The following is a 72,089-nucleotide window of genomic DNA, read 5'->3' on the forward strand; positions in this document are numbered from 1 at the left end:
TACCCATCTCCGAACTCGATATAAGTTTGACAATAATATTACGATGTACCAATTTTGGATCAAATTGGATATTCCCTTCGAGAGTTATCGTGCGCAGCAGCCAGGCAGACAGACGGACGTCGCTAGATCGCCTCCAAATGTCCTGAAATGGATTTTGTCCAAATAGACCTAGGGTATAAAACCGTTATTTCGACTAGGGACGTTTTGTTCGTATCAAATGATAGTAGCCATATGGCTGAGGGTATAAAAATTAGATATACAGGGTGAGATGAAAAAACTACAACAAACTTCGGACTGCTGTCATTTCTAAGCCACTCGTCCGACAGCTATTAAAATAACTCGTTAGAGAACTCCAGCATTTAAATGTGAATAAATTTTTTGTGTCTCGTACCATCGCTCGCTACCGTGATATAAGTAGCGTATGGTTCGTGAGCTGAACATATTCCATTCGGCAAATATTGAAAAATAAGCTCGGGGTAAAGCCATTGAAATTCCATAAGCTCAAGAACTTACATCGCCAGAAAGAGAAAATAAACTCAAAAGAGCTAAATAGTAGCTTCGCTTGGCCGAAGGTGGTGAACTGCCGAATTTGATTTTCTCCGATGAGAAAACATTCGTTGTCGAGCAGTTTGTAAATAAACAAAATGATCGTGTTTACTTGCCAAAGAGGTCAGCTGAAAATGTGCACCTCGGTTGGCCACCAGAACTCAAGCGCAGGCCATGGTGATGGTGTGAGCCGCCATAACAGCCGATCGTCTCTCTCCGCTCGTACTAATCGACAGTGGCATCAGAATAAATGCCGAATATTATCGCGAAAATATTCTGGAGGGTGTATTAAAGCCTGCGGCACTCAAACATTTTGGCCGCAGACCTTGGACATTCCAACAGAACTCAGCACCCTCGCACTCAGCACGCGTCACCCAAGTATGCTTACAAAATGTGGTTCCTCGTTTCATTTCCAGCAAACAATGGCCACCGAAATCTCCGGATACCAATCCGTTGGACTATTGCGTCTGGAGTATTTCGGAAAGCAAGGTTGGCACTAAAAAATATCAAAATGTCGATCACCTCAAGCAAGCGCTTCACCGGGAATGGGCCAAAATACCGCAGAGCGACATTCGGGCAGCGTGTGACGGTTTTATTGGCCCTTTGAAGTCCATAATTCGCGCCAAAGGTGACCAATTCGAACAAATCTAAGCTTATTCTAAAATTTGATGCTATTTCCTACATTTTTTGCTTTCATTCAATAAAATTAAAGAAAATGTAAAAATTATGGCGTTTGACTTTGTTGCAGTTTTTTATCGCACCCTGTACATCAGAGTTAGTTCAGAGTAAAAGTGGATAATATTAGTCCGCTCCTTGGGTATCTCCTCTATAAAGGGTCAACATTTTAAACATGATTGTCACAATATATTTAAATATACTGACATCGGCTGAGGGTATACAGCTGTCGACAAAACTGACTGATACTTTTTAACTTGTTTATCTAGTCCTTGCGTAAACCTTCAAAGCCTTGTCGATCTTTGAAAAGCCTAGCACAGTTAATATATATCTTCAAACACATATTCGGAATAATCTCAAAAGAGGCTGCCATTTTTGGCATTTCCGCTGGACCAACATGCATGCATACATTATAATCACTTAAAAAAATTAACAACAATTTCGGATTTCCACGTAATCACCTCGAAGGTAAATATATATGCGATTTATTAACCACTAATTGATATGGACACACGATAACATTTCGGCCATAACATCAACAAACGATAAAAATTTGCCATCAAAATATTTACCCAAACGATCAGTTTTTTGGGTGGAACTGATAAATGGCGGTAGATAAGAGACACCATGAAGAGCACATTGCCATCGCCATAATCATCATCGTCGATGACGATGCCAAAAACATTGCTATTACCAACACCGCCACCACCATCACCACCAACCACTGGCCACATCTAAGAAATGACGACTTCAAATGCCAAATAAACAAACCAGCCGCAGAGCCTTAAGCAAATTCTGAATTTTGTGTTTTTCTTTTCCTTCTGTCCGATAGGTAGCCAGACAGCAGTGGCACCGAACTTGCCAACCAAGCCACAACCACTGGCAGGCAACAAACATAAACTAACACTTGTTGCGTCTAACCAGTGCAACAAGTGGCAAACGGCGGCAACTAGTCGTTTGTCTGTCTGCTGGACTCTTTGACTTGTCGCAGTGGCAAGACTTACAGCTTGTACTAACTTTTATACATTTTATTTGTAATCGCTGGACAAGAACGGACGGACGGACAACACGCAGCTAACAGCATTTTAATAGTTGCAACCATAAAATGAAATAAATGTCTGCAAAAATTATTTAAATTTTCCAAAGTGGGGTGGCTGAGAGGGTGGGAGAGAGGGGGTCGACTAAGTCATGTAATGCAAAACGCAACGAAAACAGATCAAAAATTGAATTATTACCATTTAAAGGCATATGTCGCATTGGTATCCGGTTGTCGTTGGTTTGGAATGAAAATTCAAAGCAGCAACAACAACAACAAACACGAAAAAAGCAAAAACTCACAACTAGACTGTCACAGCGACAGAGCGCATAATTTAGCATTTAACTTCTGGCTGGATGACTGGCTGGCTGAATGGCTGGCTTTTGCTGCATGCCTCATAATGTCGCCGCATGCCCCATAGTTGAGATTGTAAAGTAAATGTTATGGCATGCAATATTTACAGCATAACCAAATAAGTGCAGCACACACACACACACACTCAAGGAAAATCAGCATGACACTACGCACTTTTTATGCCAGAGATCCAAAGTTTTTTTTTGCTTTATTTTCGCATTTTATTTGGAAGGGGACTTCATTCCAATATGGACATCACTCATTTAGATTTTGATATGCAGTTACAATTTTTTTATGGTATTTTTTCAACATTTTGCATATCAGCCAGAGAATGCACCGAAGATAAGGGGGCAAATGCTTATTTCCTATTTAGATGTAAGTGATGTTGGTATGTCATAACCCGGTAAATAATTTGGGAATAGTATCGAGTGTGGACAAAATGGGGGATAAAGGTCGAAGATCCGTCGATTTCGCCGACAGGTGTATACCCTCAGCCAATGTCTGTTTGGGGAAGCTTTTGGCCATATATGGGGGAGGTCCCGAAAGGGTTGGCCAATATTGTCCATTTCGTATCTAACCTAAGTCTGATAAATATTACAATGTGCCAGATTTGCCCTATATCGACTACTTCCTCTTATTTATATCAGATATGTGACAATTTTTGCAAAAGGTTCAAATGTGCGTGGTAAAGTGGGCCGAAGTATTCCACTTCATCTATCGCTGATAAAAATATTGGGATATGTCAAATTTACAGAAAATCGAAAATTTATATACAAATCTATGGCAATACAGGGTTAGATGAAAAAACTGCAACCAACTTCAGACTGCTGTCATTACTAAGCCACTCGTCAGACAGCGGTTAAAATTATTCCAGTGACAGCTCATTATATTGTTTACAAGCGAACAAAAGCAGTTTGGTGAGGATTTTCCAGAAAAAAAGTTATTCGTGATGGAAAGCAGGCGTGATAGTGTGATTTCTTTATGTTTGGCTGAAACCCCACTAGTGGCTATCGTTAGAGTACTCCAGCATTTAAATGTGAATATATCTTTTGCGTCTCGTATCATTGGTAGCGTAGCCCGACGTCTAGGAAGTGGACATCAGCAAAAATGGTTCGAAAAGTAAAGAAGCGACTTGGTCGAAACCCGCGTCGCAATGCCCTAAAAATGGCTAGTGAGCTGAACATATCGCAATATTCCATTCGGCAAATATTGAAAAATGAGTTCGTGTTAAAGCCAATGAAATTCCAAAAGTTACACCGCTTCAGAAAGAAAATAGACTCAAAAGAGCTAAAAACTTGCTTCGATTGGCCGAAAGTGGTGAACTGCCGAATTGGGTATTCTCCGATGAGAAAACATTCGTTGTACAGATGTTTGTAAAACAAATGACAAACAAAATGATCGGTTTACTTGCCAAAGAGGTCAGCTCCAAAGAGGTCAGCACCTTCGGTTGGCCACCAGAACTCAAGCGCCGGCCATGGTGATGATGGGGGCCGCCATAACAGCCGATGATCGCTCTCCGCTCGTATAAGCATCAAAATAAAAATATTCTGGAGGGTGTGTTAGAGCCTTGGACACGCAAACATTTTCGCCGCAGACCTTGGATATTCCAACAGGACTCAGCACCATCGCACTCAGCACGCGCCACCCAAGAACTTCACTTCATTTCCAGCGCACAATTGCCACCAAAATCTCCGGATACCAATCCGTTGGATTATTGTGTCTGGAGCATTTTGGAATCCAAGGTTGGCAATAAAAAATACCAAAGTTTCGATCTCCTCAAGCAAGCGCTTCACCGGAAATGGGCCAAAATAACGCAGAGCAACATTCGGGCAGCGTGTGACGGTTTCATTGGCCGTTTGAAGGCCATTATTCGAGTCAAAGGTGACCAATTCGAACAAATCTAAACGTATACTAATATTTGATGCTATTTCCAACATTTTTGCATTCATTCAACAAAATGTTAAATAACAAATTTAAAAATATATAAAAATTATGGCATTTGACTTTGTTGCAGTTTTTTTCATCTCGCCCTGTATGGAATAATCTGACCCTTTCTGGGAAGGTACAAAAAAAAGTGAACCAATATTTACCATCTTCACACCAGATCTTAAAAATATTGGAATGCGGCTAATTGGAAGACAATCTGACAATTACTTCGCATTTTAGTAGAGATATAATTATTCAAAATTCTGACCCTTTGTGGGGGAGGTACCAGAAGGTGTAGGCCGATATCTACTATCTTCACAAGAGATCTTGTGCTGATAGAAATATTGGAGTGTGACGATATTGAAAAAAATCAGACCCTTTTTTTTACATTTTATAAGATTTGCATTTATTTCAAATTTTGACCTCTTGTGGGGAGGTACTTGATGAATTTTGCCGATAGTGCCCATTTTCGTAAAAATGCCTAGCACTGATAAAAATATTTTAATTTACAAAGTTTGCAAGCAATTAGATGATCCTTTCTTGTTATACAAGCCAGAATACTTTCTTTATAAATTTTAATCTTTTTTGCGGAAGGTACCAGAAGGAGTGGACCGATGTTAACCATCTCCGAACTCGAACTAAGTTTGACAATTATATAACGATGTACCAAGTTTTGTCCAAATCGAATACTCACTTTAGCCGGCCGAACAGACGTGAACACAGACGGACAGGCACCCCTAGATCGACTCCAAATGTCCTGAAACGGCTTTGGTCCCAAGAGACCTAGAGTCTAAAACCGTTAGGCATATGGCTTAGGGTATAAAAATACATGGACCATCTATAGATAAAATAACTCTTTTTGGGCAAAATGCGTTTCAGAAAATTTGAAGTCGTCGTGTGCACGATAATTCCCTGAGGATCGATCTAGAATCGGAGCCAAGACAAAGCGGCTGAATCTAGAATTTTTGAAATTTTGTATGAGGGTCAGTCCTGGTGTGTAGGCGTGTAATTAAGCTGTTTTTTTTTTTGGAAATTCGTACTATAACGAACAAGAAAAGTAATAAAATGTACTAAAAATGTACTACTTTGTATTGGACAAACAGGAGGAGCTGTAGAAAAAGGTATTTGAAATTCGAACTATCCGGTTTCGTTCTAAAATGGTACTATACTTGTAAAATGGTACCATTTGGTACTATGTGAACAGATAAAGCTAAAATCATGATATTTGGTAGAGAAAGAATCAAGGTTGGAAAGTCAGTTTAATATATGCAGGTGTTTTTGGAAATATGTACTTAGTTAATGAGCTGCACTAAATGGTACTTAACTTGGAAAAGTTTGGTTTAGGGTGCACAGATGAAGCTGGAATTTTGAAATTTTGTATTGGGGTCACTATTGATGGTTTGTCTGTAATAAAGATATGGTTTTGAAAATCGGTGCTACAAATGCACGAAAAGTAGTAAATAGTACAATATTTGGTACAATTAGGTATTGGGTGAACAGAAAAAAATATAGTACTTGAAATGTGGAATAATGCATTAGGGTCGCTGTTCATGTGTAGCTCGGACATTTGAAATTTGAAATTTAGACTACTGATGGTATCTGTATTTGTACGAAAAGTACTGAATGGTACTAAATGTGGTATTAGGTGAGGAAATAGTGTTGGAATACTCAAATTGGATATAGAGGTCTCTTCTAGTATCTGCAATTTAAATATGGAGGTGGCTTTTGAAATGTGTACTGTGATTGTACCAAAAGTACTAAATAATTCTAAATTTGGTATTGGATGTAGGAATAGAGATACAATTCTGAAAATTGATGTATAGTTTACTGATGGTATCTGTTTTTGAAATTTGGCGATGGTTTCTTTCTATATTTGTGGTGGAGGTTTCTTCTTATATTTGTACGAAAAGTACTAAGTGGTACTAAATTTGGTTTTAGGTGAGGGGATAGTGTTGGTAGCCTGAAATTTCATGTTAAGGTCTATGTTGCTATCTGAAATTAAGACATAGTTATAGTTTTATAAATGTGTACTAAATTCGGTTTCGAAATTTGTAGTATAGTTGTACTAAATGGTACTAAATTTGGCAAGGAGCGATATTACACAGCAAAAGTCCTGAAAATTGATATTGAGGTCACTGTTGGTATCTAAGATATGTAGATTGTTTTGAGAATTTGTTCTTTAACTGTACAAAGAGTACTAAATGTTGTTAAATATGGTATTGGGGGAAAGGATAGAGCTGCAATATCGAAATTTGATATGGATGTCAGTGTTGGTGTCTATGGTTAAGAGAAGGAGCTGGTTTTGGAAATGTGTACTACAATTGGACTAAATTTGGCAAGGGGGAAATAACAGAGCTGGAATCCAGAAATATGATATTGATATGGTATATAGAGATTGTTTTGAAAATGCGTACTTTAACAGTACAACAAGTACTAAATGTTACTAAAATGGTAATGGGTGAAGGGATAGAGCTGAAATCCTGAAATTTGCTATGGATGTTACTTTTGGTGTCTATAGGTGAGAGAGGGAGGCGTTTTTGGAAAATGTAACAAAATGTGCTTTTTGGTATTGAGATGGAATTCTGAAATTTGATATCAAGGTCACTGTTGGTGTTTATGGTTGCGAGAAGGTGGTGTCCTTGGACATGCGTAGTATAACTGTAAGGAAAGTATGGCAATAAATTTGGGATTGGGTGAGCTGAATTCTGAATTTTGATATGGAGAACACTGCTGATATGGAGAGAAGAAGGTGGATTTGGAAATGTTTACTATGACTGTTCGAAAAGTACTAAATGATACTAAATTTGCCGTTGAGTGAGTGGATATAGATGGAATTTTGAAATTTTTTGTAGGTTTCTCGGACTTAAATAGGGTGGTGGTCAATTTTTATTGTGAAAAGACGTTGCAATAGTTTTGGCCAGAAATGTGTAAGGGTTAAGCTAATATGCTTTTCGGTTAACTTCAATACGAAATATTTTGGAAACTTTTTGGTGCAAAAAGTAACTCTTTTTCGATTATCCTTCACCTTCATCACTCACAATGTTTGCTGGTTTCCATATCTGCTGCGAAAATAAAATCAATTTTGCATGGCTTGTTTTTTTTTTCGAAATATTTGCCGTGTTAGTTGTGTGATTACTTTGTGTTCAATTTAAATTGAGTTAGTTCGTTCGTTATATATATGTTCGCATTCGAAAAGAGACGTACGTACTTTTGTACCCAACATAGTATTACCTACATGTCACTGCATCAAATGCAAATATGGTGAGACATGACATTTAAGTGACGTCTAAATTTAAGTTCATTCCGACGAGAGATGACGAGATGTTGTTGTTCGTTACCCGAAATGGAATATTTAACTCCAAACCATGCCATGCCGTCCATGGCAGGCAGGCAGGTTCATTGCACAGATATTATTAATATGTATTTCATACGCATATTTAGCCGTGCAACAGACAGATGTCAGATAACCAAACAATCCGAACAACATCAACTGATCAGTGTTTACGCCAGTTAAATTAAACATTTGTTTTTTTCTCTAAATACTCCAAAGATTGACAATCTGCTGACATTTGATTGATTACCAAGCCAAGCCATTCTTGTAACAAAACAGCGAACAGCATTTGAACCCGGCTAATCTAATTGACAAAAACAACATCACATTGGCTAATTGACAAGACTGGCAATTTGTTTTGGGGTGGCGCGGGGTCATGTTTGCCGTTATGCCCGAGACACCATTCGATTGATCGAGTTCTTCTGGAAGGTGAGTATTGTTGTCTGTCAACCAGATTTCAATATTTCCACAGACAATTCAATTAAATCCAAGTCTAAGGAACCAAATGAATCAAAAAATGGAAAAATCGAAGACAAGACATCGAAAATCCAGTTCAAGGCGTGCCGGTTTGGTGTTTCCCGTAAAGCGTATACGTAAACTTTTGTGTAGTGGTGATTTTGCAGAGCGGATTACAATGGGATCGGCAGCGTATTTGACAGCGGTAATGGAATATTTAACTGCCGAAATCCTGGTATTGGCTGGGAATTTCGCCATGGACCATCATAAAAAGCTGATTGTATTCAGACATTTACAGATGGCCATAATGACAGATCCGGAATTAAGAACCCTACTGATGGGGGTAACATTTGCCCAGGAAGGGCTCTAAATAAGATTTTAAAATAAAAAGAAGCAAAAATTTATTATTATATATTTATTTTTAAATTTTTAATTCCGCAGTCCGCAATTATTCACACTTTAGAGAAAACATGTTAAAAAGTATCATTCGGTTTTGCCAACAGATGTATACACTGAGCCAATGTTCGATTACTTAAAAAAATTTGGAATTCTGTTATCATTATTCAAATTGTTGACCCTCTAATATTGTCCATTTTGTGTCGGACCTAAATACATGCGACATAAATATTGTGACGTGCCAGGTTTGGACTATATTGGTTACCCTTTGGGGGTGAGTTACCAGAAGAGGGGTACGCAGATACCTTTCATCTTCACAACAGATCTTGTGTTATCGTACATGTTTGTATGTGTGAAATTTGGAAAGAGTTGGAGTTGGTTATTTCGCTTTCTTTTCAAAATCTTGAACCCTATGTGAGGTACCGGAAGAATTGGCCCGATCTCTACCGTTTTTACAACAGATTTTTTGTTAATGTGGATATTGAGAAGAACCAGGTCTTAATGGGTTCGGATGTTAATTTCGCATTTTATGAGCGCCATTGATATTTAAATTTTTGACCTTTGCGGGGGAGGTACCAGAAGGAGTGGAGTGATGGGATGTGTGAAATATGAAAGAACCCGATGCTTATTTCGGATTTTACAACCGCTTTAGTTATTCGAAACTTTGACCCTTTGGGGGAGAGGTACCAGAAAGAATTGTTCGATCTGTAGCATCTTTATAACAGATCTTGTTATGATGGAAATATTGGGTTGTGCCAAGTCTGAATGGAGTCGGATGTTAATTTCGCGTTTTATCAGCTTCATGGATATTCAAAATGTTGACCCTTTGTGGGGGATATGCCCAAAGGAGTGAACCGATATATTCCATCTTCACACCACTCCTTGGGTTAATAAAAATATTGTGATGTGTGTAATTTGAAGTTATTATTATTCAAAAGGTTGTCCGTTTGTGGGGGAGGTACTTGATGGAGTGGACAGATACTGTCCGTTTTCACACCTGACCTAGCACTTATGCAAATACTAGGATATGAAAAGTTAGACCAAAATTCTCATTCTGTAGAGTAATTTTTTTTTTTTTTTTTTTTTTTGAAAAAATTGAGCTTTTAGGAGGGGGGGGGGGGGTATGCAAGAGTTGTCCACCCATCTCCGAACTCGATCTAAGTTTGACAATAATATTATGATGTACGAAGTTTTGGTCAAATCGGATACTTCCTTCGAGAGTTATCGTGCACACCAGCCAGTCAGACAGACAAACGGACGGACAGACATCGCTAGATCGACTCCAAATGACCTGAAACGGATTTGGTCCAAAGAGACCTAGGCCGTTATTTCGATGAGGTACGTTTTGGCCGTATCAAATGATATATGCCCTCTGTAGCCATATGACTGAGGGTATAAAAATGTCGACCTTCGGTGGAGGATGTACCAGAAGAATTGGACCGATATATACCCTCTAGAGTCATATACTGAGGATAACTACAGTAGCTATTTGTCCATTTCTGACAAAATTTGCTTTGATACCTTGCATCGTGGTTGGTGGTATCAGGTCGACTTGATTTTCACTCTGATGAATAGTTCTAATGCTCTAGTAAAGTGAAAGAACTCCATCCGATTCGATTATGGAAAGGTCAATAGCTTTATGAACCGCCTCTTTATCCACATAGATAATAACCGATCCAGATATTTTCTACTTTAAAGTTTCAAACAATTCTAATGGCTTCATGATAGCAAATATATCTGCCTCAAACCCCTGCACTTTCTGTCCACATTGTAGTTGTAGATCATTCTTAGATGCTCACAGAAGTCTTCGGTTCTCGAGCCTTCTTTCATCGTTGATCCGTCTTACTATGTCGGCAGACCGTTTGACATGTGATTTCAACAAGACACGTTGCACGCGTAACAATGTGATTTTTGAAAGGCGAGTTCGGTGAGCATTTCATTTCACGTTCAGGACCGCACCTTTTGCCTATTTTTTTAGGCTACGTTAAAGCTCATGTTTGTACCAGGCCTCTGAAAAAACTCGCTCGAATTTTTTCAGAGAGCAAAACTCGAATTCGACAAATTTCGTTCCTGGGAGCAGAAAAAAACTCGAGCGAACTCATTTGTTCGATGTCTCTCGAATAGTAGCGAGCATGGTATACTCGTTTTTTGAGTAGGAGCAAAATTCTTTCAAAATCGAGCAGATTCTACTCTTGCCGAGCACTCTTTAATTTTGTGTTATACTGTTGTTGTATCACCTCCCCTCTCTTCCCACCTTCTTCAGTACACAGCCGTTCGATGTTTTACACATTTACAAGGAGTGACTCGGGAGTGCTCCCACACAAAACAAAAGAATGAACGAACAATTCTGCTCGCGAGCAAGTTTCGCTCCCTAATGAAAGTGACCAATCCTGTGCTGTGGTTTATACAGACGAGCCGCCTGCCTCAATTGGCGCATCGGAAGACAACATTGAAGCATTTATTTATTCGTGTCATACCGACTAAAACGTTGAAAAGAGCATGCCAAAATTGGTCTAAGCGGATGGACCATCGAGGTCAACACTAGCATGAAATAATCTTTAATTTAAATCAAAATTTTATGCATTGTTTATAACCTCCACCATAGTATGGAGGATATATTAAGTTTGTCATTCCGTTTGTAATACATCGATATATACATTTTAGACACCAAAAAGAATATATATTCTTGATCAGCATAAAATTCTATGTCGATTTAGCGATGTCCGTCCGTCTATCCGTCTGTGGAAATCACTCTAGCTTCCGAACGAAATGTAATACGTCGATAACATTTTTCTCAAATGTATATTATATATGCAGGACTTTTGGTAGAAAATGGGCCACGTAAGTCCAAATTTTGGTATTTAAATATTGTAATGGCTTGTGACAAAAGTTCCCTGTGCAGGTCCACGTCGCCGCATAGACCCTAATTTAAAGGCTACATTCGGTAGTTTTAAGATTAAAACATTACAATATCCAAATGCGAAACTTGAAAAAATAACTTCGGTGAATAATGTAGCTAAAATCATCAAAATACCGAATATAGGGAGGTGCCGTGGCTATACCAAAACGTGGACCTGCACAGACAAAAATCTTAAAGGAATTTTTAAGGTTTTTTTTTTTTTTGAAAATTGTCGCATTCATTCCAAACAGTAGAGGGTATTCAAAGTTCGGCCCGGCCAAACTTTCAGATTTTTTAATTATTATTTTTTTAAGTTTCCTATAGCTCTTTAAAAATTACCCTTTATGAGAAAATCGCATTGAAGCATAGATAGACAAAACTACAAAAAAATGCACATCACTGCACTGAAGCTATCCAATGCGATTTACACGACAGCACAATTGATTAAAGATCATAAGCAAGGAAGGCGAAATCAATTCGCCTTACTTTAAGGCAAAGGCAACTATGCTATACTCTCTCATCTCACTTAATTGCATAATATTCCACATTCCATAGAGAGGAGAGTAACGGTCTGAGGTATGATCTACCTCTTGCCGTCCGTCGTGCAGAAAATTCCAGAAATGTTGTTTCTCTGAGATGGCCTCTTTTGTTAATAGTTCCTATTGTTCGTATGGAGAGAATTTCATTTACTGAGAGCACGCTGTGCCATCGGGTAGGTAAGGAATAGAATCGGCAACTGAGGCTTGCATTAAGGATCGCCAAAGACAAAAATGCAACTCTCTCTCATCTCCCTCGTTGACAAAGCAATTCAAGAGAAAAGAGAATAAGTGTCAGAGCAATGATCTGCCCTTTGCTTATTGTGTTCTTACTCGGCTAGGTAGAGAACAAAACCATCATTTGAGCGACTTTAGTTGAGCGATAACTAGCAAGCGATATGGATGTGCGACGCTTAATCGACGAAGTACGTTCGAGACCGGTTTTGTGGGATAACAACCATCCGAAATACAAATGCTATTTTACAACTGCCAAGCAGTGGAACGAAATAGCGAGGATCCTGAATGTCAATAATTGTAAGAGAAAATATTTCCATGCATTTGTATCGCTTTAATTTATTTCGCCATGGGATAAAATCACACTATTTCAAAATTATATTTTCCTTTTTTATCCTCCTTCACAGCTGAAGAATGCAAGCGAAAATGGAAGAATATCAGAGACACATATCGCACTTGCCTAAACAACGAAGAACGCCAAAAGGAGAAATCTAAGGCTTTGGGGACGAACACCAATTATGCCAGTAACTGGACCTATATCAAGGAAATGGACTTTCTCAAGGATTTTGTTAGGTTACGAAAAAATGGTAACAAACGGGTTTCGAAGGGCTTCAAATCCAAAAACAATTCTCAAAATTTCAACATGGAGACGGACAACGGCATGACCGATGATGGAAATTATTCTCTGGAAGACGAGTATGATGGAATTATCGATTTGGACGATAGCGATAATCTACAAGAATTACTGGCAATAAAGAAAGAATTTGAGGATACAACAACCACCCTGACAGAGGTAAATACCTCAAAAGAAACAAACACAACGGCATATAGTGACATTGAGAATTATCTACCTAAATTTGAAGAAACGAGAACAACAACAACCACGACGTCAACTAACAACAATATTCAAAATTGCCTGACAACCTTGAATTTACCGGCCTCAATAAAAGTAAAAATCGTTCCCAAAAATTCCAAAGAGAGCCAAAAGCCACCACCACCGCTCACGGACAACAATAACAGAACTGAACAACCTCTCTCACGGCCACAAGAGCAGCGGCAGCAACAACAACCACAAATGCAGCAGCAACAGCGAATTCATTTTCTCAGAGATTTGGAGAGAGAGGAAGAAAAACTCATACAATCCACACAAGAGGATATTAAGTCCACCACCACTCATCTGGATGCGGAGGATCCTGATCGAAATTTTCTCTTGAGTTTTTTGCCGCACATGAAGAAAATGAATGATTTGCAAAATTTACAGTTTCGTTCGCAAATGTCACAAATGATTTTGAATGTTCTACTGCCACCACCAACATCAACAAATGTTGCGACCACAAGCCAAACAGCCCTGCCTCCACTTACACCCAACCCACACTTGGTACGTGGTACAAATAATGTTACTAGTTATAGGTAGGTTAACTTATGAAATAAACAAAGTGAATTAGAATAGGAAATTAGACATAAAAATATTTGTAAAACCTATTTAAAAATGTAAATATGAAATAAATGAATTATAAAAATAAACGAGTTCGCAACTAGAATGCTTTTTAAAATTAGAAGTTACGAGTATAGAACAAGAAAAAAATCAGTAAGTTTGGCGGGACCGAACATTGAATACCCTCCACCATTTGGAACAAATGTGGATATTAAAAAAACGAAATTAAAAGTAAAATCCGTTAAAATATTAAAAATGCCGAATACAGGGTGAGATGAAAAAACTGCAACCAACTTCAGACTGCTGCATTTATAGGTAAAGCAGCGACTTGATCGAAACCCGCGTCGCAGTGGCCGAAAGCTGAACATATCGCAATATTCCATTCGGCAAATATTGAAAAATGAGCTCGGGGTAAAACCATTGAAATTCCAAAAAGTGCAAGAACTTACACCGCAACCGAAAGAAAATAGACTCAAAAGAGCTAAAGAGTTGCTTCGCTTGGCCGGGTGTGGTGAACTGCTGTATTTTGTTTTCTCCGATGGGAAAACATTTGTTATCCAGCAGTTTGTAAACAAACAAAATGATCTGGTGTGCACATTCGGTTGGCCACCAGAACTCAAGCGCCGGCCATGGTGATGGTGTGCGCGCCACCCAAAAATGGTTACAAAAAGAGGTTCCTCGCTTCTTTCCAGCGCACAATGGCCACCAAAATTTCCGGATAACAAACCGTTGAACTATTGTGTGTGGAGTATTTTGGAAAGCAAGGTTTGGACTGCAAAAAAAAAAAAAAATACCACAGGGTCGATCACCTCAAGCAAGCGCTTCGCCGGGATTGGACCAAAATACCGCAGAGCAACATTCGGGCAGCGTATGACGGTTTCATTGGCCGTTTGAAGGCCATAATTAGTGCCAAAGGTGACCAATACGGACAATTTCAAACTAATTCTAAAATTTGATGCTATCTCCGACATGTTTTGCTTTCATTCAATAAAACAAGTAAAAAAGCTGTAAGTTCGACCGGGCCGAACTTTGAATACCCTCCACCATTTGGTACAAATTTAACAATTTTCAAAAAAATAAAAACCCTTAAAAATCTGTAAAAATCTTGAAAATACCTAATGTAGCCGTATATTAGAGTCTATACGACGATGTGGACCTGCATAGGCAACTTTTGTCACAAGCTACTACAATATTTAAATGCGAAACTTGAAAAAAAATCTGTTTATAATGCACAGGGAATTTTCTGTCATAGGCTGTAATATCGAACTTCACGAACTTCAAATGCGAAATTTGAAACAATTCCGGTAAATAATGTCGCTAAATACATGAAAATACCGAAGATCGGGGGTACAGTTTTATGGGGCTATACGAAGGCGTGGACCTGCACAGACAACTTTCTGTGATAAGCTGTAGCATCCATTATGAACTTCAAATGCAAAATGTGAAACAATTCCGGTAAATAATGTCGCTAAAATCATCAAAATACCGAATATCGGTAGGTACCGTTATATGGGGGCTATACGAAGACGTGGACCTACATGGTCCATTTTCTGTCTTAAGCCGTAGCATCTACTATGAACTTTAAATATTAATTTTGAAATAATTCCAGTAAAAAATGTCGCTAGAATCATCAAAATACCGAATATCGGTAGGTACCGTTATATAGGGGCTATACGAAGACGTGGACCTACATGGCCCATTTTCAATACCGAAAGTCCTGCAGACATAGTACACATTTGAGTAAAATTTTATCAATCTACTTCATTTTCGTTCGGAAGCTAGAGTGATTTCCACAGACGGACAGACGGACGGACATTGATAAATCGACATCGAATTTTATGCTGATCAAGAATATATATACATTGTGGGGTCTAAAATGTATATTTCGAGGTGTTACAAACGGAATGACAAACTTAATATACCCTCCATACTATGGTGGAGGGTATAAAAATGTAAAAGTTATGCCGTTTGACTTTGTTGCAGTTTTTTTTCATTCCACCCTGTATATGAAGTTTTCGTTATATGTTGGTCTATTCGAAGACGTGGGCCAGCATAAGTATTTTTTGTCGTAGGCCATTACAATTCCGGTAAAAAATGTCGCAAAAACATCAAAATATCGGATATAGGTAGGTGCCGATATTTAGGGGCTATATAAAGTTCTGGACATGCATTGACAATTTTTTACAAGATTTTTTATTTTTTATAAGAACTTCTAATAAAAAATTTAAAACAATTCTTGTGAAAACTGTTGCTGAAATTAGCCAAATACCGAATATAGGAAGGTACCCACATATGTGGGCTATTGGGAGACCTGGACCTACATAGACAATTTTCTGTCATAGACGGAAGAAACCATTACGAACTATTATTACGAAATTTGAAATAATTCCGGTTAATAATACCGTATATGGGAATGTCCCGTTATATGGGGACTATACGACGAAGACCGGGACCTTCATAGACAATTCTTTTTCATAGACTGTAGTACCCATTAGGAACTTCAAATACGAACTTTGAAACAATTCCGGTGAATAATGTCGCTAAAATCATCAAATTATCGAGTATAGGGAGGTACAGTTATATGAGGGCTATGTTTACTATATTTCGATGCGTTACAAACGGAATGACAAACACAATATACCCTCCATACTAAGGTGGAAGGTATAACAAATGCAGCGCTTTGCGAAAAAGCAACGGATTCTCATTGTATAATAATTTTACCAAAATGTTCAAAAAGTTCGCAAATTCCAAATAATTTCTGATCACAATAATGCTCCATAAGAGTCAACTGTAAAGAGATTTATGAATAATGATAGCCGAACCCGGTTCTGTTAGTGATGTAAAGACAACAACGAAGATGATATACAGGGTGAGATAAAAAAACTGCAACAAAGTACAACAACATAATTTGTTCATTTTTTTTTAATTTTTTTACGGCGAAGCGCTTGCTTGAGGTATTTTTTTTAGTGCCAACCTTGCTTTCGAAAATACACCAGACACAATAGTCCAACGGATTGGTATCCCGAGATATTGGTGGCCATTGTGCGCTGAAGCTAGGAACCTCATTATGTAACCGTTATTGGGTGGCGCATGTTGAGTCCTATTGGAATGTTCAAGGTCTGCGGCCAAAATGTTTGCGTGCCCAAGGCTTTAATACACCCTCCAAAATATTTTCGCGATAATATTCGGCATTTATTCTAATGCCACGGTCGATTAATACGAATGGAGAGCGATCATCGGACCATCGGCTGTTATGGCGGCCCATACCATGGCCGACGCTTGAGTTCTGGTGGCCAACCGAAGGTGCACATTTTCAGCTGACCTGTTTGGCAAGTAAACACGATCATTTTGTTCGTTTACAAACTGCTGGACAACGAATGTTTCCTCATCGGAGAAACCCAAATTCGGCAGTTCACCAATCGAAGCAACACTTTAGCTCTTTTGAGTCTATTTTCTTTCTGTTGCGGTGTAAGTTCTTGCACTTTTTCGAATTTCAATGGCTTTACCCCGAGCTCATTTCTTAATATTATTCCGAATGGAATATTGCGATATGTTCAGCTCATGAACCATTTTTCGGCCACTGCAAGGCGGGTTTCGATCAAGTCGCTTCTTAACTTTTCGAACCAATTCTGCTGATGTTGCTGTTTTCTTCCGTCCATTTCCTTGACGTCGGGTTACGCTACCAGTATCACGGTAACGAGCGATGGTACGAGACACAAAAGATTTATTCACATTTAAATACTGGAGTGCTCTAATGATAGCCACTTGTGATTTTTCAGCTATATATAATGAAATCCCGCTATTACGCTTGAATTCCATCACGAATAACTTTTTTTTCTGGAAAATTCTCACCAACATGCTTGTGTACGCTTGTAAACAATAAAATGAGCTGTCACTGAAATAATTTCAACAGCTGTCGGACGAGTGGCTTAGAAATGAGAGCATTCTGAACTTGGTTGCGATTTTTTCATTTCACCCTGTACATCTGGCAACCGCTTCTGGTATCTCACCACAAAGGATCACAATTTCCATTACTTATATATGTCATAACTTGGATATAAATATTCGATTTCCTTCAATATGGCATATACCAAAATTTTTATCTGTATTAGATGAAGTAAAAAAATTGAATAAAATATCTGTTACCTCTCGAATATTTTCGCATTTTTTTCAAAAAATTTGCACATATCTCATATTGAGTATAGGATGTAGTCGATATAGCGCAAATCTGACACCTTGAAATATTTATATCAGTCTTAGGTCAGATACGAATTGGTCAATATTGGACAACTACTGCGGAACCTCCCCTTCAAGGTGTCAACAGTTTGAATAATCATAACTCAAAGTTGGGGATATACATATGTCGGTAAAACCGACTGATACTATTTTACTTGTAACTTACCAAGTTGGGAGGGCAACGCAAGTCATTCATGATAACTCTGCCATATTTTGTTCAAATGTTCAGTTTTTTAAGGAAAGAGATCGAATCAGATTTTTTATTGCAATTTTTTTTGTATATATATCAAATGTGGCCTTTCGGTCTTAAAGCTACAATCAAGGTCTATGAGTAGGTCACACAGTAGGCATATTAATGAAATTATTCCCCATTTCAGTATCAAAACTTTTCAGCCGCTGTAAATAAATTATTTCGACCAACTTCCAACTAAATTTTCACTTTGAAATCTAATCACAAAAACGTATATTGACAGCAACATTAATAGTCAGATGAACCTATTGTGTGACCTATTCTTTGACCTTGAGTTACAATACTAACATTTCAAATCAAATCACAAAATATTTACTTATAAGGTTAATATAAAATTCATAAATTCACTTTAGTTTAGTATTAAAAACATACGTTCAGTCATCAATTGATTTCAAAAGAACTCCAGTTCGTTGTCAATTTCATTACCATTGGCTGCATTTGCATCTTGACTGGTTGGCGATTCTGGATGTTCTGAAGCTTGGATTTTATTATTAATACACTCCACTTTAATAATGCTGGCTGTTGGTTGCAATGGTAGTGATGCTGGTGCTGAAGAGTAATCTTGAGTTGCATTGGGCGCCAATTCTGGTTGCAATGGTAGTGATGCTGCCGAATTATGTTGAGCTGCATTGGGCGCCAATGATGTCAAGACCAAATCACACATTCGTCCACGAAATTGTAGATTTTGTAAATCTGTCATTTTCTTCATGTGTGGCAAAAAACTAACCAGAAAATTATAATCCGAGTCGCCAATGTGACTGAGAGCTCGACTGATGTCATGTTTGGTGGATTTAATAAGTTGCTGTTCTTGTTTTTCGAGATCTTCCAGAAAATGTACACGATCCTCACTGTGAGCTTGGGTTGCCGTTTTGCAACAGTCTTTTCTTTGGCCATCCGCGGCTGTAGATGTGCTGGGTTCCATCAATAACTTGGTGTCTGGTGCTTCTACCGAACTATTCGAGAGTGTCTGCTCAAGTGAGTTCGTTAGCGACAACGTAGCTGACAGACGCCTAGCTGCCTGTGGTGTGGCAATACTTTGAAATTCCTCAAACAGCATATCGGCGTCGTCATCGTCATCATCATCTTCGCCATCATCCATACCGCCAATGGCTGACGAAGTTGCATTGTCGTTACTCTCTCCAACTCTTCGCTGTGACCGACGTATGCCAGTTGTGGAATTGCTCACCGGGTTCTCGTCATTGGAACTTGTGCACTCGTTTTCACCACCCGATGACTTATACGGTCGCCTGCATTTAGTTATAAAACTCATCGCCTCCATGTAGGCCCATTTACTTCGGTAGTCGTGGTTCGGATCATACTTGCTCATTAGTTTGTGTCTCATTATTTGTCGTTCGACACGTCTAACCTCAGAGTGATAGGTATCACGAAAATTCTTCCATTTCTGTTTGCATTTTTCGGCTACACGTTTTGTATATCAAGCAGCAGAAGCAACACCAAATTAAGGCGAATTAAAGCAAGATTGAGTATAACAAAATCAAGAGAGCAGGCATTGGCGTCCCGAACATGAAACGAAATGAGCACAAAAAAATGTGTTAAAGTGTAGGCAATGAGTGACTGTAAGCCCTGCAAACAAGTATGCAAGGAGAGAAAAGGAAAACATATGGGTAACTCCATTTCTAAGTTGGAATTAGTTTAAATAATGCAAATCGAATATTAAAGATAATTTTGAAGAAGTTAGCAAAGGATACAATCTGGCTGTGAGACCATGTTATACCTACCCTACAATGTTATAATTTGCGGTAACGTTTCTTCATATCTGAAACCATTTTGAATGAACGGAACATGGAAGGAACTTGCACAGTGTAAAGAAGAGTCTGTTGAAAAATATCGAATACGTGAAGGAACAAATTTATGGGGACTATACCCAAACTAGGACCTATGTGGTCAGTTCTCTGCAAGTATATTTCCTACATGCTGGGAAAACGAACTATCAATTTACAGGAAATTCGGGGATGGGACTAAAACAAAACTTCAATCTGTCGGTACAGTTATATGGGGGTTATACCAAATCTTGAACCTCATTTTCAATACCAAAAGTCCTGCAGACATAAAATAAGTTTGAGTAAAATTTGATCAATCTACTTCATTTCGCTCAGAAGCTAAAGTGATTTTTATAGACCGACAGACATTTTTCAGAATTTAAAGTTTATCAAGAATATACAGTCGCTGTCAAAAGTCTATACAGGGTGAGATGAAAAACTGCAACCACTTTCAGACTGCTGTCATTTCGAAGCCACTCGTACGACGGCTCTTAAAATTATTCCAGTGACAGCTCATTATATTGTTTACAAGCGTACAAAACATTTTGGTGAGAATTTTCCAGAAAAAAAGTTATTCGTAATAAAATTCAAGCGTGATAGTGTGATTTCTTGATATTTGGCTGGATAACCACAAGTGACTATCGTTGGAGCACTCCAGAATTTAAATGCTCGTTACCGTGATACTGGTAGCGTAGCCCAACGTAAAGGAAGTGGACGGAAGGAAACAGCAACATCAGCAGAAATGGTTCGAAAAGTAAAGAAGCGAATTGATCGAAACCCGCGTCGCTGTGGCCCAAAAAATGGCTTGTTAGATGAACATATCGCAATGTTTCATTCGGTAAATATTGAAAAATGAGCTCGGAGTAAAGCCATTGAAATTCCAAAAAGTTCAAGAACTTACACCGCAACAGAAAGAAAATAGACTAAAAAAAGCTAAAGAGTTGCTTCGCTTGGCCGAAAGTGGTGAACAGCCGAATTTGATTTTCTCCGTCTCCGATCCTTTGGTTGGCCACCAGAACTCTAGAACAAAGCGCCGGCCATGGTGATGGTGTGGGCCGCTATAACAGCCGATGGTTGCTCCCGGCTCGTATTAATCGACCGTGGCATCAGAATAAATGCTGAATATTATCGCGAAAATATTCTGGAGAGTGTTTTAAAGCCATGGGCACGCAAACATTTTGGGAGCAGACCTTGGATATTCCAACAGCACTCAGCATCATCGCACTCAGCACGCACACCCAAAATGGTTACAAAATGAGGTTCCTCGCTTCACTTCTAGCGCACAATAGCCATCAAAATCTCCGGGTACCAATCCGTGGGAGTATTGTGTCTGGAGTATTTTGGAAAGCAAGGTTGGCACTAAAAAATACCAAATGTCGATCACTTCAAGCAAGGGCTTCGCCGGGAAAGGGCCAAAATACCGCAGAGCAACATTCGGGCAGTGTGTGACGGTTTGATTGACCGTTTGAAGGCCATAGTTCGTGCCAAAGATGACCAATTCGAACAAATCGAAACTTATTCTAAAATTTTATGCTAAAATTAAAAAAAAATGTAATAATTATGGCGTTTGACTTCGTTACAGTTTTTTTTATCTCACCCTGTATATATCAGACTCGCCATCGAGCAATAAAAACGATGTCATACGTAGACTTTTGGCCGCGACTGTATATATTTTGTGGGGTCTCAAATTTATATTTCGAGGTGTTACAAAGGGAATGACAAATTTTACATACTAGCCATACTATATGTGGTGGAGGGTATACAAAGGCTAAAGGAACAATTGGGGTTTAACTGGGGCTTAACAATCGATAGTTATTGGCTTTTACAGAAAGTTTCAATTAAATCAGGCTAAAATTGAGCTATTAAAATTCAATTCAATCAAAAATTGCTTTCGCTATTGAATGCACGAAAATGGCTGGCAACCTACTCACTCGTATTTATAGGTCCTCATCTATACATGGAGGTTTCGCTAAATGGCAATCCAAAATGCTCCACAGCATTAATGCCTAAAAGAGTATTTTGGCGTTGCTTTTATTCTCCTGAGCTCGTTTTTGGAACATTAATAAATAAAAAGATGACCAATTTTTTTATTAAAGTTGTTAATACAGTCGTCAATTTAAAGTGCGGATTGCACCCTCTCACTCAACAATAAACCGTCTGGTCGCAACTTTCAATTTTCTACAACAGGGAGCAGTAAGGTAGCATCCTGGTTCCGGCAGACTACGAACTGTCCATACGTTTGACAGTATGCAAGTGATACAGGAGAGTATTCCTGGGGACCCAAAAACCAATATTCGATACGAAATTAACAACGTAACACCGGAAGTTTTGCGAAAGAAAATGTGTTGAATAGGTCACATTTGTGCGAAGCAGAATATCAGGTATAATAACTAATCAAAAATAAATATTCCCTAAAAATTTCTTGTATTTTAAAAACAAACAAGTAAATAAGAAGTTAAGTTCGTCCGGGCCGAACTTTTAATATCCTCCACCATTTGGAACTAATTTGGCAATTCTCAAAAACAATAAAATCCGATAACAATTCTTTTAAAATCTTAAAAATACCGAATGTAGCTGTTATATAAGGGTCTTTACGATGACATGGACCTGCATAGGTAAACATTGTCATAAGCCACTACAATATTCAAATGCGAAACTTAAAAAAAAATTGGTGAGTAATGTTGCTAAAATCATCAAAATACCGAATATCGGGATCGAACGTGGACCTGCACAGACAATTTTCTGTCATAGACTGTAGTATCCACTATGAACATCAAATAACAAATTTGAAAGAATTCCGGTGAATAATATCGCTAAAATCAACAAAGTACCGAATATCGGGAGGTACCGTTATATGAGGGCTATACGAAGACGTGGGCCTGCATACGCATTTTTTTCCATAAGTTGTAGTACCCATTAAGATATTCCAATACGAAAGTTGAAACGATTCCGGTGAATAATGTAGCTTAAATCATCAAAATACCGAATACAGGGGGTACCGTTACATGGGGGCTATACGAAGACGTGGACCTACATGGCCCATTTACGAACTTAACCTCCCTACTGGTAAAATATGCATGTAAACAACATTTTAGCCTTCTATCTCAATTCGTTCGAAAGATAGCTTGATTACAACAGACAGACGGACATAGCTAGATCGTTTTAGAAATTTACGCTTATCCAGAATATATATACTTTGTAGGGTCTATTATGAATATTTCGAGAAGCTACAAACGAAATGAGAGAGCTAATGTACCCTCCATAGAATGTTGGAGGGTATAAAAAATAAAAAAATATGTCTTAAATAAAAAGTTATAAGGAATTCACGCCACTTCGATTTTTCTGGGCCACTCTGAATATTTAATTAATTAATGATGTTTTTGGAAATAATGCGGAACATAAAGCAAACACCTAGCCTTTCTCTCTCTCCATGTGCATTAATTCTCTACAATATTCCAATAAAATGGCAACCACGTCTATTCGCCATTAACATACACTCACATACAAACAACAAATACATGTAAAAAAGTTCAAGTAATTATAAATACGAGTGAGTGCGAGTGAGGACGATTAATCACCCCACAAAGAGAAGCATGATGTTAAGACAGAAATATAAAGAAAAAAGTAGGGGAAACACAACAATAATGGAAGAAATGCAGAAAATTCTATACAACAGTTCTTCGAATAAAGCAACTGCCTAATAAAATATTTTACCTTACAATTTAATCATTTCAACAAATTAACCCAAAATAACTAAATTAACTTCAATCTACAAGTAGCAATATTTAAAAATAAAATATTAATCGTTGTATACACTCACCATCACTACCAACAGCTTTGGCCACTTCTTGCCACAATCCGTATATATAAGGACGCCGTTTTCTCTCCCCCATTGTTGTGTCCCACAGCGCTGGTCGCTGACGAACTTCCTCAATTAAACGCAGTACATCCATTTCCTTGGATATTTTTCGTTAAACTGAACTCACAACGGCCAGTTGCACACTCGTATATACACATACCCGCCAATCTAAATCAGCGGTGCTCAAAACCGTGTTCTAGAACATGAGCCGAGAAAAGAGATAATTTAAGAGAAAATTAAAATTCCGTTTTTCTTCATATTTTACGATTCATTTAACTGTTTTTAAACATGAATGTTTGCCAAAATAATTTATAAAGCAAATGGATAAATAATATTTGTATAAATAATGACTTAACACTGTTTTGTTCTTGATTTAAATAAGCAAAGAGAAATTTAACTGGAAAGAGATATTTTTTCTTGAGCACCGCTGATCTAAATACAAAACGAAAAACAAGGCGAAAATAAACACACCGGCGAAATGCTCTCTCTCGCGTCCTCATTAAATGTTTAGAGCAGCGAGAGACATGTCTGTCTTTGTATTGTTCGGTGAAGAGGATTGTTGTGTTCACTCAGCGCTCTTTGCTCCATTGCCTTCTGTACGTGGTTTACACACAAAAATGTGTGTTGTATGCATAAGAAGAAGAAGTGCAATGGCCAGAGCTGGGAGAATGATAGCATTTAAAACACGTTTAACATTCTCCTTGGAAGATATTTGCAATAAAAATAACAAATATTGGACAGACGTGTGTTTATTTATGTAAATGAATGTCATAAAATATGTATAAAATATAAGAATAACTCAACAATTTGTACAAAATTTTTCTAAATGCTTACCGGCATCCTAAGAGTCAAGTTGAAGAGAACGAGTTGAGGGAGTAACCATAGAAGTTGAGTTACCGCAAAAACTTTGATTGACTCTTTAGATGTCTTTACCAAAGCTATATGGCTGCAAGGGGAAAAATCTTTTGATACAGCCAAAACGTGCATCATCGAAATAATAAGTTTCAAAGCAAGGTATCTGTGGACGAAATCCGTTTCAGAAGATTTGGAGCTGATCTATGGTTGTCCGGCCTTTTGATAACTCTCAAATGGAGTAATAAATTTCGTCCAAATTTGGTACCTCGTAATATTTTTATGAAACATAAGTCGAGTTGGGAGATGGACAAAATCGGTCTACTTCTTTTGATACCTCCACCGCAAACGGTACTTATCTAGAATCAACTCCCAGACGAAACGGCTGAAGCTAGAATTTTTCAAATTTTGCATAAGATCGTGTTTTTGGAAAGGCCGTGTTTTTGGAAATTCGTACTACAAGAGCACGAAAAGTATTAAAATATACCAAAAATTGAATACTTGGACAAACGAATAGGAACGAGGGTCACCGATGGAGTGCAGGATAGATGTACCAAAAGATTTTTTGGAAATTCGAACTTTAAGGCTCGAAAAGCTATAAAATAGCACTAAATTTCTAAAATAGTACCATTTGGTATTATGAAATATGGAAAGTTAGTCTAAGATAGGTGGTGGTATAAGCGAACTGTACAGGGTGAGATGAAAAAACTGCAACCAATTTCAGACTGCCACTAGCCACTCGTACGACAGCTGTTAAAATTATGCCAGTGATAGCTCATTATATTGTTTACAAGCATTTTGGTGAGAATTTTCCAGAAAAATAGTTATTCGTGATGGAATTCAAGCGTGATAGTGGGATTTCTTTATATTTGGCTGGAAAACCACAAGTGGATATCGTTAGAGCACTACAGTATTTAAATGTAAATAAATCTTTTGTGTCTCGTACCAACGCTCGTTCCCGTGATACTGGTAGCGTAGCTCAGCGTAGCTCCACTTCGTCAAGGAAGTGGAAGGAAGAAAACAGCAACATCAGCAGAAATGGTTCGAAAAGTTAGGAAGCGACTTGATCGAAACCCCCGTCGCAGTGGCTGCAAAATGGCTTGTGAGCTGAACATGTCGCTATATTCCATTCGGCAAATATTGAAAAATGAGCTCGGGGTAAAGCCATTGAAATTCCAACAAGTGCAAGAACTTACACCACAACAGAAAGAAAATAAATCCAAAAGAGCTAAAGAGTTGTTTCTCCGAATTTGGTTTTGTGAACTGCCGATGAGAAAACAGTCGTTGTCTACCAGTTTGTAAACAAACAAACTGATCGTGTTTACTTGCCAAAGAGGTCAGCTGAAAATGTGCACCTTCGATTGTCCACCAGAACTCAAGCGCCGGCCAAGGTGATTGTTTGGGCCGCCAGCCGATGATTGCTCTCCGCTCGTATTAATCGACTGTGGCATCAGAATAAATGCCGAATATTATCGCGAAAATATTCTCGAGGGTGTTTTAGAGCCTTGGGCACGCAAACATTTTGGCCGCAGATCTTGAAGCACGCACCACCCAAGAATGGTTACAAAATGAGGTTCCTCGCTTCATTTCCAGCGCGCAATACCCACCAAAATCTCCGGATACCAATCCGTTGGTCTATTGTGTCTGGAGTATTTTGGAAAGCAAGGTTGGCCCTAAAAATACCAAAGTGTCGATAACTTCAAGCAAGCGCTTCGCCGGGAATGGGTCAAAATAGCGCAGAGCAATATAACAGAAGGCCATAATTCGTGCCAAAGGTGACCAATTCGAACAAATCTGGTTCTATTCCAAAATTTGATGCTATTTCCAACATTTTTTGCTTTCATTTAAAAAAAATAAAAATTATGGCGTTTAACTTTGTTTTATCTCACCCTGTATTCTTCATCAGCATAAAATTCGATGTCGATTTTGCGATGTCCTTCTACCTGTCCGTCTATGGAAATAACTCTAGCTTCCGAACGAAATGAAGTAGGTTGATAAAATTTCACTCAAATATATATTATGTCTGCAGGAGTTTTGGTATTGAAAATGGGTCATGTAGGTCCACGGTTTGGTACTTAGCTATTTTCGGTATTTTAGTGATTTTAGCGACATTATTCACCAGAAATGTTTCAAATTTGGTATTTGAAGTTCGTAATGCATACCACAGCCTAAGAAAGAAAAACAGAAAAGTTGCCTATGCAGGTCCACGTCGTCGTATAGACCCTACTATAACGGCTATATTCGGTAAGTTTAAGATTTTCACAGCATTTTTAACTGATTTTATTTTTTTGAAAATTGCCAAATTCATTCCAAATGGTGGAGGGTATTCAAAGATCGGCCCGGCCGAACTTACATCTTTTTTCACTTGTTTTAATATAACACTTGTCGAAGTGATATCCTACACTCTATAGCAATGTTATTTCGTATAAAAGATAAAAATGTCTCCTCTCAGATGTAGGGAAAATCGGTTCAGAATTCCATTTTTTAATTTTAACTGCTCTAAAGCCAAACGTTGATAGGTGTTATGATCTACTTCAAATAAATTATTTTGTTACGGGAGCTCCACTAAATATGCATAAGGTGTAGGGTATCATATAGTCGGCCCCGCCCGACTTTTGACTTTTTCCTTTCTCGTTTTTTTTTTTTTTTTTTGCTAATTTATATGAAGCATAAATTTGGCTGACAAATGTGCTTGGCAAAAAGCAGCAATAAAAGGTTTTACAGAAAATTCGGTTGAGGTCTGTGACTAGACCCCTAAAAAACTTGTATCGCTTGTCTATATCAAAACCGAGATGCATATAGCCCATTTGAAAACCTAAGAATTCTATGTTGGTAAAAAAAACATCTGACTGATATTTAATTAACCTCCCTTTACCCCGTTCGGAAGCTAGAGCAATTTCCACAGACGGAATTTTATGCTGATAAAGAATATATTTGATTTCTGGAGCCTAAGATGAATATTTCGAGGAGTTACAAACGGAAGGACTGACTCAATATACCCCAATGGTATGATGGAGGGCATAAAATTATAGTATCGATAGTAATCCTGATGTTATGTCACAAATCTAACCAATTGGTTAATAAATTGATCTATTCGAAAAATACCTACATTCATCCAATAATATTCTATTATTCTTCCATTGTGTACCCAATAAGATTTACAGGTATGCTCCGAAGAACTTCATGGTATTGAGGATTAAATAAACGCACATTTTATGACACGAAACAATGCATTGGTTTATCACTCTACCTGTATACCCCAACAAAATATTTGCATTTATATTCCATAAACAAAAAGTAAAACGAATAAATTCCCTAGGTATTGGCAACCCTTATCTAATCCACAAAAATGGTGAGAGCTCTTCAATGCGAAAGTGGAAGGTATTCTCTCCATGTGCTTGCCGCAAATTCGCCGTGTTTTTCCGTTTCTTATAATGCTGTCTGTATATTACGAACAAAAAATAACGATTCGCATTTAGTTGAACGAAAAATGTGGAACGATACAGATATCAGACGATTAATTCACGAAGTACGTAGCCGGCCGGTTCTATGGGAGATAAGGCATAGAAAATCGTATAAAGAAATTAAACAACAATGGAAAGAAGTAGCAGCAGTGGTGGGCATTGACGGTAAGTAAGCAAAAACAAATAGCCATTCACACGATTTACTCGTGTGTTTGAAATCGTAACACATTTATATGTACGAATGTAGGCATAGCAAGCCGAGTGAAACAACAACAAATCATTTATAAATTCGTTTTATTTATTTACTCTTTTCTCCCTTGGTCATGTGCTCAACTGTATGTGTGTGTATGTCTTTTCGTATAACTGGCAATGTTCTCTTCTCCACAACATTCGTGTGACGTCCACAGTTCATCAATGTCGACGCAAATGGGCAAATTTAAGAGACGCTTATCGGGCTTTAGTTAGACGTTGTGAAAATCACCAACAAAGAGACAGCAAATGGATTTATTATAAGGATCTAAGTTTTATACGAGAAAATAAAAGAATACGTCGTAAAAAGCGGCCAAAAGTGGACCAAGCGGTTCAGAGCATTTGCAATGGATCCACACAAAATGACAATGTATCTGATTTGGTAGAAATTTCAAAAATAAAAATCGAATCACCTGAGATTGGCGATGAACAAAGGTACTCTGAAGATGATGATGCAGATGTAATCGATAGGCTCTATATGGAATTTGAGCAGGAATATGGTTGGTCGGCAGAGGAGACTAACATAAATTCGATTCAGCCGCAACAAAATGTAAAACAAACATCAGCAAATATTGAGGTTTCCTGTAATGATAACAAAAAATCAAATAAAAGTTTTGAACCAAAACAAAGCAAAGATGTTGGCACTATCACCACCACCGCCCCCACCTCAACGAGCATTGAAGCTGCCACACAAACAATACCAAGCCCTGTTGCTAATAAAAACCAAGGAAATTGTCACTGTCCCTCTCGAATCGAAGGTCTTCAGCAGGAATTACGCAGTCTATTGAAAATGACACAAAATGTTACGATATCAGCTCAAACTCACGCCAATGATCCCAATTTTAATTTTCTCGTCAGTTTTCTACCGCAACTGAAGCAAATGAATCCAATACAAAATGCTGAGTTTCGCGCACGCATGAGTAGCCTGGTATTGAACATTTTAATGCCTACTTTGCAAAACGAAACCGAATTCCATTCATAGTGGGTAGTCCGTACGCCTGCCCCTTCACGAAAAAAGGATATGGCCAACATGAAAGAACTGAAGAATTGATCTACAATATGAATACCAGTAATGCAAAGAAGTCCTTGGAAGTTTCATAGAACGCTCGAACAATATGGTTCTTCTCCGATGGCTTAATGGAGGAATTGAACAACCTGTTTCCTCAATTCATGGTTCCGAAACCCAAAATTAATTGCACCGATTTTTCGTCGAAGAAGAAAATATCGAAATAACAGAGCTAACGTAGCCGAAAAAAAATATGGGTGGCGTAGACAAAATGGATCTCTTTCTGCCTTTGTACAGAATTTCCATTAGATCAACTGGGAGGACTTATGGTCAGAGTACAAAATGGACAACGAACACTGGAATATAAGAAAATGTATAAACATCTTGAGCTTTGGCAACGACAGGGCAAATGGCCTCTTTGCCCCAACCAATCAGCGAGCATGCTCTCATAAAGTGATATGGTATTTCAGTAAGTTCTTCAACATCCGGTAAAAATCGAAAAGTAGCTCCCATAAATTCTATGCGATATGATGGAAGCCAGCATTGGCAGGAAAATATGACTGATAAAGGCAGACGTAAATATAAGGACTATAAGGGTCAAACAAGATATGGGTATTCCAAGTGTGATGTCATTCTATGCGCACCGAATGGTTCCAAAAATAGTTTTAAGGATTATCATTATTTAGCGATCGAATTAATTATTTATAAGTTATTCTGTTACATTATATTTAAGCGATATATGAAAGCTTTTCAAATAAAAAACACAAGCAATTCAAAAACGAGTAAAAAAGCAACAGTTTAATACCCTCCACAATTTTAAAAGAATTTGCCAAAATTCTGAAAAATACCGCTTATATGAAAACCGTTAAATGGGAGCTATACGAAGACGTGGACCTTCATCAATAATTTTTTGTCATAGGCTGTAGTACTCATTACGACATTCAAATACAAAATTTGTAACAATTCCTATGAAAAATGTTCCCAAACTCATGAATATATAGAGGTACCCAATATCAAGAGGTGCCGTTATATGGGGGCTATACGAAGACGTGGTCGTGCATACGACATTTTTTGTTAAAAGCTGTAGTACCCATTACAAACTTTGTTGATTTTATCATGAGTATTTCAAGGAGATGCAAACGAAATGACAAAGCTAACATACCCTCCTTAGAATGATGGAAGGTATAATATACACGATTTTTATACCCTCCACCATTCCGTTTGTAACTCATCGAAATAATAATTTTAGACATAACAAAGTATATATACAGGGTGAGATGAAAAAACTGCAACGAACTTCAGAATTCGGTCTTTTCTAAGCCACTCGTCCGACAGATGTTAAAATTATTTCAGTGACAGCTCATTATATTGTCTACAAGCGTACAAAAGCATTTTGGTGAGAATTTTCCAGAAAAAAAGTTATTCGTGATGGAATTTAATCGTGATAGTGTGATTTCTTTATTTTTGACTGGAAAACCACAAGTGACTACCGTTAGAGCGCTCCAGCATTTAAATGTGAATAAATCTTTTGTGTCTCCTACCATCGTTTATTACCGTGACACTGGTAGCGTAGCCCGACGTCAAGGAAGTGGATGGAAGAAAACAACAACATTAGCAGAAATGTTTCGAAAAGTAAAGAAGCGACTTTGTTGAAACCCACGTCACATTGGCCGAAAAATGGTTCGTGAGCTGAACATATCGCAATATTCCATTCGGCAAATATTGAAAAATGAACTCGGGAAAAAGCGATTTAAATTACAAAAAGTACAAGAACTTACACCGCAACATATAGAAAATAGACTCAAAAGAGCTAAAGAGTTGCTTCGCTTAGCCGAAAGTGGTGAACTGTCGAATTTGGTTTTCTCTGTCTCCGATGAGAAAACATTCGTTGTTCAGCAGTTTGTAAACAAACAAACTGATCGTGTTTGCTTGCCAAATAGGTCAGCTGAAAATGGTCACCTTCGGTTGGCCACCCGAACTCAAGCGCCGGCCATGGTGATGGTGTGGGACACCAAAACAACCGATGGTCGTTCTCCGCTCTTATTAATCGACCGTGGCATCAGAATAAATGCCGAATATTATCCCGAAAATATTCTGGAGGGTGTATTAAAGCTAAAGCCAAGCAAACATTTTGGGCGCAGACCTTGGACATTCCAACAGAACTCAGCACCATCGCACTCAGCACGCACCACCAAGAATGGTTACAAAATGAGGTTTCTCGCTTCATTTCCAGCGCAGGCCACCAAAATCTCGGGATACCAATCCTACCAATACTATTGTGTCTGGAGTATTTTGGAAAGCAAGGTAGGCACTAAAAATACCAAATCTACACACCTCAAGCAACCGTTTAAAGGCCAATTCCTGCTAAAAGTGACCAATTCGAACAAATCTAAACTTATTCGAAAATATGATGCTATTTCCGGCATTTTTTGCATTTATTCAATTAAATAAAAAAAATGTAAAAATTATGGCGTTTGACTTTGATGCAGTTTTTTTTATCACAATGTCCGTCCGTCTGTCTGGCTGGTTGGTTGGTGCGCACAATAATTCTCGAAGGGTGTTTCCGATTTAATCCAATCTTGGTACTTCTCAAAGTTAGATCGAGTTCGGAGATGGGCAATATCGGTCCAAATCTTCTGGTACTTGTCCCACAAGAGGTCGAGATTTTCAAAGAATATATTTTAGTGCAGGGAGAGAGAGAGAGATAGAAAAGAAAATCAGGTTTTGCTCCAACTTTGCAAATCCTTGCATCAGTTCTAGGTCAGGTAAGAAAATGGACAATATCGGTTCACTCCATTAAGTACCTCCCCAACAAAGGGTCAACATTTTTAAAATCCATGAAGCTCATAAGACACGAAATTAACATTAGATTCCATTCAGACTTGGCACATCTGAAAAAAAAAATATTAAATCTGAAATAAGCATCCGGCTCTCTTCATATTTCACACATCCCATTATTTTTACTAGCAGAAGATCTGCTATGAAAATGGCAATATTCCTTCTGGTACCTCCCCCACAAAATTCAAAACTTTGACTAACAAAAACGATCATAAAATACGAAATAAGTATCCGGTTCTCTTCGAATTTCACACATCCCAACATTTTTGCTAACGAAAAGTCAGTTTTGAAGATGACGTTCTGGTACCTCAACCGTAAAGGCTCACAATTTCCAATACTTATATCTGTCATAATTTCGAAACAAGTCGGCGATTCTATCTATCTATGTAATTAGTCGGATTCTATCTATGTAATTAATCGGAATTTTCTTATAAAATTGGATATAAATGTTCGATTCCCTTTAAATTTTGCACTTATCATAATTTTTATCAGACCGCTATATTTGGTACCTCACACCGATGTCGAACATTTTCCAAAAAATTGCAATTATCTCATATAAAGTAAAGGAAGTAGACGATATAAAAACCAAATATGACACGTATTTATATCAGACTTAGGTCAAATACGAATTGGGCAATATATTGACCAACTGCTTCGGAACCTCCGCCATAAAGGGTCAAAAGTTAGAATAATAATAACTCAAGGCTGGGGGTATACATCTGTTTCCGATCGACTGATACTATTTAACTTGTTGCATCCAATTTTTTAATAATTTCGACAGGAAGCTGGTGAAGCCTCAGGACTGCAATTTAATAGTTTTACGAACCAGCATTACCTCCTTGTTGTACCATGGCTCTAATTAACAATATTTTATTGATAATAACTGTATGCCCGCATCCACATTCATACATGTGGAAAGTACAATTACTTTCGCTTAAATAATAGGTTGGTATACCATTTTTTGTCGGTAGGTTATATCGTTTGTAAACTTCGTATTCAAAGAAAATAAATTATGTTCAACAACACACAGTAGCTAAGTTCGTATATTTTTTCAACCTGTTTCGTCATTCGCTAATCACGAAACACATACCGAGAACCCATTGTCATTAAAAGTTTTAATAAAACACAAAGTGAGTGCGAGTGGACTCTATTCTCTCTTTGAATTCCACATTGAATTCGCTGTGCTCACTGTTTGTTCTCAGTGGGCAAGCGACGAACACCACTAACGATGCCACGTTAGTTACAGTGGAAATGCCGAACGAAATAGATAGCAGACGTTTAATCGAAGAAGTGCGCAAAAGACCAGCTTTATGGGACCTGGATCATGAGTTTAACAAATGGCCTCTCGAAGTTATCAAGCTATGGAAAGAGGTCGCAGCTGTATTGGGCGTTGAGGATGGTAAGTAAATGAAAACAACAGCTAGCTGGCCTGCTAAGATATTTTCGTTAGCTCAGTAGTCATAGGTTTGTTGTTTATCAACATTAAATGCGACAACAACAAATGTACATGTGTGTGAGTGTGTGTGTGCGTTATTATTGAGTAGCGTTTTATTCTCTCTCTCTCATTTTTTCTATTCCTTTTTTTTTGTATCGTTTGTTTTGTTACTGACTACAACTGGTTGTGTGTTCGTTCGTTGGCCCTCTGTATGTTGTGACGTTGTTGCTAATTGTGGTTACGCTACAGTCGAACAATGTCGACACAAATGGAAAATTTTACGCGATACTTATCGCACCTTGGTGAAACGTTTTGAGAGGCGTAAAGCACGCGACAGAGCATTGGGTATTCAGAATCCTCAAAGCAGTTATGAGATTAAATGGGCCTATTATGACGATTTAAGCTTTATAAAAGACAAAAAGCGTAAGCGACGGACGCGCTCTGAAATGGAACAAGATCAAAACACCAATTCAACAGATGATTGCAATGAAGCGCCCGTTTCGGAAATTAAAGTGGAACCGACGCGTGTCAGCGATCAAGAGACGTTCTTTATAGAAGAGTTTGGCGATGATGATGATACAGATATGACAGATTTGGAATTTCAAGCTATTGGGAATTCAAATACGCTCTCTGATAATTCTAGAAGTAATACATTGTTGGCAGAGCAATACCCGGCTAAAATCTCAGGCGTCAATGAGGGAGCAAATACCACAAATGAGGTCCAGAACACATTAACAACGTCTCAACTGTCATCGCCAATCTCCGTAATCAATGCAGCGCTTGAAGAAACCGAATCCCCAAATGTGATCCAGAAAACAAAATTAAGAACAAGCCCTCATGTATCACAGACCATTGAAGAGGCGACCTCACCAACAACCCCATTAACATTCCCCATGGCACCGGCAATAAAAGTGGCAACACAAGAAAATGAAAATAGTACGGCAACCCCAACTCCCAATGATAATACAAAAGATTGTCCATATTCCTCACGAAGTGAGCGACATGTACATTTTATCGAAACTCCCGAACAGGAAAAACACCATCTAATGAAATCCTCTCTAGAAGCTATACATCGTGCCAACAAGCATAACGGTGATCCAGATTATCATTTCCTAGTCAGTTTCTTGAAACACATGAAGAAAATGGATGTTGTTGAAAATTTACGATTTCGTAGACGCATATGCGATTTGGTTATGAGTACATTGGCGCCCAATGCGGTGCCAAGCAATTCCTTAGCAGCTACAAGCAACGCGTCAGCGTTATCAGCCCCCGTTTCAGGTTTCGTTATTGCGGAGTATGAGAAGGGCAATAGTGCTTCAGTAAAACAAGAGCCGGTAACAAATCAGTAGACAAGTAATGTTAAAGGGAATAATAATCAGATATAAATAAAATATAAAATAAATAAATATAATAGTAATATGTTGTTGTTGTAACCAAATAAGTATAATAGTAATAAATAAATAATATAATGAATTAACATAATTCGAATTATTTTTTTATACCCCCAGCCAAATGGCTGAGGGTTTTAGACCCGCTGTAGAGCATTTGGTGTCCATCTACGAATGTCCGGCCGATACGATAACTGTCGAAGGTAGTATCCAATTTGGTCCAAACTTGGTACATCGTAATATTACTACTAAACTTAGATCGAGTTCGGAGATGGACAATATCGGCGCACTCCTTCTGGTACATCCCCACAAAAGGTAGAGGTTTTCAAAAAAATAAAAAAAATATTTTAATGCGCAGAAAGAGGAAGGATAGTCCGATTTTGTCCCAACTTTACAAAACCTAATATTTGCATCAGTGCTAGGTCCGTAAACTCCACCAAGTACATCCTCCACTATGGGTAAAAATTAATTGAATAATTATAACTCTTATAAAATGTGATGTACGGGTCCGATTGTCTTCAAATTGGACCATTCCTTCTGGTACCTCCCCCATAAAGGGTCAAATTTTTGAAAAACCAAAACGATTATGAAATCCGAAATATGAACCCGGTGCCCTTCATATTTCACACATGCCATTATTTCTATAACACAAGATCTGCTGTCATTATTTCTATAACACAAGATCGACTCACACTTTCTCAAAATTTTGAATATCAATAAAGCCTATAACGTAATTAACAACGGATTCCCTTCAGACTACGTACATCCCCATATTAACAACGGATTCCCTTCAGACTACGTACATCCCCATATTTCCATCAACACAAGATAGGTTATAAATATGGTAGAGATCGAAATCAAAATAGAAATTTCGTTTCTTTGGTGACTTTAAGTGAAATTTGATCAAGAATATTTATGTCTTCGACGTCACCGCCCTAAAAGGACGCTTTGTTGCAGGTTTTTGCACAAACTAACTAAGTACGTATTTAACCCTTAAATGAGTTTTTAATATACAGGGTGAGATAAAAAAATGCAACAAAGTCAAACGCCATAAATTTTATTTTACTTTTTTTAATTTTATTGAATGGAAGCAAAAAATGTCGGAAATAGCATCAAATTTTAGAATAAGTTTAGATTTGTTCGAATTGGTCACCTTTGGCACGAATTATGGCCTTCAAACAGCAAATGAAACCATCACACGATGCCCGAATGTTGCTCTGCGGTATTTTGTACCATTCCCGGCGAAGCGCTTGCTTGAGGTGATCGACACTTTTGTATTTTTTAGTGCCAACCTTACCTTCCAAAATACTCCAGACACAATAGTCCAACGGATTGGTATGCGGATATTTTTGTCCGCTGGAAATGAAGCGAGGAACCTCATTTTGTAACCATTCTTGGGTGGCGCGTGCTGAGTGCGATGGTGCTGAGTACTGTCCAAGGTCTACGGCCAAAATGTTTGCATGCCTAAGGCTTTAATACACCCTCCAGAATATTTTCGCGATAACACGATCAGCGGCTTTTTTGGCGGCTCACTCCATCACCATGGCCGGGGCTTGAGTTCTGTTGGCGAACCGAAGTTGCACATTTTCAGCTGAACTCTTTGGCAAGTAAACAAGATCCCCGATCATTTTGTTTGTTTACAAACGAATATTTTCTCATCGGAGAAAACCAAATTCGGCAGTTCACCACTTTCGGGCAAGCGAAGCAACCCTTTAGCTCGTTTGAGTCTATTTTATTTCTGTTGCGGTGTAAGTTCTTCCACTTTTTGGAATTTCAATTGCGTTACCCCGAGCTCATTTTGCAATATTTGCCGAATATTGCGGAATATAGCGATATGTTTAGCTCACGAGCCATTTATCGGCCGCTGAGACGCGGCTTTCAATCAAGACGCTTCGTTACTTTTCGAACCATTTCTGCTGATGTTGCTGATTTCTTCCGTCCACTTCCTTGAAGTCGGGCTACGCTACCAGTACCACGTGTGGTTTTCCAGCCAAACATAAAGAAATCACACAATCACGCTTGAATTCCATCACGAATACATTTTTTTCTTAAAATTTCTTACCAAAATGCTTTTGAACTGGAGTAATTTTAACAGCTGTCGGACGAGTGGCTTAGAAATGACAGCAGTCTGAAGTTGGTTGCAGCTTTTTCATCTCACCCTGTATATGCATTCCTGGTGGTTAAGGCAATATTTACCCTCTTGGCGTCTTCTTGGGCCTATAATAAAATTTTATGACAAAAAATTTTGTAGAATATTTTAACTTCGTTGTTTTTAACCATATATTTGAAAAGGGCCCTTGACTCGCTTGAGGGTTAAAATTTTCTTTACAAATGTTCCTTGTATTTTTGTCTGCAATATTATCGAATACACTATATACCTAAAATGCTTGAATGCTGAGGAATCTTAATTCAAAATTTCCAAAAATATGGAAGGAGGGGATCTTGCCCTCTCTATTTTTTCTGCAAATTTTCAAAAGGTTTTGGCAAGAATTTTCCAAAACTAGACTAAGCAGATGGACTATTTTAGACACAGTCGTGGTCGACAATTACATGAAATAATCTTTAATTCTTAAATTATACGGACCCTACTATTAATTCCAATAAAGATCTCATGGATTTTTCAGAATTTAATGAGCTTCCATATTCATTTAAAAAATCACCCTTTATATACTGTATGGTATCTCCTACGAATATTTGGAGGTGTTACAAACGAAATGACAAAATTTAATATACCCTCATTTCCATGCAGGAGAGTATAAAAATAATAATCAAACTACGTTGAGAACCCCTTGTTATTAACATTCAAAGAGAGATTGCATGAGTGGACTCTATTCTCTCCTTGAATTCCACATTGAATTCGCTGTGCTCAGTGTTGCGCTCACTGGCTAATCGACGAACACCACTAACGATGCCACGTTAGTTGAAGGGAAAATGTCGAACGAAATAGATGCCAAGCGTTTAATCGACGAAGTGCGCAAAAGACCAGCTTTATGGGACTTGAATCATGAGCACAACAAGTCGTACACCGAAGTTGGCAGGCAGTGGAAAGAACTGGCAGCTGTTCTTGGCGTTGAGGATGGTAAGTAAAAGAAAACAAAAAACAAGAAGAAAGCTAGCTAAGATATTTTCGTTACCTGAGCTGTTGCTTCGTTGCTTATCGACATTAAATGTGACAACAACAAATGTACATATGCGTGTGTGTGTGTAGTTATTGAGTAACGTTTTATTCTCTCATCTCTCTTTTTGCTCTGTTCGCCTTTTTGTATCGTTTGCTGCAACTGGTTTGGTGCCCACGGTATGTGTGTATATGACTGACTGTCTTATGAAACGATGCTGCTGGTGTTATTGCTTGGCGCTATAGTCGAACAGTGTCGACGTAAATGGAAAAATTTACGCGATTCCTACCGTGCTTTGGTAAAACGCTGCGACCTTCGTCGGGCACGTGACGAAGCCTTGGGTATTTATGATCCTCAAATCAGCTATGAGAGTAAATGGACTCATTTCCATGATCTAAGCTTTATAAGAGACAAGAAGCGTAAACGGCGAACTCGCTTTGAAATTGAACAGGATCAAAATACCAATTCAACAGATGATTGCAATCATGAAGCGAATGTTTTCGACATTAAAGTGGAGCCAACGTCGTTTATGGATGGTGGTGATCAAGAAGTATTCTTCATCGAGGAATTTGATGATGATGATGCCGATATGACAGATTTGGAATTTCAAGATATCGATACATTGTTGCCAGAGCAACAATTCAAACATATACCAGCTAAAATATCCGTAATCAATGGACCGAAGACCAGCAACGAGGCCCAGAGAACATCATCCACTACAACACCTCCAGTAACCCAATCCAATGAAGCGACAACATCATCATCCGCCCGTTTACCATTACCACTGCCACCAGCAATAAAAGTGGCAATACTGCCAAAAGAAACGAGTACGGCAACTCCAACTCCCAACAATAACGACAACAACACAAAAGAATTTTCAAATTCATCGCGTAGCGAAAAAAATGTTCATTTTCTCGAAAATCTAGAACGTGAAGAACACAAACTAATGCAGTCGACACGAGAAGATATACATCGTGCCATTGACCATAGCGGTGATCCAGATTATAATTTTCTGGTCAGTTTCCTGCCGCATATGAAGAAAATGAATGATTTACAAAACTTACAGATGCGTGCACGTATGAGTGACTTGGTATTGAATATTTTGTCGCAGCCAGGGCAAAATCAAGCGACATCGTCACCGGCAGCAGCGAGCTCTGCTCGTGGTAATAATCCCCAATATTCTTCATTTCACAATAGGAATTTTACAATAAATGCCGCCACATCAACCAGTTCCAATAATTTAAAATAAATTGCATGCGATTTTTTAGTTTTAATATTATTTAAATGGCGACTTAGTTTATAAATATATTATTGTTAAAAAAATGAAAATAAAACAGGTTCAGAATAAAGTTGAAATCTGATAAAATTACAAAAAAAAAAATATTTTGAATTGAGGTGTTTTAGATGGCAAGCGGCATGGTACAATAACAAATGTTAGATAAAATTGTTTTTTATTGGTGTCCCTGTTCGTCAAAAACACTCATAACTTCTAAAGGGTACAACAGGAGAGCTTCACAATAAATAAAAAATAAAATACAGTAAGTTCGGCCGAACTTTGAATACCCTGCACCATTTGGAACGCTTTTGGAAATTTTCAAAAAAAATTAAATGAAAAAAATTCGTTAAAAAAGTTGCCGTTATATTGGGGTCTATATGAAGCATAGACAATTTTTGTCATAGGCCATTCAAAAATTCAATATTCAAACATGAAATAATGTTACAAAAATACAGAATATAGGGAGGTACCGTTATAATGGGGCTATACGAAGATCTGGACCTGCATACCTGCAATTTTTTGTCATAGTCTGCAGTACCCATTACGAATTTTAAATACGAAATTTGAAACAATTTCGGCGAATAATGTCGCTAAAATCATGAAAATACCGAATATCGGGGGTACCTTTATATGGGGGCTATATGATATGGTGGTCATATATAGAGGTAAAGTACGCAGAAGGAACTCTCTGCGTGGATTTTCAGACAATTTCATTGAAAATTGTTGCTACAATCATCAAAATACCGAATATAGCGAGGTACCTTTATATGGGAGCTATACAAAGGCCTGGACCTTCATAGACAGTTTTCTGTCACAGGCTGTAATACCCAAATACGAAACTTTAAATAATTCCAGTGAATAATGCCGCTAAAATCATCAAAGCTAGTGAAAAAACATTTTTAATATCCTCCACCTTAGGGTGAAGGAAACATTAGAACCCATTATGACCCACAAATACCAATTTTTAGACATATTCGTGGGTAAATGTGGGAAAAAGTATCAAAATGCCAAAATCGAGAGGTACCATATCAAAGGGTGAGCCCATATATACAATATTTCACCACACGAACTAGGACCCATTGTCACCTACAAATACCAATTTTCTGACAAATCCGTGAAAAAATGTGGCAAAAATCATCAAAATACCGAATATCTGGAGGAACCGATGGGGGTTTATACCAAAACGTGGGCCTTTACATACAATGTTTTGCCACCGCAGCTAGAACCCATCACGGCCAATAAATTCTAATTTTTAGACAAATTAGTGGGAAAATGTGACAAAAATCATCAAAATACCGAATATCGAGAGGTACCGTTATATGGGGCTATACAAAAACGTGAACCTTTGCATGCAATGTTTCGCCACCGGAGCTAGAACCCATTATGACCCACAAATACCGATTTATAGACAAATTCATGGCAAAAATCATCAAAATACGGGATATCGAGAGGTACCGTTATATGGGGGCTATACCAAATCGTGGGTCTATACAAACAATGTTTAGGCACCGGAGTTGGAACCCATTATGGCCAGCAAATTCCAATTTTTAGAAAATTTCGTAGGAAAATGTGCCAAAAATCATCAAAATACCCTACAAATACCAATTTTCAGATACCGAATATCGGGAGGTACCATTATATGGGGACTATATCCAAACGTGGACCTATATGTCTCATTTTCAATACGAACCATCCTAGTCACAATACTAATTGTTCTGCTAAATTTTGACGCTCTACGTCAAATAATGTGGGCTGCATCGTGATTTCCACAGACAGACGGGCAGACCGACGGTCATCGTTAAATCAACTTAGAATTTTATGCTGTTTATGAATATACATACTTTATGGGGTCTTCGATGAATATTTAGGGATATTACAAACGGAATGACAAAGTTAATATATCCTCCTTTATAAGGTGAAGGGTATAATTATTAGGATGTGTGAAAGTCATGTTTTATAAGAGTTGTAATTATTAAAATTGTGACCCTTGATAGAGTGGACCGATATTGTCCATTTTCGCACCTGACCTAGTACTGACGCAAATATTCGGATTTGCAAAGTTAGTTCAAAACCAGATTATCCTTTTACTTTCTGTGCAGAAAATATTTTTTTTTAAATTTCGACCTTTTGTGGGAGACGTACCGGAAGGAGTGGACCAATATTTCCCATCTTAACGACATACCTTAGGTTAATAAAATTATTGGGATGAAGTACCAAGTATTCTATAGTACCAAAAGAGTTTCGGACCCCTAAACCAAACTTATGTACGGCTATTATGTAGTCATGACCAGAAAAATACTAAGAGGCCCGAAAACGTTCGCACATTTTGCCTAGCATTTAAAAATCTGAGGGAATTGCAATTTTCAAATTTATTTATACATTCATTTATTTATTTATTTTTTTTTTTTTGAAATTCGAAAATTCCAATTCTCTTAGATCCTTAAAAAATCCTTTTGCGAATATCTCTGATATTTTTCGATTTTTGAAAAAAAATCGACACAAACCTAGCACAATTCAGCACAACTTTCGTTTTTTCGAAACTCGAAAATTGCAATTCCATCGGACACCAAATTATTCCTTCTAATTTTTCGACCGACATCTCACGAATAAATGCTTCAACGTTGTCTTCCAATGCGTCAATTGAATCGAACTCTTCCGTATAGACATGAGCATTAACATGGCCCCACGAAAATAGTATAAAGGCGTAAAATCGCACGATCTGTGCGGATAAGTAACCTCAAATGTTAAGCAGACTCCCAATAAATACGCGTGTTGTGTGGCATGTTGCTCCGTCTTGTTTAAATCACATGCCTTGCAAGTCAAACCTTGCATTTTGGGCTAAAAAAGTTGGGTTTCATTTTACGGTACCGCTTGAAGAATTACGGTCCAATAATGCCATCCACCCATAAACCGCACCAAACTGTGACTTTTTCTAGATGCATCGATTTTGCAAAACATTCGTCGGATTTTCACTCCAAGTGGGATGTATGGACCCACTCCTTCTGGTACCTCCCCCTCAAAGGGTCATTTATCCATGAAACTCATAAAACGCGAAATTAACATCCGATTCCCTTCAGACTCGACACATATGAATATTTCTATCAACACAAGATCTGGCATGAAGATGAAATATATCGGATCACTCCTTCGTGTACCTCATCCATAACGGGCACAAAATTTTGAATAATTATATTTCTCATAAAATGTGAAATAAGCATCGAATCCTTTCTAATTTTCGCATATTCGAGTATTTCTGCTAACAAAATCGGTTTACCTCTTCTGATACCTCCTCCTATAAAGGGTCACAATAATCAAATCTGGTACATTGTAAGATTTATATCAGACTTAGGTCAGATGCGAAATAGATAATATTGTCCGACTTCTTCGGAGCTACCCCCATAAGTGGTCAACAGTTTGAATCCTCATAACGCAAGGCTGGGGGTATACATCCGCCGGCTAACCCGGCTGATACTATTTAACTTGTTGTAATAAAATTCAATGATTTGCAAGCGACGTTCGTGATGAAAATCTGCAACCAACTTCAGACTGCTGTCTGATTTGCAAGCGACGTTCGTGATGAAAATCTGCAACCAACTTCAGACTGCTGTCATTTCGAAGCCACTCGTCCGACAGCTGTTAAAATTATTCCAGTGACAGTTTACAAGTATACAAAACCATTTTGGTAAGAATTTTCCAGAAAAAAAGTTATTCGTGATGAAATTCAAGCGTGATAGTGTGATTTCTTTATATTTGGCTGGAAAACCACAAGTGGCTATCGTTAGAGGACTCCAGCATTTAAATGTGAATAAATCTTTTGTGTCCCGTTGCCGTTACCGTGATACTGGTAGCGTAGCCCGACGTCAGCAAACAGCAACATCAGCAGAAATGGTTCGAAAAGTAAAGAGGCGACTTGATTTGAACCCGCATCGCCGTGGCCGAAAATGGCTCGTGCGCTGAACATATCGCTATATTCCATTCGGCAAATACTGAAAACTTAGCTCGGTGTAAAGCCATTAAAATTCCAAAAAGTGCAAGAACTTACACCGCAACAGAAAAAAATAGACTCAAAAGAGCTAAAGAGGTGCTTCGCTTGGCTGAAAGTGGTGAACTGCCGAATTTGGTTTTCTCCGATGAGAAAACATTCGTTGTCCAGCAGTTTGTAAACAAACAAAATGATCGTGTTTACTTGCCAAAGAGGTCAGCTAAAAAAGTGCACCTTCGGTTGGCCACCAGAACTCAAGTGCCGGCCATGGTGATAGTGTTGGTCGCCATAACAGGCGATGGTCACTCTCCGCTTGTATTAATCCACCGTGGCATCAGAATAAATATCGAATATTATCGCGAAAATATTCTGGAGGATGTATTAACCCCTTGGGCACGCTAACATTTTGGCCGCAGACCTTGGACATTCCAACAGGACTATGCACTATCGCATTCAGCACGCACCACTCAAGAATGGTTACAAAATGAGCTGCCTCGATTCATTTTCAACGCACAATGGCCACCAAAATCTCCGGGTACCAATCCGTTGGATTATTGTGTCTGGAGTATTTTGATAAGCAAAGTTGGTACTAAAAAGTACCAAAGTGTCGGACACCTCAAGCAAGCGCTTCACTGGAAATGGGCCAAAATACCGTAAGGCAACATTCGGGCAGCCTGTAACGGTTTCATTGGCCGTTTGAAGGCCATAATTCGTGCCAAAGGTAACCAATTCGAACACATCTTAACATATTCTAAAAATGTGATGCTAAAATTATGTCGTTTGACTTTGTTGAAGTTTTTTTATCTCACCCTGCATAGCTAAAAAGTTACCCTTTAGAAGTGGTACTGGCAAAAAATGTTTGTTTTTTATTGAATCAAAAAGGAAGGGAAACTTAAACCCCTAGTTGCTTGACGTAAACATTAGCTGCTCGGCCAATGCCACTGAAAGGAATTGAACCACTACTTCTAACGATCCTACAAAGTGAGGGACTTAAATCACCCTGTTATGTGGATATGACGTTCCAAATCTTACTTTTTGTTTAGAAAACAAACAAAAGTGTTAAAGGAATTCAGAATGTGATTAAAATAAATATTTGCCCTAAACAAATCAAATTCCAGAACTGAATGGTGAATTAGGCACAAAACTATTCTTAGCTTGAGGAAATTCCTTTGCACGTGTGCGTTCAGTTCATGCTGCTGGTGGCAAAATCCCAAGGATTAACTGCTGATGGGAATTTTTTCACATTTCATTTCCGCACCAACTTCACCGGCTAGCCGACCAAAAGTATGCATTAACATAAACTTGAGATTTTTGACACCTGAACATTGTTGCAAGTCGTTGAGAGAGAAAAAACCCAACAAATGGCTTGCAATGGAGGGAGGTGCAGCCAAATGCATCTGTGTACACAAACACTTGGGCACACACACACACACACACACAGGTGAATGGCGATAACAGAGAATGTGGGCAAGTGCGGATGATGCTGGTGCTGGCTTCATAGAATGGCAACAACAATATGAACAATGGTAATTAAGACTTTGAAAGACTCTGGATAATGGCTGCATAGAATTGCAGTTTGAGAACATCAAAGACAGATTACAACACACACAGAGGCCGGGCTTTAAAACCCATAGCCTGGGAGGGCTGCTGCTGCCGACACATTGTTTGGCCACATCTTTATGAGGAATTTAACACAATCTAGACACAAAATGAAAAAAAAAATGTCCAGTTATGGTTGATTGGCTAGAAAAGAAAATGGGTTGGTATGAACACAGCTATTAACACGTTTATGGTCTTTTAATGATGTTGCAGTTCTTTTTGGTGTCTAGAGAGCGCTGATATTTTTTCCTTTAGTGAGTGGCATGTAAAGGAATTTTCAAACAATAAATGCCGACAAAATATGTAAATGTGAGAACTGGAAATTCCAATAAAGATGGTAAATGGAAATTTCCCTGTGTGATATTTTTCGGCTTTCGAACAACATTGTCGATTTTATGATGTGTAGAGATTAAACTTCGATTTTAGGACGTTTTAAAGGATGATTTTTCAGTCATAATCCTTTTGATTTCGCTTTTTATGAGCTTCGTGGATATTCAAAATGTTGAGAATTTCTGAGGGAGGTACCAGAAAGAGATCTTGTGTTAGGAAAAATGTTTTGTGAAATATTAAGAGAACCTGATACTTATTTCGGATTTTATAAACGTTTTGGTTATTCAAAACTTTGACCCTTTGTGGGGGAGGCACTTGATGGATTGGACCGATATTGTTAATTTTTGCACCTAACCTAGAACTGACGTAAATATTAGGATTTGCAAAGATAGAGCACCATCGGAATATCGCTTTTCTTTCTGTGCAGAATATGTTTTTTTTTAATTTCGACCATTTGTGGGGTAGGTACCAGAAGGAATGGACCGATATATTCCATCTTAACATCAGACCTTGGGCTAACGTAAATATTGGCATGTGTGAAGGCAATCGGACTCTTACATCACATATTATGAGAGTTGTAATTATTCCAAATTTTGACCATTTGTGGAGGAGGTACTTGATGGAGTGGACCGATATTGTCCATTTTCACACTTGACCTAGCACTGATGCAAATATTAAGATTTGCAAAGTTGGAGCAAAATCGAATTATCGCTTCCCTTTCTGTGCAGAAAATATATTTTTTTGAAAATTTCGACCATTTGTGGGGTAGGTACCAGAAGGAGTGGACCGATATTGCCCATCTCCAAACTTGATCTAAATTTGACAAAAATATTGCGATGTACCAAGTTTGGACCAAATCGGATACATTTTCGAGAGTTATGGTGCGCACCAGCCAGCCAGACAGACGGAAATCGCTAGATCGACTCCAAATGTTCTGGAACGGATTTTGTCCAAAGAGACCTAGGGTCTAAAACCGTTACATCGACTAGGAACGTTTTGACCATATCAAATGATAAATACCCTCTCTAGCCATATGGCTGAGGGTATAAAGCATTAGAATTTGGGATGAAGTTTAAAATGAGAGCCACCTATGGAGTGCATGATAGATGTACCAAGGCGTTTGGTTTAAGGTGAAAGGATAAAGCTGGAATTTTAAAATTTCGTATTGGGATCCCTGTTTGTGATAAAAACGAAACGAAAAGTACCAAATTATACTATATTTGGTACAACTTGGTATTGGGTGAATAGATAGAGTTTGAAATCTAAAATTTGGTGTTAGATCGCTGTTCATATGCAACCTGGAAATATGTTGCCGGAAAAGTGTACCATATTTTTACGAAACAGTGCTAATGGTACTAAATTTTGGTCTGGGTTGAAGAGTTGTGGGTACAATTATGAAATTCGATACTAAGATAACTGTTGATATCTGAGGTTGAGTTTTGGGAGTGGGTTTGGAAATGCGACCTATATTTGTACGAAAAGTGCGAAATAGCACTTAATTTGGTATTGGGTGAGCAGATCGTGCCTGAAATCTTAAATTTGGTATTAGGGTCGCTGTTCATGTGTAGCCTGAGGATATGCAAGTGGTTTTGGAAATGTGTACTATAATTGTACGAAAGGTACTAAATGGTGGTAAGATTTGGGGGTGGGCTTGGAAATGCGTCCTATATTTGTACGAAATATAGGAATAGAATAGAGCTGAAACTGAAATGAAATTTTCATTGCGATAATTTGTTTTGCAAATGTGTGCTAAAATTATACGAAAAGTACTAAATGCTACTAAATTTGTACTGAGTGAATTTATAGAACTGAAATCCCGAAATTTAATATTGAGGTCTCTGTCGTATATGGTATTAAGATCTGGCTGTGGTTTTGGAAATACCAACTATAATTGTACGAAAATTACTAAATAGTACTATATCTGGTACAATTTGGTGTTGGGTGAACAGATAGTACTTGAAATCTGAAATTTGGTATTAGGGTAGCTGTTCAACTTTAGCCCGCACATATGGAGTTTGTTTCGGAAATATGTACTATAATTGTACTAGTGTACTAATGCAAATTGAGATGAAAAACTGTAAAAAAATCAAATGCCATAATTTTTAATTTTTTTTTTTCAAATTTTTTTTGAAAGAAAAAAAAAAATGTCGGAAATTAAATTTTAAAAATAAGTTTAGATTTGTTCGAATTGGTCACCATTGGAACGAATTATGGCCTTCAAACGGCCAATGAAACCGTTACACTCTGCCCGAATGTTGCTCTGCGGTATTTTGGCCCATTCCTGGCAAAGCTCTTGCTTGAGGTGATCCACTCTTGGTATTTTTTAGTGCCAACCATTCTTTGGTATCCTGAGTTTTTAGAGATTTTGGTGGCCATTGTGCGTTGGAAATGAAGCGAGGAACCTCATTTTGTATCCATTCTTGAGTGGCGCGTGCTGAATTCGATGCTGCTTAGTCCTGTTGGAATGTCCAAGGTCTGCGGTCAAAACTTTGGCGTGCCCATGGCTTTAATACACCCTCCAGAATATTTTCGCGATAATATTCGGCATTTATTCTGATGCCACGGTCGATTGATACGAGCGAGGAGCGACCGTCGGCTGTTATGGCGGCCCACGCCATCACCATGGCTGGCGCTTGAGTTCTAGTGGCCAATCGAAGGTGCACATTTTCAGCTGACCTCTTTGGCAAGTAAACACCGAAGGTGCACATTTTGTTTGTTTACAAACTGCTTTACAACGAATGTTTTCTCATCCTAGACGGAGAAAACCAAATATCGGCAGTTCACCAACTTTGGCCAAGCGAAGCGACTCGTTAGCTCTTTTGAGTATATTTTCTTTCTGTTGCGGTGTAAGTTCTTGCACTTTTTGGAATTTCAATGGCTTTACCCCGAGCTAATTTTTCAATATTTGCCGAATGGAATATTGCGATATGTTCAGCTCACGAGCTGTTTTTCCACCACTGCGACGTGGGTTTCGATCAAGTCGCTTCTTTACTTTTCGAACCATTTCTGCTGGTGTTGTTGTTTTCTTCCGTCTACTTCCTTGACGTCGGGCTACGCTACCAGTATCACGTAATCGGTAACGAGCGATGGTACGAGACACAAAAGATTTATTCACATTTAAATGCTGGAGTGCTCTAACGATAGCCACTTGTGGTTTTCCGCCTAAATATAAAGAAATCACACTATCACGCTTGAATTCCATCACGAATCATTTTTACACACTTGTAAACAATATAATGAGCTATTACTGAAATAATTTTAACAACTGTCGGATGAGTGGCTTAGAAATAACAGCAGTCTGAAATTGGTTGCAGTTTTTTCATCTCTCCCTGTATTTAGTACCTTTTAATGCGTACTAGAAAGGTACGAATCTAGTACGCATTTCCAAAAACCCAGCCTTATCAAACCTCTTTGGACCAAGTGGTGGCCCTCAACTAATATTTAAAGATTCTAGCTGCAGCCGTTTCGTCTGGGCGTTGATGAATCCTTAAGTCAATCAGTCAGTCTTTTTTTAATATAGATACATGTAGCAGATACTATGTACCTAAAATGCGAACATGCCAAGGAATCCTTGTTCGAAGATTTAAAAAAATGTGGAAGAGGGGGGATGTCTCCTATATATAGCTTAAGAAGATTTTCTGCAAGTCTCTTATGCATTTAATGCCTTATTTAACGTTCTATACATAAAAAAACTTTTTATAAATCCTTCTGTACACAAACAGGTAAAAAACTGTAAGTTCAGTCGTGCCGAGCTTTGAATAGCCTCCACCATTTGGAACGAATTTAGCAATTTTCAAAAAAAAAAAAAATAAAATCTGTGAAAAATTATGTTAAAATCTTACAAATACCGACTGTAGCCGTTATATTAGGGTCTATACGGCGACGTGGGCCTGCATAGGCAACTTTTGTCATAAGCCATTACAATATTAAAAAAATCATAAAATACCGAATATATGGAGGTACCATGGGGGCTATACAAAAACGTGGACCTGTACAGACAATTTTCTGTCATAGGCTGTAGTGTCCATTACGAACTTCAAATACCAAATTTGAAACAATTCCGTTGAATGATGTAGCGAAAATCATCAAAATGTATGAACATATATTTACATGGGAAATATTTTCCCCAACGGGCGAGTTGAACAACTTTTAAAGGTTTTCTTTTATTTCTACCAATTTTTTATTTTAACTTCCAAATGTTATGCGATTTTCTGCCAAAATAGCTAATTCCAAATTAGAAACTAACAACCCATCAGTGTCAAATTTTAACGCATATCATTTAATTGGAATATCAAAGCCATCTACCAACCATAAAACAGTGGCCAAAGACGATTTTTCGCTTCAGTACCAACTGCTGGGATTTTTTTGAAACATATCATTCCTTTGAGCGCAATGTGTCTATGAAACTATGGTAGCAATGCCTTGCACTTAGTAATTCTCCCCTACTGGCTGTTACATTCTTTGCGAACGAAGGTGTTTGAAATGTTGTTCATTTGTGTCGGCATGAAATGGCCAAGTGTCAGGTAGACTAACTGACTGACTGGCTGGCTAGCAGGTTCATCCGTAAAACAGGATGACATAAAAATCCGCATTCGTTGCAGAAAAACGACCATAAACCGGCATTACTGATCCCCTCAAATCCTGTCTAACTAAAGTTGTCGTTCTCCGTCTACTTCTAACTCGTCTTCTTTATCCGTTTAATGCGAACACGCAGGCGTGCAAGAAATTCTGCACGTGCGTAACGAAATTAATTAAAATGCATTTCAAGACATTAGGTGTTGGTGTTGCCGTCGTTGCTGTTGTAATCCTACACATCCTTGTGCCGGCAGTAAACATGTTTATATTTGAAGTTGACATAGATGGTGGATATTTTATGGTATAAACCCACGTATATACTTACGCCATCGCTTGGGAGTGGATCCTGTTCTAATACAAAAAATGGTGTATAACTCTCAATTGTCACATAGCTTATGCAAATCAGGAACTCGATTCCTGTTCAATAGTGACAAATGGAGAAAATTGTATAAAACTTGGGAATTTTCATGGAGCAAGAATATAATGAAATTTATGTGCTTTTTCGGACTTGGCAATTGCATTGAGACAATTGGGCTTTGGTTTCAATCACATCGTTCACTTTCGAATCGTAATACAAATAGAGGTCATACATTTTTTTGAACAATTTTCCAGAATCCAGAGTTGTAGAATCTGTTTTAATCAAAGAGTAAAGTAATTGACTGATGATATACAGGGTGAGATAAAAAAGCAACGAAGTCAAAGAATATTTTCACGATAATATTCGGCATTTATTCTGAAGCCACGGTCGACTAATACGAGCGGAGAGCGGCCACCGGCTGTTTTGGCGGCCCAACCCATCACAATGGCTGCCACTTGAGTTCTGGTGGCCACTGGCAAACCGAAGGTGCACATTTTCAGCTGACCTCTTTGGCAAATAAACACGATATGCTGGACAACGAATGTTTTCTCATCGGAGAAAGCCAAGTTCGTCAGTTCACCACTTTCGGCCAAGCGAAGCAACTCTTTAGCTCTTTTGAGTCTATTTTCTTTCTGTTGCGGTGTAAGTTCTTGCACTTTTTGGAATTTCAATGGCTCGGGGTAAGCTCATTTTTAAATATTTGCCAAATGGAATATTGTGATATGTTCAGCTGAGGAGCTATTTTTCAGCCACTGCGACGCGGGTTGCGATGAAGTCACTCCTTCACTTTTCGAATCTGTTGATATTGATGTTCTCTTCCGTCCACTTCCTTGACGTCGGGCTACGCTACCCGTATCACGGTAACGAGCGATGGTACGAGACACAAAAGTTTTATTCACATTTAAATGCTGGAGTGCTCTAACGATGGCCACTTGTGGTTTTCCAGCCAAATATAAAGAAATCACACTATCACGCTTAAATTACATCACAAACAACTTATACGCTTGTACGCTTGTAAACAATATAATGAGCTGTCACTGAAATAATTTTAACAGCTGTCAGACGAGTGGCTTTGAAATGAGCGTAGTCGGAATTTGGTTGCAGTTTTTGATCTCACCCTGTATGTACCAAATAGGTTTTGGAATTCGGACTGTAAGTACACAAAAGGTACTAAAATTTACTACATTTAGTACCGTTTTGGAAATATGGAATGGGAATCAATGTTAAGGAGTACAGTCGATTTATGGAGGTAATTTTCGAAGTGTGTATTCATCTTTACAAAAAGTACTAAGCGGTACTAATTAGTACAGTTTGAATTTTGGGAGAACAGATGAAGCTGGAATCCAAAAATTTTTTGTGATGGTCACTCCTGGACCGAAGGGGTCAAAAAAGGCTGAGTTTTTGGAAATTCGTACTAGAACAGATCGAAAAGTACTTAAAGTTACTAAATATGGTATTCATTTCATTTGAGGAAGCAGTAGAGCTAGAACGGATAGAGCTAAAATTTCGAGATTTGGAATTTTGAATCATGGTTGAGTAGTAGGGTTGATGTAAGGAGGTAGTTTTGGAAGTGTGTACTCATGAATACGAAAAGTATTAAAAGGTCCTAAATTTGGTACAATTTGAAGGAACGGATGGAGCTTGAATCCTGAAATTTGAAATTAACTTTACTGGCGGAGTGTAGTATTGGGATATGGAGGTAGTTTTCGAGATTTGTACTCATGTGCACGAAAAGTACTAAATGGTACTAAATTTGTTACAATTTCAAAGTGGGTGAACCGATAGAGCTAGAATCCTGAAATTTGGAATTAAGATTACTGTTGCACTGTAGGATTTGGTATGTAGGTGATTTTGGAAAATCGTGTACTATATGGTACAAAATTTGGTACAATTTGGTATTGGCTGAACAGATAGCGCTTGACTAATGAAATATGATATTGGCAGTTCCTGTGTAGCCTAGACATTTGGAGATGGTTTCGAAAATATGTACTATAATTGTACGAAAAATACTGAATGGTACTATATTTGGTATTGGCCGAAGAGATAGAGATAAAACTCTGAAATTTAGATTAATGATGGTCATTGTTTCAGATTTGGCGGTGGTTTTGGGAATGCCTTCTATATTTGTACGATTTGAGGATTCTAACCCAATACATAAATTAATACCACTTAGTACTGTATTAATTTATGTATTGGGCTGGAATCCTCAAATTTGAGATTGAGGTCTCTGTTGATGTCTGTGGTTAAGATATGGAAGTGGTTTCGGAAATGTGTACTATAATTGTACGAAAAGTACCAAATTTGGTATTGGTTAAAGGAATAGAGCTGAAATCCTGAAATTTTATGTTGACATGACTGATGATATGTATATTTCAGATTTTGTGGTGATTTTGGAAATGCGTCCTATATTCCTATGAAAAGTACTAAGTGGTACTAACTTTGGTATTGTGTGAGAGGATAGGGCTGGAATCTTAAAATTTGAGATTGAGATCTGTGTTGGTATCTGAAATTGAGATATGGAAGGGATTTTGGGAATGTGTACTATAATTGATGAAAAAGTACTATTAAGTACTAAATTCCAAATTGTGTGAAGAAATAGAAGTGGAATCCCGAAATTTTATATTGTGGCCTCTGTTGGTATTTTGGATTGAGATACCGAGGTAGTTTTCAAATATTAGGGTCTATACGACGACATGGAACTGCATAGGTAACTTTTGTCATACGTCATTACAATATTCAAATGCGAAATTTTAAAAACATCGGTGAAAAAAGTAGCTAAAATCATCAAAATACGGAATATCGCGATGTACCATTATATGGGGGCTATACGAAGACGTGGACCTGCACAGACAACTTTTTGTCTTAGGCTGTAGTATCCGCTACGAACTTCAAATACCAAATTTGAAAACAATTCCTGTTAATAACGACGCTAAACTCATCAAAATACGGAATATCGGGAGGTACAGTTATATGGGGGCAATACGAAAACGTGGTCCTGCACAGACAATGTAATGTCATAGGCTGTAGCATCTGTTACGAACATCAAATACCAACAATGTCCGGAACTTTGAGAGGTACCGTTATATGGGGATATACGAAGACGTGGGCCTGTACAGACAATGTTCTGTCTTAGGCTGTAGTATCCATTACGAACTTCAAATACCAAATTTGAAACAAATCCGGTGAATAATTTCGCTAAAATCATCAAAATACCGAATATCGGGAGGTACCGTTATATGGAGGCTATAACAAAACGTGGACCTATATGTCCAATTTTCAATATCAGAAGTCCTGTAGACATAACATACATTTGAGTAAATTTTGATCAATCTACATCAATTCGTTCGGAAGCTAGAGTGATTTCCACAGACGGACAGATGGGCTGACGGACGGACATCGCAAAATCGACATCGAATTTTATGCTGATCAAGAATATATATACTTTGTGGGGTCTAAAATGTATATTTAAGTGTGTTACATACGGACTGACAAACTTAATATACCCTCCATGCTATGGTGGAGGGTATAAAAAAAGGACTAATACTAACTGTTTGAAGCAAATCTACAATTTCAGTATGGACCTCTCGCTGACGTGGGTACTAGTTACCCAATAACTTTCAATTTTATTTAACATTCCATTTTCCATTTCTAGCTGGGAATTGAAGGTAACTTGTGTTTCTTTGAATGGATCGAGTAAGCCCAGCCACATTGAAGTTCAAACTGGATGGATAATTGCCTCAATGGAGTCACATTTGTTTTATGAAAAGTGAATTGTTTCACTTTTTTTGTTTCGTATTACCTTCATTGGTTCGGCTGGCTGGCTGGCTAGCTAGGCGGCCGTCGACTTGGAGCTTTGATTCTGCGCATAAATATTTCTTTCCACATTTGTGAATCCAGGTGTTCGGCTGACATGACTCCTACTCCGCTGAACTGCAATTAAATGCGAACAACGACAGCGAACGACAGACGACCAAATGCCGGGCCAAATGACGACAATGACAATAGTTTGTTATTTTATTTTCCTTTTGGCTTGTGTTTGTTTAGTTTGTCGATCAACAACAACAATAAAAACAAAAAACAACACAACATGAATTCTTTATGCATTGCGTTAACACTGATTTCTTGTTATTTGCTACGTTTCCTTTCCCGGCACTCAAGTCAGCCAGCCACCATATGGAGAGCAACTCTGTAAACTTGGCACACACACTCAAACACACAGCTAGCTAAAAAAGCCTATTTTTTCCCAATGAAATCAACAGTTGTCCCTGGAGGGGGAGTTAAGCAGGAAGCATATCTCAACATAAACGACAGAGTCAAGCTCAAGAACACACCTTAACTTTATGGACGTTATGTGTGGTTGGTTGTCTGCCGGTGAGGTAACAATAGAAGTGTTTTGTTTTCTTGGGTTGAGGGTTTTTGAAAATAAATCTTGGAAAAATGAGGAATATTTGAATTTAAAGATAGAAAAAGTTTTTAGACCAACAGCGGATATCAAACAAGTTAGACTTGCATTGAGTCAAACCAAATGTTTGAAGACCAAGGAAGTATTTTCAGTTGCAAACAAAGCCTTGCCAAGACCCAGGCAAGGTTCTCATTGTAATTACCTTGACCTAATATAAATTTTGAAAAGAAATGTTTATTTTTTGATATCTTCAACCATATGGCTGCAGAGGGTATAGGTATCATGTCATACGGCCAAAAAATTATCTCCGAACCAACAAACGAAAACGGCGAAATCCAAGGAGTAGTGAAATAACTGCCTGATCAAGAATCAAAGCCCAGACAAAACGGCTAAAATTAGGATCTATAAATTTTTCACGAGGCCAGCCTTGGTGCGTAGGCATGTATGTGATAAGGCTGGGTTTTTGAAAATTTGTACGAAAATGGTACTAAAGAGTACGAAAATATAATACTCTGTGTTAGACAATGAGTATGAGCTAGATTACTCAAATATGGAATGTATGTCAACGATGTAGGACAGGATAGATATACCAAAGGATTTTTGGAAACTCGAACTTTATGGCTACGAAAAGTTCTTAAATAGTACTAAACTTCTAAAATAGTACCATTTGGTATTATGTGAACGGAGGGAATCGAGATTGGAAAGTATGATTGATATTTGAAAGTAGTTTTGGAAATGTGTGCGAAGGGATAGGACTGAAATCCTAAAATTTAATATTAAGGTCTCTGCTGGTAGCTGGAATTGAGAAATTTTGTATTGAGGTCCCAGTTGGTTGTGATAAATGTTTAGATTTGGAAATGTGTACTACTAGTACACTATTTAGTACAAAAAGTACTAAATGGTACTATTCTTGATACAATTTGGTATTGGGTAAACCGATAGTGCTTTAAATCTGAAATTTGGTATCAGGGCTGGTGATCATGTGTAACCTGGACATATGGGAGTGGTTTCAGAAATGTGTACTATAATTGTAGCAAAAGTACTAAATTTGGTATTGGGTGAAGAACACCTGAAATTTGATATTTAGATAGCTGATGGTATTTGTGTTTGAGATTTTACGGTGGTTTGGAAATTCACACTATATGTGTACGAAAAGTACTAAATGGGACTGAACATCTAAAATGTTACAATTTGATATTATGTGAACGGATAGGGCTAACAACTTGAAAATTGTTACGAGGATCATGGTTGGAAAGTAAGTTTGACATGTGAAAATGGTACTAAATGGTAATAAATTTAAAACAGTTTGGTTTATGGTTAACGGAAGAAGCTGGATATTTGGTATCCAGATATTTGTTGGTGGTAGGTTTGTGATAAAGAGATTGTTTTGGAATTGTGTACTAACAGTGCACGAAAAGTACTAAATAGTACTATATTTGGAACAATTTGGCACTGGCTTGAAATCTAAAATTCGGTGTGTTAGTATTGAATGACACTATAGTACTGAATGACACTATATTTGCTATTGGCTGAAGTGATAGAGATAAAGTTCTGAAATTTGATATTTAAATTGCTGATCGTATATGTGTTTGAGATTTGGCGGTAGTTTGGAAATCCGTACTATATTTGTACGAAAAGTACTAAATGGATTGGGTAAAAATATAGGGCTGGAATCCTCAAATTTGATATTGAGGTCTGGTACTCGGAATTGAGATATGGAGGTCGTTTTGGAAATGTGTACTAAAAGTTCTAAATGTGGAATTGGAAAAAGAGCTGAAATCCTGAAATTAGTCATGGATGGCTCTGTTAATGCTTGTGGTTAAGAGAAGGAGCTGATACTTTTTGTTGAGGAGAAGGAGGATATTAGGACTGTAATTGTACAAAATGGTACTTGTAATGGGGAAATTAATAAAACTATAATCCTGAAATTTGCTATTAAGTTCACTGTTGGTATCTGAGGTTGAGATATGGAGATTGTTTAGGAAATGTGTACTAAAATTGTACGGAAAGTACTAAATGGTACTAAATTTGGTATTGGGCGAAAGTATATGGTTGGAATCCTCCTGGAATATTGAGATCTCTCTTGGTATGTGGAATTGAGAAAAGTACTAAAAAATACGGAAGTACTAAAAAGTACTAAATTTGGTATTGGGTCAAGGAATGCCGCTGAAATCTGCAATCACTGTTGTTGTCTGTGGTTAAGAGAAGGAGCTAGTTTTGTATATGCGTACAATGCGTAATTGTACTAAATGGTACTAAATTTTGATAATGGGGATGGGGAAATTATAGAGCTGAAGTACTGAAATTTGACATTAAGTTCACTATTGGTATCTAAGGTTGAAATATGAAGACTGGTTAGGAAATGTGTACTAAAATGTACGAAATGCTTCTATTTTTGGTATTGGGTACAGTGATAGAGATAAAATTCTGAATTTTCATGTTAAGATTACTGGTGAACTGCGTCTTATATTTGTACGAAAAGTACTGAATGGTACTATATTCTGTATTGTGTGAAGGGATAGAGCTGGAATCCAGAAATTTGACATTTTGGTCAGTAGTGATGATATCTGAGATTTTGGAAACTTGAAAATTCGTCCTACATGTGTTCGAAAAGTACAAAATCGTACTAAATCCGCAAATTTGATATTGAGATCTCTGTTGTTAGCTGGAATTGAGATATGGGGGTCGGTTCGATCACTGTTGGTGTCTAGGATGGAGAGATGTAGATTTATTTGGATATGCCTATGAGACGTACAAATAGTTTTGGGCCAAAACATTGGTATGTCTGTCCGACGAGCGATTGTCCTCGAAGTAAACATTATGCAGCGAAAAAGTTATACCAAACATGGATTGAAAATGTGCACTTATACAGGCTATGTATGCTCAGCAACCACAGATAAAACCATTTATAAACTCTTAATACCAAGTTTGAAACAACTCCGTAGAAAAATGTGGCTTTAATCGTTAAAATACCGAATATCCGAAGGTACCGTTATATGACGACTGTAGAAAAACGTGATCATATACAGAATGAGATAAAAAACTGCAATCAACTTCAGATTGCTGTCATTTCTAAGCCACTCATCCGATAGCTGTTAAAATTATTCCAATGACAGCTCATTATATTGTTTACAAGCGTACAAAAGCATTTTGGTGAGAAATTTCTAGAAAGCAATCGTGATAGAATTCAAGCGTGATAGTTTGACATCTTAATATTTAGCTAGAAAATCACAAGTGGCTATCGTTAGTGCACTCCAGCATTTATATGTGAATAAATCTTTTGTGTGTCGTACCATCGCTCGTTACCGTGATACTGGTAGCGTAGCCCGACGTCAAGGAAGTGGACGGAAGAAAACAGCAACATCAGCAGAAATGGTTCGGGAGTAAAGAAACGACTTGATCGAAACTCGCGTCGCAGTGGCCGAAAAATGGCTCGTGAGTGAGTGATGGCAAATATTAAAAAAAGAGCTCGGGTAAAGCCATTGAAATTCCAAAAAGTGCAAAAACTTACACCGCAACAGAAAGAAAATAGCTCAAAAGAGCTAAAGAGTTGCTTTGCTTGGCCGAAAGTGGTGAACTGCCGAATTTGGTTTTTCCGTCTCCGATGAGAAAACATTCGGTGTCCAGCAGTTTGTAAACAAACAAAATGATCGTGTTTACTTACCAAAGAGGTCAGCTGAAAATGTACACCTTCGGTTGGCCACCAGAACTACAGCGCCGGCCATGGTGATGGTGTGGGCCGCCATATCAGCCGATGGTCGCTCTCCGCTCGTATTAATCGACCGTGGTTTCAGAATAAATGGCGTTTGACTTTTTTGCAGTTTTTTTTTCCTCACCCTGTGTATATATTGATCTTCTTAGGTGTAGAGTATCCTTTTCCGCAAGTTTCCGCAATTTATTTCAAGTGACCGACAACTTTTTCCAATTTTTTGAGATTTGCAAAAAATCGCAATTCGCTACCAAGGCTATGAGTCATCAATGAAATTAGCCGCTTCTTTTTTTGTTTGGCAAAGCAATAAAACGTGTCTTATGTCCATGCGACTCATTTAGCATCAGCCCAAATCAGCTTCACATGTGAATGCATGATTCAATTGGCTCCTTGCCATGCATCATAGACTCAAAACCCATCCATGTATGCACAATACTTGTCGTGTTCGGTTGATTGGCTTTTTGGACGATGTTGCCAGATGTTTTGTGGGGGTGGTATTGCAGAACAATTTTTTTCAAGGACCATCAATGCAATAATCTTGGCATTTTATAAGTAACCTTTTAAGGATCATCAGAGGGATGTTCGTGAATTTTGAAAAAAATATCAGTTCCAAAATAATGAATTTTAAAAAATATATTTTTTTTCAAGGATCTTCATTTTCAGATTTTTTACAAAAGTATTTGCAATATTTTCCAATACTCTCTTTTTACCAATTGAAACCTTCTTCTACCTAGTTTATGAATAATGAGTGCTGTGGCAACTTCATTTCCTATTCCATTCGAAGATTATTAAACTCTCAACGTCTTTTTTTTTTGAAAGCCATGATTTTTTCAGTTCAATGTCAATTCCGATTCGTCATATGGCTTTTGCAGCTGTGTAAAGCTGCTTGTTCCTCATCTGGTTTCTACTAAAAAAAAAAAAAAGACAAACATTGCACCGTATTTTATTTCGTCTTTTGTCGGTGTGATGTGAGATCACAGCCGTCAAAAAAAACAGAGTTCGGATTTATTTTTACATAAATATAAAAGAAATCAACATTCAGTTATAACAAAAACAACACCAACAACAACTATTGAGCCACGAAAAATACTGCTGACAAAAGACAAAAAAGGACCACCCAAATTGACGTCGGACACTGTTTACGAAGCCGAATACAAATTTATTGAAAGTGTGGCAGCTTAAAGACCCAAATCGAGAAAAGCTTAAAAACTGTGTCGCAGGGTGAAACGATGTGGTGGACATGATTTTTTTAAGGATTTGTTACAGGAGTCATGAGTAGATATTAATGGATTAAATTCAAACAACTCTGAAATGAAATAGAGTGATAGTTGTAGTGTATGGAGAATTTTTCCCAAAGGGTACGAAAATGCACTTAATCCTAAACGGTACTAAAACAATATTTTTCGTGCCAATATTGCTTCAATGTTGGTGCGAGTCATGAAATAAAGTTCTACTCTCTGAGAATTCCTACTAAATGGAACATATCATATCATATTAATAAGGTAGAGCTAAAAATATGGACGGTTTAAAATTTTCGACCACAATAATCGCCGTTTGGTGAACAGTAAAATTGCTGAAGGCAATATTTACCCACAAATGCTGCTGATTTCATGGAATCGAAACTGGAATATTTAAAAAAAAAAAATTGTAAAAATGGGCGGTAACTAAAGGCGATGCACATGTCTCCAACTTTCAGTTTCACTTTCATCATAGTTTCAGGATTTCCTGTCAATGTTGAAAAAATGAATTTTCTCGCCACCGCCAAGTCGCAAACACAGATACCATTAGTAACCTAATAACAAATTTCAGAATTCTATTTCCCTTCCTTCGCCTAATACCAAATTTAGTACCATTTAGTACTTTTCGTTCTCTTTTGGTACTTTCTTCAATTCCAGATAACAACAGAGATCGCAATATATAATTTGAGAATAAGAGCCCCTATCCATTCACCCAATATTAAATTTAGTACATTTAGTACTTTTTGAACACATAAAGGGCGTATTTCAAAGCCACCGCCAAATCTCAATACCAGATACAAACAGTAATCAAAATATAAAAAATATCGGTATTAGCAAACTTAGTACCATTTAGTAAGATTACAGTATGGATATCCAATACGAGCTCCTTTTCTGCACTACAGGCATCAGCAGTGACATTCGTATTTAATGTCAGCTCTATTCCTTCGCCCAATATCAAATTTAGTACTTTTCGTACAATTATTGTACACATTTCCATAAGCACCACCAATTCTCAACACCTGATACCTACATAGACCTCAATATCAAATTCGAGGATTCCCTATCCCTTCATCCATACCACATTAAATATCATTCAGTACTTTTGGTACAAATATGCAACGCATTCCCAAACCAGCTCCAATTCTCGAAAACTGATACCATCAGAAATCGAAATATCAAAATTTCAGAATTTTACCTCTATCCTTCACCCAATATCAACTAATGTACAATTCAGTACTTTTCGTAAAATTGTAGTACACATTCACAAATCACCTCAACATATCCAAGCTATACAGTGTGAGATGAAAAAACTGCAACCAACTTCACACTGCTGTCATTTCTAAGCCACTCTTCCGACAGCTGTTAAAATTATTCCAGTGACAGCTCATTATATTGTTTACAAGCGTACAAAAGTATTTTGGTGTACATTTTCCAGAAAAATAGTTATTCGTGATGGAATTCAAGCGTGATAGTGTGATTTCTTTATATTTGGCTGGAAAACCAGAAGTGGCTATCGTTAGAGTACTCCAGCAATTAAATGTGAATAAATCGTTTATGTCTCGTACCATCGCTCGTTACCGTGATACTGGTAGCGTAGCCCGACGTCAAGGAAGTGGGCGGAAGAAAACAGCAACATCAGCAGAAATGGTACGAAAGGTGATGTAGCGACTTGATCGAAACCCGCGTCGCGCCGTAGGGTAAAACCATTGAAATTCCAAAAAGTGCAAAACCTCACACCACAACAGAAAGAAAATAGACTCAAAAGAGCTAAAGAGTTGTTTCGCATGGCCGAAAGTGGTGAACTGCCGAATTTAGGTTTCGTTGTCCAGCAGTTGGAAAACAAACAAAATGATGTTGGATCGTATTTACTTGCCAAAGAGGTCAGCTGAAAATATGCATCTTCAGTTGGCAACAAGAACTCAGGCGCCGGCCATGGTAATGGTGTGGGCCGCCATAAAAGCCAATGGTTGCTCTCCGCTCGTATTAATAGTCCGTGGCATCAGAATAAATTCCGAATATTATCGCGAAAATATTCTGAAGGGTGTATTAAAGCCTTGGGCACGCCAACATTCTGGCCCCAGACTTTGGACATTTCAACAGGACTCAGTGCCATCGCACTCAGCACGCGCCACTCAAGAAAGGTTACAACATGAGGTTCCTCGTTTCATTTCCAGAGCATAATGGCCACCAAAATCTTCGGATACCAATCCGTTGGACTACTGTGTCTGGAGTATTTTGGAAAGCAAGGTTGACACTAAAAAATACGAAAGTGTCGATCACCTTAAGCAAGTGCTTCGCCGGGAATGGGCCAAAACCGCAGAGCAACATTCGGGCAGCGTGTGATGTTTTCATTGGCCGTTTGAAGGCCATAATTCGTGTCAAAGGTGACCAATTCGAACAAATCTAAACAATCTAACATAAATCTAAACATATATAAAAATTAAAAAAAATGTAAAAAATATGGCGTTTGACTTTGTTGCAGTTTTTTATCCCAAAGAACTCCCTGGATAGAATTTCAGACGATTTCATCGAAAAAAATATAAAATTATCAAAATACCGAATATTGGAGTACCATTATATGGGGGCTATACAATATCGTGGACCGATACATCCCATCTTGGAACATGACCTGCCTGCAGACAAAAGACAGATCTGTGCAAAACTTAAGCTTCACATCTTAATTCGTTTTGACGGACAGGGCTAAATCTTTTTATGCTGATCAAAAATATATATACTTTGTTGGGTCTAAAATTATTATTTCAATGAGTTACAAACGGAATGACGATCTTAATATATCCTCTATACTATGCATGGTGGAGGGTATACAAATTGGAAAGGCTTGAGTTTTTTTTTTGTTTTTGTTTTTTTTTTGGCTATATTGAGGCAAATATTTTCCAGGAATGTAAATTGATTAAAAGAATTTAAGAAACATATTTTTGTCTTTGACGCTATCCTTGGAAGAGTCTAAATAAGGTACTTTTAAGATAATACATTAATGAGTAGTCGATTAAAGCCATCCGGTGCTGCTAGTTGATTGAAAGGCCGAAATAAATACTTTCTTATATTACAACTCATTTTTTGTGGTTTTCCATCACCCCACCCTAATGTCTCAGCTAGATAATTAACTCAAAAGATTTGTATGTCATACAGATCACAATACCACCAACACCACAAACGCAGTTTTACTGCAACTGGATGCAAAGCGCAATATTATAAAAATAAATTAAGAAGGAAATGTTCGTAAGCCAACTCCTTTGGCATTGCAATTCAATATCTACAACTCAGAAACACATATAGAGGGTCATATTTTTGCCTTCTCCAATACATGAGTTTACATTGGCATTGTTTGGGATCTTGTACAAGGTCTACACGAGCCCACGAGAGAGCTTTGTGTTGCTATGAAAAAAAAAAAATAAAACAAATTTATGCAAAGATTTATATATTGGAGTGTAAATTAAATTTAAGAGGATTACCATCATAAAGTCCTTGTACGGATTGTGTGGTAGCTTGATTTGGACTTCTCTAAGAGACCCACTCGTACACAATCAATAATAGCAACATAAACATAAGAATAATAATTTTTTGGGGAATTACTGCAATATTTATGCCAAATTACATATTTGAAATGTTTAATAGGTTCAGATTATATTGCAGTTCGTGGAAGGTACATTAACTTATAAACATTCAGGTTTCTGTAATTTTGAATGAAATATTTATTGGCAAAAAGAAAAAAATTGTGGATGTAGAATGTTTTTTATGGAAAATTGTGATCAATTAATATTGAAATACAAAGTACAACAAAACGGGTGCCTAACACTGTGCGCTTGAAGAACATTATATACTTTAGTTCATGTTTTCCTATAGACTTGCATAGCGGTACCTACAGATATTCGTTGTTCTTACGATTTAGACCACATTTCTATAGGATTTGTAGTTAATAATGATTTCTGCAACCGGTGTCAAAGTATTTAAAATTCAAAATTGGGATTTTTGTAAGGAAGTTACAAGGATGCGTAGACCAATATTGTCCATTCTTTCAACTTTCTATCTCTTTATCTAAATCAATGTGGGATTGGTTATGCCATCAGCCGTATGGCTAAAGAGTTTATATATCATTTGATACGCCCAAAACTTGTCTGAAATAACTGTTTTAGACTCTAGGAAATTTGGAATCGACCTAGGAGTGTCTGTCCGTCTGGCTGTTGCGCACAATAACTCTCGAAGGGAGTCTCCAATTTCCAAACTTGGTACATCATAATATTATTGTCAAACTCAGATCGAGTTCAGAGATGGGCAATATAAGTTCACTTCTTCTAGTATCTCCCCCACAAAAAATTTAGATTTTCACGTAAAATATTTCACCGAATAGGACAAGAAACGATCATCCAATGTGGTGAAAATATTGCATATCCCAATATTTTTTGTCAAAATTTTGGTATAATTATAACTAAAAATGGAATAAGAATCAGATTTTTTTCTAATTTCATATAACCCATTACTTTAACTAAAACAAGATCAGCTATCGGTCCTCTCCTTCTGGAACCTCCCTCACCAGGGTAAAAATTTTTGAATAGCCATGAACCTCTTAAAAAAAGAAATGAGCAGCCGCTTCCTTTTAAACTGAACACATCTCAATATTTCTACTAGCACAAGGTCTTAAGAGAAGATAGTAGATATCGACTCGCTCCTTCTAGTACCACCCCTCCAAAAAGGGGTCAAATTTTAAATAACTATGAGGCTCATAAAAAGCTAAATGAGTTTCCGATTATTTTCAAGCATAACAGATCCCAATATATCTCTATCAACACAAGATCAGGTGTGAAGATGGAATATGTCGGAACACTCCTTCTGGTATATCAACACCAATACAATAAAAAATAAATAAATTTTGTGGCACAATATAATGTAATAGAACTCTCGCAGTGAGTGATGAAAAAACTACAACCAACTTCAGACTGCAGTCATTTCTAAGCCACTCATCCGACAGCTGTTAAAATTATTCCAGTGACAGCTCATTAATTTGTTTACAAGCTTACAAAAGCATTTTGGTGTGAATTTCCCAGAAAAAAGTTATTCGTGATGGAATTCAAGCGTGATAGTGTGATTTCTTTATATTTGGCTGGACAACCACAAGTGACTATTGTAGGGCGTTCCAGCATTTAAATGTGAATATGAATCTTTTGTGTCTCGTACCATCGCTCGTTACCGTGATACTGGTAGCGTATCCCAATGTCGAGGGAGTGGACGGAAGAAAACAGCAACATCAGCAGAAATTGTTCGAAAAATAAAGAAGCGACTTGATCGAAACCTGCGTCGCAGTGACCGAAAAATGTCTCGTGAGCTGAACATATCGCAATATTTCATTCGGCAAACATTGAAAAATGAGCTCGGGGTAAGCCATTGAAATTCCACAAAAAAGTGAGAGTGAAAGAAAATAGACTCAAAAGAGCTAAAGAGGTGCTTCGCTTCGCCCAAAAGGTGAACTGCCGAATTTGGTTTTCTCCGATGAAAAAACATTCGTTGTCCAGCAGTTTGAAAACAAACAAAATGATCATGTTTACTTACCAAAGAGGTCAGCTGAAAATGCGCATCTTCGGTTGCCGACCAGAACTCAAACGCCGGCCATGGTGATGGTGTGGGCCGCCATAACAGCCAATGGTCGCTCTCCGCTCGTATTAATCGACCGTGGCATCAGAATAAAAGCCGAATACTATCGCGAAAATATTCTGGAGGGTGTATTAAAGCCATGGACATGCAAACATTTTGGCCGTAGACCATGGACATTCCAACAGGACTCAGCATCATCGCACTCAGCATGCGCCACCCTAGAATGGTTACAAAATGAGATTCCTCGCTTGATTTCCAGCGCAAAATGGCCACCAAAATCTCCGGATACCAATCCGTTGTAGTATTTGTCAAACAGACCTTCGGAAGGTGTTCTGTATGATTTTTTAAAATGTTGACTCTTTGTGGGAAATGTACCAAAAGGAATGAGTGGACCGTACTTGACCTAAGTCTTGTTAGAAAATTTGGGGAAATATTCTTTGGTTTTTCTATTTAAAATAAGTAAGCAAAGCCTATAGTCTATTGCCTACAAGTATGATATATTAGAAAGCGCCCTTAGATCCAAACCATTTTGGTAGATTTTTCAAAATAATGTCATACAGTGCTGCAAAAACTGTAGCCTATGATTTTTGACAAGCTGATAGGTATTAAAAATGCGCCCAAAAGTTGTGGTTCATTTCACCCGCTAAATATAATATGATAGCCATCAAAAATGCTACGCTTCTACCCTGACATAAACTCTAGCCTCATGCAAAATTCCGTGACGATTGGTCTTGAATTGCGACCTGTAGAGCAACTGCAAAATGAGGAATTTTCTCAGTTTTTGGTCCATTTCAAACCCTAAATATTTTGTGAGCACCTTCAAATACAATGGTCTTCTATTCAGATCCTAAGATAGAGCCATAATTGGGACCTGTATCGTCGCTACTAAATTTACATGTACAGACGGACATACAATGCTAGATCGACTAAGTTCGGCGATATAAGAAGGTCTATATATAACATCTTGGTTCCAGGACCAATATTACTCGATGATATAAATTTTTGGCCTTGTCAAACTACCCAAACTACCCATAGCTGGGTAGGATATAAAAATTAACCTTTGTTGTTAACCTTTGAGGTAGCAGAAGGATTTGACCTACTAATAAAAATGTTCCCTTTTAAAATTGCAATGAGTTCCCCAGCTTAAAATTCTCAGCTATTGGTCTTTAGATATTACTCAAATTGTTGCAATGAATTTTATATCCGCTTCTTGGCATGTCAGAAATACAAATCATCGATATCCGTTAAGGAAATCACCGCTGTCACATTAAAATTAGTTCTTATCCTTAATCACATTTAATTAAAATAAGAATAACAAATTTTCATATTTCTGCAGTAAGTCGCGCCATATTATTTGAATATTTGATGTATTGATTTTACAATTAAATCAGTTTCCACTCGGACAGAATCGCACGGACATGCAGCAGCGGACTGTGTGCACGGTAAAGTGCCTTTGGTGTTAATAATAATTCACTGATTTATTTCTTATATAAATTTATAAGATTATTTTTACGGCATCATAAAAAAATTAATTACAGACAGAATCAGCAATTTTGTCTGTCTGTCTGTCCAACACGATGTCTGACCCGACTGCCTGCCTGGTTGTTTGTTTGGTTGGTTTTCAGGCGGCGGCGCTTGCCGTCTAATGTGGTTTCATAATTTTCAAATTACTTCATTTGGTTGTGGCTTTGGCCCAGAGAGTGGGAGAGGGAGAGAGAGATCCTGTTTATTATTACTGCTGATTTTTTTTCTGCTCTGTCTCATTTCAATTTAATGGAGCCCCATAACAAAACTGTTAACAAATTGGATTAGCAATTGCCTTAAAACGCTGATAAGCATCGTAAATTCCCAGCTTAAATTGCAATTGAAATAATTTAAATAATTAAAATTAATCGATTGTCGAGAATTGTTCTGCCATGTGTTGCTGTTGTTGTTGACTGACTAACTGACTAGTGTTGAATAGCCAGCCAGCCAGCCAGCCACCCACCCACATCGAGTCTGGCATGGAATCGGGCGAAAAGATTCTATCGCCTGATTATTCATGCGGACTTTGTAGAGGAAGTCTGGCATTCAACAGGTATGTTAATTGGTTCGAGACTAGATTGAACACAATACAATGCTATGTTGCATGTTGGAAATTGTTGTGTTGAAATTGAGTTTTGAATTAATCAGGAAGAGTGGCTTTTGAAAAAAAGGCTTATGCACGCTATTTTTGAAGGCAGTCCCTCAAAAGTTGATAATGTTTAAATTAACAGTAACTTGACGTTAGTGTTGAACAAAGTTGTTCACTACTTAGGACCTTAAGATCTGTTGGATGCTTTGGCGGCATATGGATATTTATGAGGAAAATCCATGGAATTGTTGTTTTCAATACTGAAATCTACCGTAAGCTCTAAACTCCATTTTTGACTTTTTGAGAAATAGGTGATTTCTAAGGGTTTCTCGCTGGCTATTTATGAGACCTCAGTCAAGAATCGTTGGAATCCTTTTATTTTTGGTATAATGTGTCTTCGACAATATTACAGATAGAATGACGAGGATTATTTTGTTGAAATTTTGAATTCACAAGCGAGTCACCAATGGCGGCTTTTGCCTTTTTTTCAAACGGAGTGAACCGATATATTCCATTTTCTTCTAGTTCCTCATCCACATAGAGTTTAAGATTTTGAATATCAAACGCTCGAAGAAAGCGAAATAAGCATCGAACTCTCTTCAAATTTCACACATACAAAAAGTTTTGGTAACACAAGATCTGTTTTGAAGATGATATATATCTGCGAACCCCTTCTGGTACCTTACCTACAAAAGGTGACAGTTTTCAATACTTTTATCTATCATAACTTGCGAAACAAGTGAAGGAAGTAACCAATATAGTCCAAACCTGGTACGTCGCAATATTTATATCGTATTTATTTAGGTCCGATACGAAATGGACAATATTGGCCCATTCCTTCAGAACCCACTACATAGAGGGTCAACAATTTGAATAATCATACCAGAAGTCAAAATTTTCATTGGTGAATCATTTCTATAGAAAAATTTTCATTGGTGAACCTTTTCTATAGAACAATTTTCATTGGTGAACCTTTTCTATAGAAAAATTTTCATTGGTAACCCTTTTCTCTAGAACAATTTTCATTGGTGAACCTTTTCTATAGAACAATTTTCATTGGTAAACCTTTTCTCTAGAACAATTTCCATTGGTGAACCTCTTCTATAGAACAATTTTCATTGGTGAACCTTTTCTATAGAACAATTTTCATTGGGGAACCTTTTCTCTAGAACAATTTTCATTGGTGAACCTTTTCTATAGAAAAATTTTCATTGAACCTTTTCTATAGAACAATTTTCATTGGTGAACCTTTTCTATAGAACAATTTTCATTGGTAAACCTTTTCTCCAGAACAATTTTCATTGGTGAACCTTTTCTATAGAACAATTTTCATTGGTGAACCTTTTCTATAGAACAATTTTCATTGGTGAACCTTTTCTATAGAAAAATTTTCATTGGTGACATTTTTCTATAGAAAAATGTTCATTGTTGAATCATTTCTATAGAAAAATGTTCATTGTTGAATCATTTCTATAGAAAAAGTTCAACAATGAACATTTTTCTATGTTCATTGTTGAACTTTTTTTATATAGAAAATTTTTCATTGTTGAACTTTTTCTATAGAAAAATTATCATTGTTGAACTTTTTCTATAGAAAAACTTTTTCTATAGAAAAATGTTCATTGGTGAACTTTTTCTATAGAAAAATGTTCATTGGTGAACTTTTTCTATAGAAAAATGTTCATTGGTGAACTTTTTCTATAGAAAAATGTTCATTGGTAAACTTTTTCTATAGAAAAATGTTCATTGGTGAACTTTTTCTATAGAAAAATGTTCATTGGCGAACTTTTTCTATAGAAAAATGTTCATTGGCGAACTTTTTCTATTGAAAAATTGTCATTAGTAAAGTTTTTCTATAGAAAAATTTTCACGTCGTTGAAAGTAGGACCTACCGCACCCAATTCTGGAACAATGAATTTTAGACAACAGTCGATTTTTTATAGGCCTTAGAAATATCTTCATTCCATTTTATGAAGGATCAAATATTTTGAATTGTTAAATTTTTTGTTACTTGAACTTATAAAAGTTGGGTATGCAAATTTCATATTTTTGGGAAATAATAAGTGATTCTTAAGAAGCAAAGTTTAGGCACAGTCAACGAGAATGCAATATACCACCTTCGTTAAAATGCATTAAAATTTCTTCACGTTTGTGTCTTAAGTCTTTTGTTTTGTCAACTGCTGCTTGACCATGTGTGTGCTCTAATTTAAGTACGTTTGTCCACAAAAATCTTAAAATGTGTTTAAATATTCTAATTACAACCAACTAATTACTGCCCTTAGGCTATACAACAAAAATTATATCGTTCACTTTATTACATTTGCTACCGTTTGCAAACAAACAAAAACAATAACAACAACAAAATTTAGTAATTAAAATATTCACGTAATGGACAGCGACAATTTCGCGCCACTTAATTACATTTGCCATGGAATAATATCAGAATTTTCATAGAAAAGTTATTAGCCGCGGTTATTATTAATGTGGCCATTGGCTATTAACTTAATTGAGTTAACTTTACGAGCGACCATTGCGCCATTGAGATCGTTTAATTGTGGCTCTGATTGATATGGTAATGCGCCAGTGACATTTTTTATGGACCGTAGCGAATTCGTGTGGGCCGTCCACATGGGCATCTTAATGCAAAAATAATGGGGGAAAGAGAGCGCAAGAGAATTTTAAGGCCTGAAGGCAATTCTAAGTTGATCTATTGGCTAGGAGTGGTGTGACATTTTGTATTCAAAGGCGAGAACTATTTTTTTTCTACTTGTTATATGATTAATGAGCAATCGGTTTATTGGTGCAGCAAAACTGGAGCATAAATGGGAGAAAAATAACCAATGACCCTGACAAGTTTTAGAGAATAGAATTATATTTTCATATACATGGCATAGAAGAAATTTATTCTGATAATCAAAAAAAAAGTATTTTTAGAAACGGCTAATTTTAGCCGGTAAAAGGCCGTCTTTAAAAATAACATATTTTCCAGTTATTTTAGACATCTTTTAAAAGACCTGATGCAAAATTCAAGAGAATAGCGCTCATTGGTCTTCTATGGAAAAGAGATCCTCCAATGGTCTACTACGATTAATGGGGAATTTTTCTTCAGATCTATTTTATTAATAGACCTGTCCGATACCTCGATAGCAAATAATAAAAACAAGTTAAAAAGTATCCGTCGTTTTTGTCGACAGATGTATACCCTCAGCCAATGTTCGATTATTTAAATATATTTTGACTTCTGTTATGATTATTCAATTTATTGACCCTCTAGGTCCGGAGTAGGTTCCGAAAGAATGGACCAATATTGTCCATTTCGTATCGGAACGATATAAATATCATATAAATATTGCGTATTCACATTATATGAGGTATGTGGTAATTTTTAGAAAATGTGAGAATGTGCGTGAGGTACCACATATAGTCGACCGAAATAATCCATTTCATACATCATCTAATACAGATAAATATATTTGTATGGGCAAAATTACAAGAAAATCTAACATTTACATCCGATTTTATGCGAAATCATAAATTCCGATAAATTCCATATTCATCTCAGGTTTCTGGTTAAGAGAAATACTTCTGTTTGGCAAGTTGTTAAGAGTCGCTGACTTGTTTCTCTAATTCTGATATATAAAAGTATTGAAAATTGTGACCCTTTGTGGTTGAGGTATCAGAAGGGGTTTGCAGACATATATAATTTTCACAACAGATCTTGTATTAGCTGAAATGCTTGTATGTGTGAAATTTACAGAGAATTGGATACTTAATTCGCTTTCTTTGAGCGTTTTGTTTTTCAAAATCGTGAACCCTATGTGGGGGATCTACCAGAAGAAATGCTCTGATCTCTACCATCTTTATAGCAGATTTTGTGTTGATGGAAATATTGAGATGTACCAAATCTAAATGAAATCAGATGCTAATTTTGCATTTTATTAGCTCCATGGATATTCAAAATGTTGACCCTTCGTGGGAGAGGTACCAGATGGAGAGTACCGATAAATTTCATACTCAGAGAAAATCTTGGGTTAGTAAAAATATTGTGATGTGTGTAATGTGAAGACAATCGGACTCTTACATCACATTTTATAAAATGTATAATTATTCAAAATTTTGACCCTTAGTGGGGCAGGTTCTTGATGGAGTGAACCCATATTGTCCATTTTTGGACCTGACCTAGCACTGAAAATTGGAGCAAAATCGGATTACTCTTTTCTCTTTCTGTGCAACAAAATATTTTTTTTTTGTTTGAAAATGTCGACCTTTTGTGGGGGTGTAGCAGAAGTGGACGTATATTTCCGCAACTCGATCTATGTTTTATAAAAATATTACGATGTACCAAGTTTGGATAAAATCGGATATTGCCTTCCAGAGTTATCATGAGCACCAGCCAGCAAGAAAGACAGATGGACGGACATCGCTAGATCGACTCCAAATGCCCTGAAACGGCGAAGCGCTTGCTTGAGGTGATCGACACTTTGGTATTTTTAGTGCCAACCTTTCTTTCCAAAATACTCCAGACACAATAGTCCAACGGGTTGGTATGCGGAGATTTTGGTGGTCATTGTGCGCTGGAAATGAGGCGAGGAACCTCATTTT

At 37.5% G+C, this 72,089-nt stretch overlaps 5 protein-coding genes across 5 annotated transcripts; 4 read left to right on the plus strand and 1 right to left on the minus strand.

The window, feature by feature from the left end:
- Positions 1-12,553: 12,553 nt before the first annotated feature.
- Positions 12,554-13,803, plus strand: LOC131803938 (myb-like protein Q). The gene is made up of 2 exons (XM_059125909.1): positions 12,554-12,689; positions 12,797-13,803. The coding sequence occupies exons 1-2, from the start codon at positions 12,554-12,556 to the stop codon at positions 13,801-13,803; spliced, it is 1,143 nt and encodes a 380-aa protein (XP_058981892.1).
- Positions 13,804-18,289: 4,486 nt separating this feature from the next.
- Positions 18,290-24,082, minus strand: LOC101890046 (uncharacterized). Its single transcript, XM_059126010.1, has 2 exons — positions 23,912-24,082; positions 18,290-19,729 (listed from the first exon to the last, which is right to left on the minus strand). Exons 1-2 carry the CDS (start codon positions 24,042-24,044, stop codon positions 18,702-18,704), a joined length of 1,161 nt encoding a protein of 386 aa, XP_058981993.1. The 5' UTR covers positions 24,045-24,082; the 3' UTR covers positions 18,290-18,701.
- A 4,089-nt stretch (positions 24,083-28,171) lies between these two features.
- LOC101889543 (uncharacterized) lies at positions 28,172-30,275 on the plus strand. The gene is made up of 2 exons (XM_005186973.4): positions 28,172-28,431; positions 28,674-30,275. The coding sequence occupies exons 1-2, from the start codon at positions 28,293-28,295 to the stop codon at positions 29,495-29,497; spliced, it is 963 nt and encodes a 320-aa protein (XP_005187030.2). The 5' UTR covers positions 28,172-28,292; the 3' UTR covers positions 29,498-30,275.
- Positions 30,276-33,572: 3,297 nt separating this feature from the next.
- Positions 33,573-35,207, plus strand: LOC131803978 (uncharacterized). Its single transcript, XM_059126009.1, has 2 exons — positions 33,573-33,758; positions 34,044-35,207. Exons 1-2 carry the CDS (start codon positions 33,611-33,613, stop codon positions 35,141-35,143), a joined length of 1,248 nt encoding a protein of 415 aa, XP_058981992.1. The 5' UTR covers positions 33,573-33,610; the 3' UTR covers positions 35,144-35,207.
- Positions 35,208-37,924: 2,717 nt separating this feature from the next.
- On the plus strand, positions 37,925-39,679 carry LOC101889195 (uncharacterized). The gene is made up of 2 exons (XM_005186971.4): positions 37,925-38,261; positions 38,544-39,679. The coding sequence occupies exons 1-2, from the start codon at positions 38,114-38,116 to the stop codon at positions 39,545-39,547; spliced, it is 1,152 nt and encodes a 383-aa protein (XP_005187028.2). The 5' UTR covers positions 37,925-38,113; the 3' UTR covers positions 39,548-39,679.
- Positions 39,680-72,089: the final 32,410 nt, after the last annotated feature.

The sequence above is a fragment of the Musca domestica genome, unplaced genomic scaffold (assembly GCF_030504385.1).
Source record: "Musca domestica strain aabys unplaced genomic scaffold, Musca_domestica.polishedcontigs.V.1.1 36, whole genome shotgun sequence".
In the NCBI taxonomy this organism is placed as follows: Eukaryota; Metazoa; Arthropoda; class Insecta; order Diptera; family Muscidae; genus Musca; species Musca domestica.

Coding starts and splice junctions, on each gene's coding strand:
- LOC101890046 (XM_059126010.1), bottom strand. CDS start 24,044: ATGGATGTACTGCGTTTAATTGAGGAAGTTCGTCAGCGACCAGCGCTG. Junction 19,730..23,911: donor CAAAGCTGTTGGTAGTGATG/GTGAGTGTATAC, acceptor CAAAACGTGTAG/CCGAAAAATGCAAACAGAAA.
- LOC101889543 (XM_005186973.4), top strand. CDS start 28,293: ATGTGGAACGATACAGATATCAGACGATTAATTCACGAAGTACGTAGC. Junction 28,432..28,673: donor AGCAGTGGTGGGCATTGACG/GTAAGTAAGCAA, acceptor TGACGTCCACAG/TTCATCAATGTCGACGCAAA.
- LOC131803978 (XM_059126009.1), top strand. CDS start 33,611: ATGCCGAACGAAATAGATAGCAGACGTTTAATCGAAGAAGTGCGCAAA. Junction 33,759..34,043: donor TGTATTGGGCGTTGAGGATG/GTAAGTAAATGA, acceptor GTTACGCTACAG/TCGAACAATGTCGACACAAA.
- LOC131803938 (XM_059125909.1), top strand. CDS start 12,554: ATGGATGTGCGACGCTTAATCGACGAAGTACGTTCGAGACCGGTTTTG. Junction 12,690..12,796: donor GATCCTGAATGTCAATAATT/GTAAGAGAAAAT, acceptor CCTCCTTCACAG/CTGAAGAATGCAAGCGAAAA.
- LOC101889195 (XM_005186971.4), top strand. CDS start 38,114: ATGTCGAACGAAATAGATGCCAAGCGTTTAATCGACGAAGTGCGCAAA. Junction 38,262..38,543: donor TGTTCTTGGCGTTGAGGATG/GTAAGTAAAAGA, acceptor TTGGCGCTATAG/TCGAACAGTGTCGACGTAAA.